At 45.2% G+C, this 58,968-nt stretch overlaps 2 protein-coding genes across 3 annotated transcripts in view; both read left to right on the forward strand.

Annotated features, from left to right (window-relative positions):
- The first annotated feature begins 11,776 nt into the window (after positions 1-11,776).
- On the forward strand, positions 11,777-46,961 carry ME2 (malic enzyme 2). Of its 2 annotated transcripts, none has more exons than XM_066613724.1 (16): positions 11,777-11,898; positions 20,161-20,282; positions 25,147-25,280; positions 28,497-28,646; positions 29,988-30,063; positions 30,712-30,873; positions 33,249-33,352; positions 34,410-34,519; positions 34,640-34,737; positions 37,245-37,358; positions 37,455-37,569; positions 37,939-38,081; positions 40,883-40,985; positions 43,664-43,734; positions 44,676-44,774; positions 46,051-46,961. In XM_066613724.1, exons 2-16 carry the CDS (start codon positions 20,175-20,177, stop codon positions 46,213-46,215), a joined length of 1,752 nt encoding a protein of 583 aa, XP_066469821.1. In that variant the 5' UTR covers positions 11,777-11,898; positions 20,161-20,174; the 3' UTR covers positions 46,216-46,961. The 2 variants fall into 2 exon arrangements, with proteins under 2 accessions (XP_066469821.1, XP_066469822.1); XM_066613725.1 differs by lacking the exon at positions 11,777-11,898 and adding an exon at positions 12,915-12,969.
- Positions 46,962-53,852: 6,891 nt separating this feature from the next.
- The window catches only part of ELAC1 (elaC ribonuclease Z 1), a 9,614-nt gene continuing 4,498 nt past the window's right edge, over positions 53,853-58,968 (forward strand). Inside the window, exon 1 of the mRNA XM_066617307.1 lies at positions 53,853-53,941. The gene's annotated coding sequence lies outside the window, so the exon portion shown is untranslated. The remainder of the gene's footprint in view (positions 53,942-58,968) is intronic.

Here is a 58,968-nt window from a genome sequence, read left to right on the forward strand (position 1 = left end):
CTTTGGTGAGTCTTCCATACAATGACACCAAGCTACAGGTACATGAAGTACAGGATACAGGTACATGAGTATACAGTCACCTCCACATGGATGGTTTTGGACTTTTGACTGTTGGAAATGTCACACATTCCCTAAAGACTGGCACCAAGAAAGGAAGGAAGACAATAAGAGGCTCCGTGCTCAAAATGCTGAACACGAAAGAGTTATTGAAGGCAGTGGCGTAGCTAGAAGGGGTGCAAAGCATTAAATTTTGCAGGCGCCTGGATGCGCCATGCAAGTGGCCCCTCTTCCCTTCAGAGCCATTCTGGGCAGGGGGAGCAAAATGGAGGCATTCGCTTCCGCTGCCCGGAATGGCTCCAAAGGGGAGGGGCCAGATGCTACACCTGTTGGAGCAGGTAAGTTCCCGTCAGGCAGTACAGGCATGGGGGGGAGGGCAGAGCAAGCTGGGGAGGGGGTGTCATGAGCTGGGTAAGGACAGAGAAAGGGTGGTTCAGACCCAGGAGGGGGCAGGATCAGTGGCGCTGGCCGTATCCCATTCCTTCTCCTTGAAAGCCTGACGTGGGGCTTCTTGGACCACTTCTTGCACCAGCAATTTAGCTGCCACAGAACCAAGTAGCCCCATTTTGGGGGTTGTTGGGGCTTGACATGCAATAAGGGAACAAATAAGGGACATGCAATAAGGGAACAAATGTTCCCTTACCCCGAGGAGACTCAAGCCTGCTGTACCATTGCTGGTTAGGACTGGGCTATTAGCATGCATGCAAAGTAGGTTTTCTCCCAGGAACGAAGGAGGCTTCTGAGCAAGGCTAGGATTCAAACAAGGAAAACAGGAAAGGGGGAAATTAGGGTAGTTGTTTGTGTCATGGGGAGGTTCATGCCAGGGGAGACATCTCAGGCCGGGCTGTTAATTTTCCAGAAGGGACATAGTGCAGGGCTAAAAAGGCGTGTTGGGGCAACCTATCCAATACTTTTGCTTCAGCTGGGGTGCCATCTTTCCCCAGTTGGGCACTCCTGATCAGTGCCCTTGAGATTGCAATGTGTAGGATGCCACACTTTGGGCAAACCCAAGACAAATCTTCCAGTCCCGTTGGACTGAACAAGGCAACTGGGTCACAGAGAAAAAGCTGGAGTTCTCTTCAGAGCCCCATTCTCTCTCAGTAGAAGATAGGAATGAAGACATGGAGCACTGCCACTGAAAGCCACTTATTGGAGATTACACCCTCATGTGATCTAGAAAGATGGCAGAGCCAATGGCCGTAGGAAGCTTGGTAAGAGGTTGAGAGTAAGTTTCAGGAGGCTGAAGTAGTTCTCATTTCTCAGAGGCAGAGTGGTTCCTTCTAAGGGATGGGGAAATTTTACTGAGAAGGGGACATTGACTCCAGAGAGGACCAAATGAAAGACTTACGTCATCCTTTTTGGTGTTGCTGTTGCTCTTTGGATGTAAATTATGTTTAACGGTTGATTTTTATTGTTTGCTTTAACATTTTAAAATTGTATGGATTTTTAGGGCAGAGCAGGATTGTTTTAACTGTGTTTTCACTTTTTTGTGCCTGCCCCTTTGTAGGGTAAAATTAGCCATTAGCTATTTGATTTTCTCTGTAAACCACTTTGTGAACGTTTCGTTGAAAAGAGGTCTATAAATACTGTTAATAATGATAATACGTAATAGTAATAATAAAAATGCCATCAATAAAATAAATAAATAAATAAATAAATAAATAAATAAAATAAGTGGACCAAGGTGATTCTTCAAATTCAAAGAAAGAGTGGTTCCATCTTCTAACCATACAGGCTTTTGTTCAAACAAGAAAGGTAAATCATAATGCATAGTCAGTATGAGGTGTCACAGGGGAACCACAACCTGGAAAGTCTTCCTAAACTCATCAAAACTATTTAAAAGGCAACACTAGCTCATGTCCAAATCCGGCCTCTGCTATCACCAGCATTTCCAGTACACAGAAGGATGTCCATCCTCTTGAAAGGTGCTTGTTGTCCATAGCAGTTGTTGGATATACCTTGCAGATGCCCGATCTTGTCTGATCTTGGAAGCTAAGCAGGTTCAGGCCTGGTTAGTACTTGGATGGGAGACCGCGGAATACCGGGTGCTGTAGGCTTATACCATAGTCTTTCGAGACTGAAGGTTGCCCACCAGTCACCCAAAATGCTGTGGGCATGCCGCCTTTGACACGTGCGCCATAGGTTCGCTCTCACTCCCTTAGGGCCCAATCCTATCTAACTTTCCAACAATGATGCGGCCATGCTAACGGGGTATGTGCTGCACCCTGCGGTGAGGGGGCAGTTGCAGAGGCCTCTTCAAGTGAAGGGAATGCTTGCTCCCTTACCTTGGGCTGCATTGCAGCCGCATCAGGGCCGGAAAGTGGGATAGAATTGGGCCTTTAGACATTCCTCCTGAACAGGAACTTCCTCAAGTACTAAATACTGACTATGCATTTAGGAAGTCTTATTTTAGGAAAATATTGCTAGCAATTCCACATGTCACTTGGGAAGATGGGAAGAGCAGGCTACTGAAGAACCTCTATTAAGGTGTTGTGTGGCCGCACCTTCAGTATCAGTGCCATTGGATAGAATTAATTGAGATAATTTGTTGTTTTGGGGTAAAGCCTTGAACCTAAGGCTATCCATGTCCTTGTGGAAGCACACCTGTTGTCTGCCACATCTTAGCTGCTCCTTTGATGACTGGTATGGCAGTAAAACTTTCATCTGAAGAGCACATCAGCAGAAGTTGAGCCCTTTCCCACCCACCTCCTTAAATTGCACACAGCCTATTAATAATATTCAAGACAGAAGCAGTTGCTGGCACTTAACAGGTGAGTTGATCAAGCAGTTTTTGACTTAATCCTGAGGCTTAGAACACCCATCAAAAGCGTGGCTTACAAAGAAGGAAGGCAAAGTGCTAAAGCAGGGCCGTCCATGCTCCAGGACCTGCTGCGATCTCACATCAACCTGCATAACACAGACCACTGTGTGTCAGGATCTGGGCCTGGTCCATCAAGGGGGCCTGATCCAGCACGTTTCCTGTTACATTCTCATATGACACCTGATTGAATCTGAAGGGCTCCACTAAAGCAAAACATCTGTAGGGATTCTGGGAGAAATTAAAACACATTTTACTAAAACGAATTCTATTAGGGCGCAATCCTACAGTGGGCTGGGCAGACACAAGTACCTTGTGCCGGCCCAGGAGTGTCACAAAAGTGCTGTAAAGTGCTTTTGCGCCACTCGTTGGGGAGATAGGCCAGCACAGGGATGTGCACCAGCTTCCCCACACCGCCACAGGCCCTGTTGTGAGTTGTGTCAGCTGATGCAGGGTTCAGGGGGGACATGTGGAGGTTAGGGAGGAGGTAGGAGGGAGGCGTTTCGGGGGGGGGAGGGTGTGAAGGAGCATGGGCAGGTGGACAGGGAGGCAGGGCCAGGACCCAGCAGTTATGCCGGATCCTGACCCCGTTCCTGGGGGGGCCCAGGACAGTCCTGGGCTGTTTGGATTTGCGCCATCTTGGATTTGTAGGCCACCTGGCCTGCAGTCAGCCCCAAACATGTGCTGGATACAGCACAGGCCCACTGGCCTGCCTGTTTCCAGCACAAGTTAAGATTGCGCTCTTAGTGACATTTCTTAAGATGTCAGGGGAGCTTGCATGTCTCCAGAATTAAATGGTGATGTGCTGGAAGTGTAGGCATGCATAAGGCTGCAATCCTGACCACACTTTCCTGAGAGTAAGCCCCATTGAACAAAGTAGGACTTACTCCTGAGTAGAGGCAGTTAGGATTGTGCCCTAATTTTAATATGAAATTAAGTCATTGCAGAACTCAATAACTGGATAATATCACAATACTGGAAAAACCATGGAGCCGGAATGAACCAAGCAACTGTCCCATTGCTGCACGAGAAATCTCCATTGCCTTGGAGAAACATTTCTGTTGGGTCGTGCACAACTAGTTCTGCCTTTATGCAAGAGCCATCACTTGCGAATCAAAACAATCATGGTAGCAATTTGGGTGTTACGGAGGATCCAATCCTATCCAACGTTCCAGATGCAGCAGCAATGTAACCCCGAGATAAGGGAACAAATGTCTTATTACCTTGAGGAGGCCTCCAGGACTGCATCTCCACTGCAGGTTGCAGCGTGTGCCTTGTTGAAATGTCTGCATTGGTGTTGGAAAGTTGGATAGAATTGGAAGGGGGGGGCTTTGTATATGGGTGCAGATTTAGATTATTAAGATATAAAGCTGTAAGTAACTGGAACATTCGGCTTTGCCCGTGCTACATTATCAGAGGTATTTTTTGTATTTTTTAAAGTTTTAAAAAAATGCTTCTTTAAATTTGTCTGGGTTTTTCCCTTTTTTCCCCTTTTACTGTGTTTTTTCTCATTCCTTTTTCCATTATTATTATAAATAAATGAAATTTAGACAAAAGTTGGATAGGATAGTGCCTTAAATCCCCTCTGAAATTCTAATTTTTCATTGTAATGTGGAAATTGGCATCTCGGAACTCAAAGAAGGTCCACTGAGGCAAAATTGGTTGACTCTGCACCTCCTGTTTGACAGATTTGGACACCTGGCATTGTCCCCACTCCCAGACTGTGGAACCTTCTCACAGGAGAAATATGGAAAGTTTCCTCGGTATTATCAGTGTATAGTTGGTCTGTCCAACAGTCTGGTCCAACAAGAAGCTGACGGAACATACCAAGATCCAGGTCTACAGAGCTTGCATCGTGAGTACACTTCTGTACTGCAGCGAGTCATGGACTCTTCGCTCACAACAGGAGAGGAAACTGAACGCTTTCCACATGCGCTGCCTCCGAAGCATCCTCGGCATCACCTGGCAGGACAAAGTTCCAAACAACACAGTCCTGGAACGAGCTGGAATTCCTAGCACATATGCACTGCTGAAACAGAGATGCCTGCGTTGGCTGGGTCATGTCGTGAGAATGGATGATGGGCGGATCCCAAAGGATCTCCTCTATGGAGAACTTGTGCAAGGAAAGCGCCCTACACGTAGACCACAGCTACGATACATCTGCAAGAGGGATCTGAAGGCCTTAGGACCTCAACAGGTGGGAAGCCCTGGCCTCTGAGCGGCCCGCTTGGAGGCAGGCTGTGCAGCATGGCCTTTCCCAGTTTGAAGAGACACTTGGCCAACAGTCTGAGGCAAAGAGGCAAAGAAGGAAGGCCAATAGCCAGGGAGACAGACCAGGGACAGACTGCACTTGCTCCCAGTGGGGAAAGGGATTGTCACTCCCGAATCGGCCTTTTCAGCCACACTAGATGCTGTTCCAGAACCACCATTCAGAGCGCAATACCATAGTCTTTCGAGACTGAAGGTTGCCAACTGAATGACTGAGTGGGTTTGTGGAACTCCTTGCCACAGAATGTGGTGATGGCATCTTGCCTAGATGGCTTTAAAAGGGAATTGGACAAATTTCTGGAGGAAAAATCCATCACGGGTTACAAGCCTTGCAACCTCCTGATTTTATAAATGGGCTATGTCAGATGCAAGGGCGGGCAGCACGATGCAGGTCTCTTGTTGTCTTGTGTGCTCCCTGGGGTATTTTGGTGGGCCACTACAGGAAGCTGGACTAGATGGGATTATGGCCTGATCCAGCGGGGTTGTTCTTACATTCTTATGTGCTTCTGCATGAAAAACCCTTTTGTTTCAGTAAACTTCCTAGGAACGCTGCAATTTTTTTCTAAGATTTTTGTTTGGTTTTGTTTTAATGTGCGCTAATGTTGTGGTTTGTGGTTATTGATTGTGTGCTCCTTTTAGCTATGGAGAAAGTGGCCTAGCATTTTTATTTTTTTATTTTTAAAGAACGTAAACTCAAACCCTGTGGTTCATTTCTGCTCTGGGAAAAATCTTGAATTAACTGAACTACCGGCCACCAGGAGGCATCCTGCAAGGGAAGGCTGGTATCCAACAGATTTCAAGGAAACCTCTGGCCAGCACTTCAAATATTCTAAAATCAAAGGCCAAGTTCAAGGTGTAGAGTGCAAAGCCTATTTCAAGGGAATGACAGCAAAGAGATAATCACAGTGTTGAAGATGGATGACAAAGCAGTTTGGACCATAATGTGTGCAAAGCATTTCACCCTGCAGCACCAGCTGGGATGATCCACACCCTTTTGCCTGTCATTTAAAATAAATCCATTTAACACAGGATCTTCCCCACAACCTCACTCCATTTCTGTTCCTCCTCGGAGAACTAATTGATAAGTCACATGGAGCTCTGCTTTCCTCCTTATTCAAATTACTCAAATTAGGATACAAAATTCTTATTTCCTATACAGTAGTAGCTGTTACTGGAAGAAGGTCCAGGCAGGGTGTGTGTGTGTGTGTGTGTGTGTGTATTGCCAAGATCATAAATGTAGATATTAGGCTATGAAGCTGTTATATTTTATTTTGTTTTTTAGTTAGTAGGTAAATACATTTACTAAAAATCACCTTGGATCCTGGGATTTTGTCTGAGGGCATACGATATAATAGACTGTCTGGCTGAACAAAAGTCAGTCTAGGCATAATTGGGCCAGGTTGTTAGAGATCCTGGGGTGAAGCCTTCATTGTACCCCTGTTTGAGTTTCCACCTCACTTCCCTTCCCTTGATAGGGCACTGGGTTCTACTATCACTAGTACTGGCTGTTCATGGGATAGCCCAGCAAATGCCAAAGGGAGGATAACCAGCGTCATGGGAGAGTCATCTGAGCTCTTGACTGTCCCACTATGGGATATCAGGTGGGCTTCACAATCCAATAAGCTGCTCAACACCAGTTGGGGAAGAAGACAAAGGGCAAACATGAAACAACAGCAGTAACAGGGCAGTAATAGCTGCTACTTTGAACTGATTTGGCAGTTTATGCAGGATACTGTACGCCTTACAGGAGCCTCCTGGATATAGGAAGGTTCAAAGATTTAAAAATAGGCAAAAAAAAGGGGGGGGAATCAGGGTTCTCACTGTGGAGTCTGTGGAACTCCTTGCCACGTGATATGGTGATGGCATCTGGCCTGGATGCCTTTAAAAGGGAATGGACAAATTTCTGGAGGAAAAATCCATCACAGGTTACAAACCATGATGAGTAAGTGCAACCTCCTGATTTTAGAAGTAGGCTACCTCAGAATGCCAGGTGCAAGGGACGGCACCAGAATGCAGGTCTCTTGTCACGTGTGCTCCTTGAGGCATGAACTTTACTGATGCCATCGACTGAGGCATCAACCTGAGACACTCAACTTTAGTGGCTAAAACTAGAACCACTAAGGTTGAGTGTTGGGAGAGTTAGAACAGACAGAATAAAATATTTCTTTACCCCGTGTGTAATTAGTCTGTGGAACCCTTTGCCACAGGAAGTAGTGACAGCATCTTGCCTAGATGCCTTTAAGAGGGGATTGGACAAATTTCTGGAGAAAAAGTTCATCATGGGTTACAAGTCATAGTAGGTATGTGCAAGCTCTTGGTTGTAGTGGCAGGCTGCCTCTGATTGCCAGATGCAGGGGAAGGCACCAGGACACAGGTTGTGTCTGTTGTCTTGTGTGCTCCCTGAAGCATTTGGTGGTCCACTATGAGATACAGAAAGCTGGACTAGAAGGGCCTTTGGCCTGATCCAGTGGGGTTCTTCTTCTGTTCTTATCTGTTGGGCCACTGTGAGATACAGGAAGCTGGACTAGATGGGCCTTTGACCTGATTCAGTGAGGCTCTTCTTATATTCTTATGTAAAAGAATGGTTGGTTGGCAACCTTCAGTCTCAAAAGACTATGGTATAAGCCTACAGCAGCCGGTATTCCCAGGCGGTCTCCCATCCAAGTACTCACCAGGCCTGACCCTGCTTAGCTTCTGAGATCAGACGAGATCAGGCATGTGCAGGATACCCTTCTCATCTACCCTTCTATGGGCAGAGGCCCATATTGGCCTCTGCCTTTCCATTGGACCATTTCAGCGACGTGGAGAGGGGGGATTTGCTGCATGGGTAACAGCCTATCCTCCATACCTACTTTACCCAGGCTTCACGCACTGGAGAGGACACTGTTCCAGAACCACCATTCAGAGCGTGACACCATAGTCTTCCCAGACTGAAGGATGCCAACATGTAAAAGAATCTGTTTCTGAGAGTTATCCTCCAGAACAGGATGGCATGTGGTATGGTGGCCTGAGCAGAAAGGGAGGGGAGAACTGAGGACATTTCTCCTCTTGCACTACTATTGGAAAGTGCCTTCCCCTCACTTAACACCACCTTACGACCCAAGCCTTAGTGCTGCTTCCAAACTGGTCTCCTTACTCGGGTATATTATGAGAACCAGTTTCTGCTACCACCTCCATACATTATAGCTTTGCAACCTTACTCAGCCATCATGAGGACTTTGTCCATTCATCTCAGCTTCATAAAATGGGCCCATTACACCATCATTCCAGAGGCAAGAATCAGGTTCCATCTACTCACAGTCTGAAAATTCCATTTCTTTGGAGATTGCTTGTAACAGAAACAAGAAATACTTATCATTTGTTTCCTATTAAACATGTAATGTGTATTTTGCATTCATCCAACTGTTTACGCAACACTAATCAGTTTCATAGTCCTCCATCATGCCGCAGTAAAAGCAGAAAACTGCCAATGATTGACAGAGGAGAAGGAAGGAATATAGTTATTCCTTATATAGTTACAGGAATATAGGAATATAGACAGGTGAAGAATCCCCATTATCTCCACAAATATTTTCACCTGGTCAAACAATGACACCACAGGCTGCAAAAGCAAGAATATCATGTTCAGAGTAGACGTTCCTAATGGCTAGTGTGCACAAGTTTCAAATCATAGCACAATAATTTGATGAACTCCCTGCTTTACTGTACCAGACTACTGCCTTTCTCTGATCCCTATTCAGCAGATGCTCAGATGCCTAACAGCCCAATCCTCTGCATGTCTACTCAGATGTAAGTCCCATTAGGGTCAATGGGGCTTGCTCCCAGGAAAGTGTGGATAGAATTGGGCTGTAACTCCCCTCCCAGCCAGCCCGGTGTTACAATGGGCTGCTCAGATCTGCACCGGCTATTTCTCTGGTGCAGATCTGAGTAGCCCCATGGGGTGCCTGGGGTGTGACAAGGGGTAAGGGAATAAATATCCCCTTACTCTGAGTTGTGCTTAAGGCACCTTCTGACCTGCACTGGATACAGGGCAAGCCAGTCAGGCTGCCTGTTCCAGCATTAGGATTGGGCTGTCCATCATACATAACATAAGAACATAAGAACAGCTCGTACAACACCTTTCACAACAAAGCACCTTTTTAAACATGTTATTCAAAAACAAACTAATAAAGATGGTTTATGAGTTGACTAGTTTATTATACTAGAAATAGATACATTTCATTTTAATATTTCTGTCCTTTTCATTTTCACAGACCTTTTAGTTGTGTTTTAAAGCTGCTTTTAACATGACAGTTTTTCACTATGATGATGAATATGTACCACTTTCAACAAGAGTAGGTTCTTAAAACGGTTTTATATATTAGAATAAATTAATAAATGACCAAAGCAAAAAAATGCTGGACTTTGATACACCAGCAAATGCAATTGCTACTTAAGGGAAATCTACAAATGAAACCAGACGTTTTTTTGTTGGGAATACTCGATGGTTTGATTCAGAAAGATTTTGAAACTATTTTTTTATATATGGCAACTGCCACAAGAAGAGTGTATGCTAAATACTGGAAGGTTTCAGAGATACCTTCAGTTGAAGAATGGTGAGGAAAGACAGTGGACCTTGCTGAAATGGATAAACTAAGGGCCCAATCCTATCCAACTTTCTAGCACCAGTGCAGCCGCAATGCAGCCCCGAGGTAAGAGAACAAATGTTCCCATATCTTGAGGAGGCCTCTGAGACTGTCTCCCCAACACAGGAAGCAGTGCATACCCCCATTGGCACAGCAGCACCGGCACTGTAAAATTGGATAGGATTGGGCCCTTACAGTTTTCCTTAAAGAGTAAAGACTTTTATGGACAATTGGAAACCATTCACACGAAGGGGAACTTCTGCACACGGGGAAAATAGGCCAAATGAATTATGGACTAGATGAATAAATAATTGATAAATAGATAACTTTTTCTGCTGTTGAAAATTTATTTTAGAATAACTAATAGACTATTTAAGACGGGGTGACAAACCCATTTCATACAGAGGGCTGAATAGCATTCATGATGCCTGCTGAGGGCCGGAGGTGATGTCATTACATAGGAAGTGATGTCATTAAACAGGTCAAAACCAGAAATAAGCACTCTGTTCTCATGTAGGAACTCATTAGCTGCAAATGACAGAAGAGAAAATACACACATCTTGATCATATTTCAAGATATGGGAGAGCTCAATTATCATGTGGGTCACCCTTTCTGCAGTGTCACCTCAGCATTGTTCAGCAGCTGAGAGCCCGAGGGCCTGATAAAAAGCTTCTGCAGGCCACATCCGTCCCCCAGGCCTTATATTTGACACCCCTGGTTTAGGATATGATACCGAATATGCTATATGATTTTACAGAAGAAGAAAGAAATGTAGATTTAAAACTCTGCACTTGCCACACAATTTTCAATACCTGTTTTTTTATTTTCATTTTTATTTATATTTCCAACTTTCTGAGTCTGTATTTCTTAATTTTTGGGAGCAATCCTAACCAACTTTCCAGCACAGGCATAGCTGTGCCAGTGGGGCATGTGCTGCATCCTGCAGTTGGGGGGCAGTCATAGAGGCCTCCTCAAGTATAAGTATGGCAATGTTTGTTCCCTTACCCATAAGTTGCATTGCCCTTATGTTGGTGCTGGGAAGTGGGTTAGGATTGTGCCCTTTGGTGTTTTAAAATAAAATTATAATTATTTTAAAAAAATCAGTAAATGATACCCTGTCCCCCAAAGGGCTCACAATCTTAAAACAAACCAAAAATACAGAAGAGCAGTGGCATAGCTCGAGGGGGTGCAAAGCACTAAATTCTGCAGGGAGCCTCACCATGGCATGAAAGTGGCTTCTCTGGAGCAATTCTTGGTGAGGGGAGCAAATGGAGGTGTACGCCGGAGGCTGCTTGCACGCCGCAGTGAGGCTCCCTGCAAAACTCAGTGCTTTGCACCCCTTCTAGCTATGCCACTGCAGAAGAGACACCAGCAGCGGCTACGGGAAAATACCTCCCATGATGGGGGTGAGTTAATTGCTTAAAATGGTTTTGATTTTTTTTTTTTCTTTATGTGCCTGCAATCCAACCTGAGGGCTGGGAACGGTTGAAGTGTGGGGTGCAAATATGAAAATAAAGTGCCTGTTTGCATATATTCAGGCTCTTACCAAGCTTCCTTTTGCACATCTCCATTTAAAAAAAAAATCTTTTTATTTAAAAATGTCATTAAAAATAATATTATTAGAAAATAATAATGATTTGGGATACATAAAAAGCTTCACTCTTGCAAGGGCTCCAAGTGTCCAACAGGGGGCCCAGCACACGCAGGCATGATACGTGACACCAAGCTCGTGGGGACTGGTCCTTGCTGATTGCATCCTGCTTAGGGCCAAGATGAACGCAGCAGCCCCTCCCAGCAAGACCCCCAATGGAGCATCCTTCCTCTCCGGCTTCCCACACTCATCCCGATCGGAGCATTCTGATTGGCTGCCGTGGCCAACTCTATTTGCATATTCAGTCGCTTCCTAGGCATACGATTGTCCTGCTCCGCGTCTCATTGGTCAAGCCGCGTAGGCAGTAAGCCCCGCCTCTTGGGGTGGCCCTGGCGGCTCTGCATTGTGTGCTTCAGTGTCTGCTGGGGGCTGGAGGGGGAAGGTTCTTTGCAGTGAGGCTCTGCTCCTGGAATAGCATCACACACGCCACAAAGGGCTGGCTGTGGCAGCAGCTGCAGCAACAGCAATTCCTTACCTGGTAATTATTTCCCCTTCTTGCTTATAATTATAAGTGGTGCTTCTTATGGCTACTTTTTATAACCTCTTTGGATTAATTCATGTTTGTCTCCCCACCCCCCAGGCCCTCCTTTTCTGCACCCTAATGTGCGAGGGGAGAGAGGCCAGGCTGTCTGTTCCATGCTGTATGCAAGCCTCTAATTGCACCATGACCCAAGGAGCCTCTTAACTCTGTCACCTGTTCCAATAGCATTTTGGTTCAGCCAAACCACCTCTTAAAAAGTCCTGTGATTGCTTTTCTGCAGGCCCCTTTTTGTAGTGCTGGAGGATACTGGTGGGATTTTGTGCCTCTGTGTATGGGATAATTCATGTCTAGGAATGAGGATCCTCCCCTCTTAAAGGGGAGCTTAAAGGGAGGAATGCCTTTGGGAAATAATTGGTCCTCTTAAGCTTGATCAGAACCACAGTGATGTTCTCTTAAGGAGGGAATGTCTCTAGTAAAACTATTGGTCCCCTTAAGCTTGATCACAGGGGCATTCTCTTAAGGGGGGAATGCCTGTAGTAAAATTATTGGTCCCCTTAAGCTTGATCACAGGGATATTCTCTTAAGGGGGGGTGGGTGATTCTTTCTCCTACTCAGACTTGTGTGGGTTTTTTCTTCCTTCCTTCTTCTCATTTTGCAATTAGTCTTTCACATCTAGAAATAATTTGCATTCTCAAAGACCGCTGGCTGATGTCTGATACAGTTCCACAGCATACCAGGAAGTGCTTTGTCTTGACAGTCTCTCAGGTTTGCTTTGCGTACAAAACACGTTGCACACCCTGTGTGGGTGGCATTAGAGTAGGTAGGTGATAATTTGTGAACACAACAGTCTTGTGTGAGACTGTAACTAAAGGCAGGGTGGGGAGCAAGTAATGTACGTAGCATAACTTCATACGTAGCATAAAGTGACTGGGTGCTCCACCGTCAGGCAAAACGGAAGATGTTTGATCTGATGAAATTAAAATTAGTAGTTGTAGACCCGACAGCTTGTCTCTGTGCCAGCTCTTGGCCTGAAGTGAACCTTTGCCTAAGCCTTAAAAGCCAGGAACCGTAAGTTTCATAGTCATAAATTATCAATGGCTCAGCTATGCTGGGTTTGCCACGAATGTTCTTTTAGCAACAATATTTGCAGTGGCAGGATCTCGGGGTGCTGTGGCTTGCTATCGCAGAAGACATTGTGACCCCCGTGGACCACAGCATGGGCTGCTAAAATAATAAACTTATGAAGATTTCATGATGATCTCATTCTGAACAGGTGTACAGTATAAGCACTATTTTTTGACTGTTTTCTGATCCTTTAATTGTTACTCATGGAGACCTGTGGTTTCCCTCCCCCCTCCCCCCTTTTCCTAACTGATGCAGGTAAAGGCAGAATACTGGCTGGGGTTGCTACACAGGTGCTTCAGTAAAATATTGAACCAGGGATGGGTTTTGTTTTTTGTTCAAGGTCTAATTGACTGTCTTTGGGCCAAGAGAGAATTTCTCTCCAGATCAGATTGGCTAGTGCTGTGGTATTCTTAATACCACTGGTACCCGGGGTGGGCTGTTCCTATCGCCCCACCCTTGGCTGCTTAAATGCATGGGCAGATCTGGCTTCTACCTTAAGATCCCCCAGGGAGACCAGGTCTACCTGGCATTCAAAAGAACAGGCATTCTGATATCCCCGTATTGCGTGCACCCAGGGTTGAACTGCTCCTGCCTTGCCCTTTGTACATTACTGGGCTAGTGATTCTGGTATTTTTAGTGCTGTCCAACTTTCAACTTGTAGCATGTTTCTTGGCTCACTTGCTGTGCTGTTGGCCACAGACACTTCTTTGCACAGTGTGCTTTGGCTTCTGGAACCTGCTTGTGGTCTGTTGTGTTTCAGGCCAACACAGGTTGGCCTGTGTAGAAGATGCTTAATTGTGGTACGATTTGTGATCTACCAATATGAATGTGACTCAATGTCAGATTCTGATAAAACATCTGTTTTTGTTGCCTACCTGGGATTATGGGAGGGAGTGTTGAGCCCATGGTTGGTGGGCTTGGTTGACCTATCTTATGGTGTCTGCTAGCCTTGAGAGTTTGTGTGAGGGATGTAGCTACAACATGTACATGTACACATGCAGGTATCTTCTGTTCCTGCAATGGGCAGGGCTGGTTTGTATAATGGTTTTTAATTCCTGAGAGGGTATCGCTTAGTGATGGAACACATGGTTTGTATGTGGACGGTTGCAGGTTCAGTCCCTGGCAGCATCTCAGGTATGGCTGGGAAAGACCCCTCTCTGCAAACTTGTGAACTAACTCCTGGCTAGCATTCTGAATAAATGCAGAGGCCACCCAGGAAGCCTCGGGGTCTCAGTGGGAGAGGAAGTGACATAGATCTCTATCTTGAGTGCTATTTTTAACTGGCCCTTGACTGTATGTTGAAACTAACGAAAAATGTTAGGAAAAGATCTGGACTTGCTACATGTTATGTGGTTCTTGAATTTATGAAATGTTGGAGAACATTTCATACATCCAAGAACCACATAACATGGCTTAATACATCTCTGTCCCAGCAAGCTTTTAAAAATATCTATTCTCAGCCATGCAAGTAAGATTACAAAAGTAACCCACCCACCTGCTTACAAATATCTGTTATTTATTTGTGATACATGGCAGCCTAAAAGGGGACTTTTTCAATTTCACATAAGCTTCCCTTCTTAGTTACCTGTAGACTGTACCAGCTCATCGCAGAAGATTAGACAAATGATTAACAAGCTGAAGCTAAGGATAGCTTTGGATGTGCACTTCTGCCTTTGTTTTTCTATTCTTGTACTCCCAGCTACACATGCAATCAAAAAGGCAAAAGGGATTAATCATGTCTGCTTTCACTGACATGGTATCTGGAGACTGGTGCTGTGCCCAGAGATGTATTACTAAAAATAGGTCTTCACCCTTTGGCAAGCACATATGCCTGAGGGGTAGGAAGCACTGCACAAACAAGAAGCTCAAAGTGGAGTATGTTGAACCTCCTTAAACTATGTAATTGTCTGTTACTCTCAAGCTTATGATGCATTTCTGATGTGGCCATTCCTGCACTAAGGTTCCATACTTTAAGGTTACCAAAATAGTCCTTTTTTTCCTGTAGGCTGGAAATCTGAAGAATTAACTATGATGAAATGGAAGACCCAGAGGAGAAAATTCTGTGTATGTTTCTCTCTCACAACAGTACCATAATGTGCCAAGCCATTTATGCCTGGAATATGCCCCATTTAATAAATTATAGTCTGCCTTATCTCTGCTGAAGTGATGAGCCAATCTAGTATGTCTGTTCTGTCTCAAGCTTATGACAGTCCAGTTATTTTAATAAAAAGAGAGGGTGTACAATTTGTGATTCAAGTTGATAGTTGCAAGGAGCTCTTTCTGCAGTGCAGTGCTACCTTGCCAGCAGTAGCCAGGCCAGCAACTCAGTGGTAGCGGATGGCCTCCCCCACCACATGCAACCAATGAACTGCAGGGTAACACAAACCAAAACACAGTCTCTGCCCCAAGGCTCTTACAATCTTCTACTCTCTGCAGGGTGTGATTGCTTCACACTGCTGTTATTTCTTCATCATTTCCTCCAGTGACAAACACACATTTGTTGTATATACACATTGCTTTGTGACATTGAAAACCCTCTGCGTGTACACATTAAAATGTAATGTACAAAGCACCCCTGAATGCAAGAAATCTCCCCCCCCCCCCCACTCATGCCAAACTTCCTTTGTAACTTAACTGGCAGCTATCTCCATTGGTGGAATAGGTGTGACTTTAATTCGGTCCTGTGACATTTGAATTCATAAGAAATACATATTCATGGCTGCAGTTAGGATAGTATATGCTGCTTTTCACTCATGGAAAACATTTGCTTCCAGATAAGTACCATTGTATAGTACTAACAATTAGTTTGAACTGGCCAGATGCCCCCCTTATAAGAGGTTCTGCTACAGAAACCCACAGTCATCTGTCCTCCAGTGCTACAGCCTTAGACTGGAGAAATTGCTGGCTTCAGAAAATTCAGATGGCTTGTCTAGTAAAGGGTGTTACTCATTCTTGAGATCCAGTTGCAAGAAAGCAAGGTTAGTGTGGAGAAATAGGGGTGTGAGAATTGTTTTCAGCAAAAATGATACCTTGGAGCCAGTTCATGCTGTACATGGATGAATAATGGTCTGCATATACAGATAAACTATCATGTGTACCAAGATGGGATGTGTGTTGAACGTAACGTGGGAATTTTGTCCGCTCTTGCATAACCTTTTGTAGAAACTAGAGAATCTATACTGGATCTGGGAGCAAACCCTGTGCCCCTATGTTCAAGCCTTTCTATTTCTGTGATCTCTTATCTCTCCATCCTTCATCCTGATCTATCCCTACCTGTGACCTTTGCTGCATCGTCTTCAGAAGTCCAAAGATGTCCTACTCCTTCAGAAACCTCTGTCCTTTCTCCCGTGCTTGCCTTTTGCCCCTTGAGCTGTCTCCAGGCCACCTGATAATGCCTCCTCTCTTACATCATCCAAAACCCACCTTTGTCAAGAATCCTTGGGCATAATCCCCTGATCCTCGCACCCTGCAGAAACTGACTGTGAGTGTTGACATCAAGGCATATCTTTCCCCTCTCTGCCCTCTATTTCCTGTGGTTTTCATAGATTTTCTTCCCACAGCACATTATGGTCCTCTATGCTCTTCACCTCTTGTGATGTCACTCTGACTTCCATAAGACTCTTCTGGATTCTGTGGCTCTGTTTCTAGGGCAATTGCTTGTAGTAATGCATTGTCTGTCCCTTTTTTACCAGCTCTAAGGAGCCGGTGGAGGGAGAGGTACAGACCATGCATTGCTATAGAGTCTATACTATCGGATAGTTGCTCTAGAAACAGAACCACAGAACCCAGAAAAGTTTTTCAGTAAATTTTCAGCTGCTGTGCTTCAAACTCCTGTGGCACACCTGTGAACCTTTTGTGGCCCATCAGTGTGCCATGGCACACCAGATAAAATCACTGTTCTGTGCTTGATGCTCTCTCTTTGGAGACCTTCTGGTGGGTTTTTAAGAAACTTCTGTTTAGAATGGCTTTTGATTGTGAATTCTGCTAGTGACTGAATCTCAGACTGGCATTTGTTTTAACTGATGCTGATCCACTGGGTTTTTAAAAATTGTTTACTGTTTTGTTTATTGTTCGTTGTGTGTTTTAGAACAGGGGTGTTCAAACCCCGGCCCGGGGGCCAGATGCAGCCTGCAGCGAGCCTCTATCTGGCCCGTGGCCAGCCTCTTGTCCCCTGAAAGAGAACTGAACACTCGACTGAACATGACCAGAGCTGTGCTCTGCTTGCATCTGGAGGGTGTTGTGAGGGCCGGAGAGGCTGAGTAAATGAGCCCACTCATTAATTCATTCAATCATCTAAGTTCCATCTCTAATTTATTTATTTAAATTTTATATTTAAAATTTTTCCCAGCCCTCAGCACTGTGCCAGATATTTCATGCGGCCCTCTGGCCAAAGCGTTTGGAGACCGCTGTTTTAGATAATCGCAAGCCGCCTTGAGTGCCCTCAATGGGAGAAAGGTGGAGTAAAAAATCCATCAAATACTTAATGTGATACTGTAAGTTCTTTGGTAGTGATTTCTGCCTACAGGGGGGACTTGGATGAGTAAATTAGTTTGTAAATTTAACATAAATGGGGGGGGGGAAAGCCCCCAGAAAAAACTCCCTGATGAGGACTGAGTGGCCTCCAAGAACCATGGGATATTGAGATGACTGTTGGAAAACAGCAATAGCAGAAATGGGAGAGGGCTGGGAGAGGGGATTGGCCAATAGGATGGGGAGATTCACATTTTGATGCCAGTCCCGCTTTAAACAAACTCTTGAGTTTTTCAGCAGTGGCCTTCATGGCATTATACTGTTAGGAGCCATTGTGGATGCTGAACCCTTTCCTGCCTAGTTGGGGACTGCATTCTTGGGAAAGGTAGCTAGGACCGAATCCACTGAAAGGTTGCTGTTTTTGGCTTGGCTTTTAGGAGAGAAGCTAGTATTGGGGAGACTTTTCATCAGCCTTGCTAATGGCTGTTTACCTGAATGATAAACCCTTGGGTGGACAGCAGAACACTCTGACTCCCAGAATATTTTAAAATAACGTAATGCAGTTGGTTTTTGGAGAAATAAAACTTCAAATGAATTTTAAAAGGAGAAGGGAGGGGGAAGTCCAGGTTCATTATTGTTTACATAGTCATAATTTTCTCTCGAACTCGCCACTTAAAATAAAGCTATTTAAATAATGCTATTTAAAATAATGCTACTTGGAGAACAATTCCTTTTCCCCTCTTCCACGGAATGAGAAAGCAATCCTGTTTCACAGGTTAATAACCCAAGAAAGGTAATATATTTGGGAAGTAAGGAGGAAGAGTGCCAGAAGTTTGCTTTGTACTGTGGCAAAATCTATTCCAAGGCATTGATACTTCACTAATTGAAACAGGATCTGTTAATCACTCTTGGATTGAAATCTACACAACCATGTTACTTGGGCTGTTTTAGTAGCTCCCTGGGCAACATAGAGCCCCCCTCTCCTTTCCATTATAATTACACAGCAGTCTCTGAATCCCTAGAGTTACTTTTCAGCCTGTATCTAAAGAAACACATCTTAGGGGGCTCTCTTGGCAAAAGCAGGCTTACAGAGGCTTCGCAATACATTAATTTTAACCACTTAATTATTAGCCCATTAACAGCCAGGCAACAAATCAGCTTAAAAATCATTTAATCTCTTGACAAATCTTAAAAAACTTAAACCTAGGTGAAGTTTTCCAGTTTGAATTCTTGACCTATGGATGAGCTCTCTTGTAGGAGGATAGATCTAAAGTGAACCCTCAGTTCAGTGGACCTTGATTTAACTAAATTTAGAAATAACCAACATAGTCCACTTTTTTGAAACTAATCGCATATATTATGCTCGTGTGCTGGATGTACAGAAATGCAGCACATGTATTTTTATAAATGCAGTTGGATTTAATGGACTTTCAGCATTAACAGACGTCCCTTCCCCCCATTTGTTAAACTGAGAGTTCCCTGTAATATTATTTTGTTAAGATCCTGTGCAGTAACTAGTTCATTCTTTCCGACCCGGGTAACTCTGGCAAGCCAGCTGGATTTTGTCCACAGGAACCTAGTTTAATTCTGAATCGCTGTTTGACAAGCATCTTGTGTAACCTAATACAGACAGCATTTCCTTTGCTCCTGTTGCCACTTAATAGACCAGTAATCTTGGCTACCAAGCAACTCTGAGCTAGTGTGGATGAGGCCAGAACTGTTTTCTTTTTTTGGTTTTATTTTATTTAAAAGCACACATAGAATCCATGATTTTCACCCCCCCCCACACACACACACATTGAAGTTGGCAACTTGGAGAGTTGAAGGGCTTTCGGTAAGAAGCCAGCCTAAATACTTTCCATCATTCTTCCTGAAAGTTTCCAAAGGAGGTTTCAAAATTGCTGGCTGCAGTTGGAGAAAGTAGTTTTTATGGTGCTGACCTTGTAATGTGTTCTAGAAATTGACTTCAAATCAATGCCTTACAACCACTGTTCCAGCTCTGTAGTTTATAATTGATTAACATATGGTAATATCAGGACTAGAACTTTCATTGTGCACCTGTAAGTTAATTAATAATCCAATTCATGCAGCATTGCCCTATTCTAAAGCAGTCTACACAGCAGGAAATTTACAGTGGAGGGAAGTAAGAAGTGGGCTCCCCCCAAGTTTTTTTTTAACTTTAAGAACACCAAACTATTCAAGGTGGTAAAAAGCAGATTGTGAAGTGCTCCAAAAGGATCTCTCCCCCACCTCTCTCCCAATACATGGGGGAGGAGAAGGTTGGACTTTCACTCTGCACTGGAGAGAAATTATTTCTGCTTCCAAGTCTTTGAGCAACCTGGTGTGAAGCAGATGAACAAATGCATCCCTTATCTTCTGAGGAACTTGAGTGGGGTAGTGCCAGACTCTGGATAGTTGAAAGTAGCGAGAGGACCACCTGCTACTTCCAACTGCCACTAAAGCTCCCCCCCCTTCTCCAAGTGAGAGAACATCCCCACTTCTCTGTATCTTCTAAAATTCAAAGGAAGGTTGGGTGGGCTCATTGATTTAATTTGCATTGGGTTCTGCAGATGGTTAGTATGGATTTGCTTGTATCTTTGTTTGTTATCGGTATGAAATAAGTATACCAATTAATAGCAGCCTCTTCCTTTCTTCTTTTCCCAGGTAAACGGTACAAAATGCTCTCCCGATTAAGAACAGCTGCTGCTCCCTGCACGTTGGCATGTCGTGGTTTCCATACAAAAGAAAAAGGGAAGCCATTGATGCTGAACCCCAGAACAAATAAGGTTAGTCACTTGATTGTATTACACACGATATCTCGAATTAAGAACAAAACTGGACACTTCTAGAACAATGGTTCCCAACCTGGGGCTTCTGTACCCCCAGGGGTACTTGCCAGGATCTTTAAGGTACTTGGGTAAGAATTGAATAATGACCGAAAAATATAGGTCTGTATTAGAATATCCTGTGGGGCTGGCACAGCAGGAAGAAAGAGGGAGCCGGCTGGCTGTGAAAGCTCCAGCAGCTGCTAGTTTCTGGTCATCAATTCATGTATTGTCAGATATGATCGATAGTTGAAAACATATAAATTTGATAAAACGGGAACTATATTAATTACAAACATTTTGCTAATACGAGGGGTACAATTTATGGAAATGGGCTGCTGAGGGCTACACAAGTGGAAAAACAGCTGTGCTAGAAGATCATCAAGGTTCTTTTAATATTCAGCATCACTCAGTATCCGAAAGACTGCTGTAGTAGGGGATGCTTTACATTGAGAGAGGCCGATGCAAAGAACTTCTTTGTCATAGAGGATCACAGTTAATCTTACATATTTTTACTGCCTTAATGGGGGTGGGTGTGTGTGACAATGTGGGGAATTGTAGCAAATTCCCTTTTTGTAATATTTGTACATTAATTTAGGTAGTAATCAATACTTGTGATGAAGCCTCTCATTGACTGAGCTGGTGTGGTGTCGTGGAAGATTTAATTATTTGGGGAACAAAGTTGTTTGTACTCCATCTTCTGTGTGGAAAGGGGAAGTTGTCAGTTCAGCTTGGGTTCAGTCCTCACTTAGGCTGAGTGTTGTGAAATGGTCCCAGAGTTTAGGGAAGGCTTCCCTGGGAAGCTCATGGGTTGAGTGCAGACTAGCAGCCCAATCCTAACCTGCCCTAGAGCAGGAAGGCTGGAGGGCCTGCTGCACATCCAAGTCAGGGTTGGGGCTGGAAGCGGCACAGCCTGGGGTAAGGGAATTGCTTCCTCTTACCCCTGGGGTAAGGGGAATAATTTCTCCCTACCACCTAAAGAGGTGGCGCAGATGCGAGCAACCCTGAGCTGCCTGGGAATGGGGTTAGGATCCAGTATAAGTGCTAGATCCTGGTTCCACCCCCACTTACCAGCCACCCGCCCATGGGCCTGCCTGCTGCCCCCCTCATCCTGAAATGCCTCCCACCCTTCCCACGCACCCTCCCGACCCCCGTGCAGGCTGAGCTCGGCCGGTGCGGTTTACCTGTTGCCCCAGCTAAGTGGGGCTTGAGTTTGCTGGCTCCAAAGTTGGCACGAAAATGCTTTGCAGCACTTTCATACTTTACTTTCATGATGGTGATGGACTGGTGCAAGGGACTTGCGTTGGCCCAGGGCATGTTCAGGATTGTGCCCTAAGAATGAAACAGCTGTAAGGAGGATAGGTGGAGAATGAGAAAAGGGCAGAGGAGGCAGGGGAAAAGGAAAAGAATGGAAGGTGGAATTGAGAGAAAGAAAGCGCCAAGGAGAGAAGAGAACTAGGACAAGGGCCTAGAGAGTCTCTGTGCACCATTTGCAAGCAGGCAAAGGTTGTTCTGAGGATTGGTGGTTGGGAGCCAAAGGAACATAAAAGTTGTTTGATCCAGAGTGACTCCTGTCTCTACTGCAACATTGTGACCTGGAAACCCCCAAGATGCAATGATAGCCAAAAAGCAGTTTGAGAGGGTTGAATTTCATATATAAGGATAGTGGCTGCAGTCCTTTATCGTAACAGTGCCATGCAGTTGTCACTGTCGTTTTCTACTGTGTTTTGGAGACACTGCGACTGAGAGATCTGCAGAAGGCAACATAGCCAGGTCTTTGGGCAGAGCGCTGTGCTAAGACCCCCCATGACACTCTCTGGCATGTGCACCTGCAAAGACACTGCCTGTCCCCACCAAGGAGCATTTTATATGCTCCTTCCTCCTCTCCCCAGTTGCACCAAGGCAGGAACAAGCAGCTGGAGAGCTAAAGACAAAGTGGGTTAATCTGTCCTAATTTCTTTTGCCTTTCTGAGTGTGGACTTCGTCAGAGGCCTCTGCATCATCCCAGAGGCCTCTGAGGAAACCTGATTGTGGAGGGCACGAGCCAGAGAAGGCAGGCATGCAAAGCTCATTGAACACTCAAAACTGCAGTACAAAAGCTAAGTGTTCATTTTATTATTTTCCAAAGTTAGGGTTCCACACATCAGAAAAGAAATCATAGCCCAGTGGAAGAACACCTGCTTAGCATGCAGAAGGTCCCAGGTTCAGTTCCCGGAATCTCTGGATAGGGCTGCAAAAGACCCCTTGACTTGGGGAGTCTTGGGGAGCTACTGTCAGTCTACGTAGACAACTCTGAGCTAGATGAACCAGTGGCTGAATTTGTTGTAAGGCAACTTCATACATTCAAAAACCAGCATCTGTTATCTGAGACAGAAAGATTGTGGCTAAGAACCCCAAGGTCACTGCTGGGTTTATTGTACAGTCAAGCACTTGTTTTATTGAAGCTGAGTCATAAGAGGATTAAAGACGTCAAGTGAAAGTCAGGACAGAGAGATGTGAAAGGGGGCAACTGGAGTTGCTGGGAGACTGGTGCTTGGTAATGAAAATAGGGTGACTTGCTCACTTCCCCCTCTGTTTCTGCTGATATGTTTTATTTCTTAAGCATACATTCACTGATTGCTTGGATAAGCCGTAAATGCACTGTCTCAAAGGTTAAATCTTAGGTGAAAAGGAGAACCTAGCACATTTGAAGAAGCTGTTCAGAGAGATCTCAGATTAGTGCAACTGATCCCCTTATTGCTTCAGAAACCCAGTGTACTTCATGAAGGCTAAAGTAGTTTTCTCATGAAGGCTATAGTATTCTCTCTTACATTTACTTCCCATCCTGGCAGATTACATCTGAGATCAGCAGTTCTGTTTTGTTTACTAAAATGATGTCCAGCTCGCTTAGATGGAACCATATAAAGAAAAGTTGTGTGAAAATTGTAGGGTGTTTTAAATTACTGATGGTGTGTTGGCAACCTTCAGTCTCAAAAGACTCTGGTATCGCGCTCTGAAAGGTGGTTCTGGAAAAGCGTCTAGTGTGGCTGAAAAGGCCGATTCGGGAGTGACAATCCCTTCCACACTGGGAGCAAGTGCAGTCTGTCCCTGGTCCGTCTCCCTGGCTATGGGCCTTCCTTCTTTGCCTCTTAGCCTCAGACTGTTGTCCAAGTGTCTCTTCAAACTGGGAAAGGCCATGCTGCACAGCCTGCCTCCAAGCAGGCTGCTCAGAGGCCAGGGTTTCCCACTTGTTGAGGTCCACTCCTAAGGCCTTCAGATCCCTCTTGCAGATGTCCTTGTATCGCAGCTGTGGTCTACCTGTAGGGCGCTTTCCTTGCACGAGTTCTCCATAGAGGAGATCCTTTGGGATCCGGCCATCATCCATTCTCACGACATGACCAAGCCAACGCAGGCGTCTCTGTTTCAGCAGTGAATACATGCTAGGGATTCCAGCACGTTCCAGGACTGTGTTGTTTGGAACTTTGTCCTGCCAGGTGATGCCGAGAATGCGTTCGAGGCAGCGCATGTGGAAAGCGCTGATGGTAACTGAAACAGAATTCCTTATTGTTGTGTTAGCACCCTGATATTGAGCAGAATGTATGACTTTGATTGGTGGCACCAGGTTCAAGTCTCCATTTGATCTTGAAGCTCACTGAGTGACCTTGGGCTAGTCACCATCTCTCAGGTGCCTCTAAAAATACCTTGTAATTCTCAAAAGTTTCATTTGTTACTTCTGAATATCAGGGGTGGAGCATCTGTATTTGTTTCTCAAGCAAATCTACCTCGGTGGTAGTGCTAGTGTCATTGTCGTTCCTTACTGTTGCCATTATGCCGCAAGTGTGAGCAAAGAGTTAAGTGAAAAGAATTCTCTTAGATGGCAAATTCCATTTTATGTTCCTTTAGCAAGGATAAACAAGGTAACAAGGATTTTGAGCTGACTTAACAGTATGTATTGGAATCGCGGAAGATCTGGCGAGGAGGTAGGATGTGGTGTCAACAGTGGTCCCTTTAAGGGTAAGGCCTGGGCATCCAGCAGAGCGTGATCAACTGCAGCCACTTGAAGGCAATAGGTCCATCAGGCAAAAAAGCACCTGATGAAGGAAGAGTTTGGTGTGGGTATTAGAAGGAGGAAAGCTTGAGGAAGGACAGACTGGTTTAATGGACTAAGGAATTGATGGCTAATGGACTGCTGGAACTGCTGATGGACTGATGTGTGAATGGACTTTGGAAGCTGTTGGAGCAGAAACTGCTGGAGACACTAAGACTGGTGTTTGGCTGCTGTGCCCAAGACCTGCTGAGGATCAAGGGGCTACTGTAGTGGTGGGAGACTGCAGGCAGGAAGGAGGACCTCTGTAGGTTAAACAGGTGAGCTACCCTAGTGGTGGGGTCCAGCAGTACTGCAGGGCAGAACCAGGGTCATTTTTGAGGAAAGAAGGGGAGCTAATTAGCTAAAAGTGGGTGTAATTCTCCAAGCAGAGCTTGGACTGGGAATCTGGCAGAACATAGTACGTGTTGTATTGTTGAGTTAATTAAGATAGAGTGGGCCCTTGGCATTCATGGATGCCTTCCCAGGCCTCAGAACAGCTCCCCAATGCAACTGGAGAAGCAACTTCTGGTTCATGTCTGTGACTTCTGGTCAAGTTCAGGAGCTGGTCTGAGTCCCAGTCGGGCCCATGGAATGCGCCATAGGCTGGTACAACCTCTAGAGGACCCAGCACAACTTACAGGTAAGTGATTGCAGTACTGGGCTCGAGCACCTGCAGATTTTAGTATACTGAGGGATGACTGTACAGAAACCTCCATTTTTCAGTCTCATTTGACAAAACGTATGACCTTTTGTTTCCAGGGTATGGCTTTTACATTAAAAGAACGGCAAATGCTTGGGCTCCAAGGACTCCTGCCTCCAAAGATAGAAACGCAAGACATCCAAGCCTTACGTTTCCATAGGAACCTGGCAAAAATGACTGACCCTTTGGAAAAGTAAGAGTTTGTTGCCATACTTTGCATTTTTGTAGCTCTGTCTCTCAATAACTTGATAAAATATATTTCATTTGTGACTGGATGTGTGTTGGAACATACCTAATGCCCCAGTTCAATATGCCCCAGATCTTCTTTGTGTAGAAATTCTGGGAATTCAGCTGTCTGGAAGCAGTCACTTGAATCCATGCTTAAAAAGTGTCTGATAAGAGAACACTGAACAATGCAGAACATGTGTGAGAGCCCAGTCCTATACCTGTCCACTTAGAAGTAAGTCCCATTGTGTGAAATGGGACTTAATCCCAGGTAAGAGTGTATAGGATTGCAGCCTGAGGGAGAAGAGGGCTGTCACTGAAGTACCACCTGCTAAGTATTTTTTCTCTACTGCCTGTTTTGCTTCTCTATAACTCTACATCTCTGTAACCCTACATCTATGTTATGCTAGCCCTACATCTTTGAACTCATTGTCATTTTCCAGCTATTTCTAACTTGTTCTTTTTCTGCACTGATTCTTGAGAAGAGTCTCTACCCCTGAGCACAGCCTATTGTCTATCTGTTTCTTTTTCTTATACAGAACTGGGGGCAATGTTTGGGTGCCAGCTGACTTTGTTAATAAGGTCACAACGGATCTAGGTTCTAACACAGCCATTTTCATCCTTTTTCAGCTCGTGGCACACTGACAAGGCACTAAAATTGTCAAGGCACACTACCAGTTTTTTTACTTACGTTAAATTATGTATTATTTCCCCAGGAAATATTCCTGGGGCAGGGGGTGGGGTGGGGGAGAAGAGGAGAGAAAAGTGCCAATTGCCTGCTTGTGTATTTGAGAAAAAAAGAGTGCAACCCAAAGGCCAATCCTATGCATGCCTGCTCAGAAGTACGCCCCATTATAGTCAATGGGGCTTACTCCCAGGTAAGTGTGGCTAGGATAGCACCCCCAGAGCCCAATCCTACGCATGCCTGCTCAGAAGTAAGCTGCATTATAGTCAATGGGGCTTACTCCCAGGAAAGTGTAGATAGGATTGTGGCGCAGTGCCCTTCCTCTAAAAATCGCTTTGGGGAGTTGCAGGCAAACTGGCAAGGAAAAGGGACTTTCAGGGACCCTGAAACCTTAGGTTGGGGGCCTTAGCAGACTCACTCACTATGTACCTGCTTGCTTGCTTCTGGCTCCCTCTTCTCACTCACTCCCACCTCCTGGCTCCTCCTCTTGTTGGCCAATCAGCATGCAGGCAGGCAACAATCTCCTTTGTGCCCAACCCTATGCATGTCTACTCAGAAGTAAGCCCCATAGTAGCCAATGGGGCTTACTCCCAGGAAAGTGAGGATCAGGTTGTAGCCTGAGTCGTGCTCAGTAGCAGGAGCAAGCTCCAGCCAGACTCTTCAGCTGCGACCAGCTCCTTCCCTGGCTGCTCCCTTGCTTGTGCTACCTGCTGCGGGAGGCTCAAAGCAGCCGCTTCTCCCGCACGCGGGCGGCACACCTGAGGCAGCCTCGCGGCACACCAGTGTGCCACGTCACAGCGGTTGAAAACCGCTGTTCTAACAGAATGGTTGATCACTTGCTCATAGAGCAGCATCCTGTATATCAAGAAACTCTGTTTCCAATGCGACTAAGGGAAATTGCATTCATTTTTCCCTATCAACATATAGGTACAACCTGAACTCATTATATATTTTCTTAGAAACAAATCTCACTGAATCACTGGGTAATGATGCATTGGTTTGCAGTTTCAGGCCAGGGTTATTTTCACAATAAATGCAAGGATAAAAGCTAGACAAGTCATTTTTTTCAGCTAGTGTCCTGCAGCACATTGATGTGCCACGAAAGGTCCGAAGGTATGCCATGGAAGTTTAGAGCACAGTGCTTGAAAATGGCTGAAAAACTCCTCTGGGTTTTGCAGTTCTGTTTCTAGGGCAACTATCTGTAGTAATGAATTGTCTGTCCCTAAGCCGGCGGAAGAAGAGGGACAGACAATTCACTACTACAGACAGCTGCCCTACAACCAACCACAGAACCCAAAAGAGTCACTTGGAAGCCAGAAGTGGCATCACAGGTCTGTGTGCTGTAAGAAGGAAAACATTGAAAATAGCTGGGATAGATTGCTGAGCACCAAGCATTCCATTGACAGGACTTTGCGTTTGGTTTTAAAAATAGCTTTCTGCTGCCTTATGTTCCACTAGAAATTTTAGACATTTATGGGTAGGAACCTGGGCTTAGGGAGGGAGTGTATGCATTGCATGCAAGATGTCCCAGGCTCAATCCCTGGCATCGTCTGTTGAAAAGAATGGGAGAGCAGGTGATCGGAAAGCCCTTTGTCCAACATTCAGGGGAAGTGCTCCTAGTCAGAGTAGCTGGTATTCAGCCCGGAGTACCGATGTTCCAACTTGAGATAAACCAGTATCATGTGCTAAAGGACTGATTACAATCCAGATTATAAATCGTGTAGGGCTTTTTGCCGGGTGGTGGTGGTGCTGATATTTGTAAGGAGGTTTTGCTATCTTGGCCTGTACATGTATACTTTCTTCTACTCAAAGACACTTGGTCAGTGAGACAGAATTTTTGCTGGGACCATGGCAGGAAGGTTTTGAATACGTGCACACACCCCTTCTCCCCTTCCCATAGTGTGGTCTCTTCCCCCCTCCTGCTGTTTACAACAAAAAATATAGTTTTGCTATCAGAGGTTGCTTGTTTTGATGGAGGAATGGCTACCATTTTGGGGGGGGGGCATAAAGGAGAAAGGCTGCTTCTTGTCATTTTCCTGTTCAGTATCCACCATCCCACAAGTTGCTTGTTGCCCCATGGGTGAAAATACATGTATCTCTTTGATGGGGCCAAAAACAGCTTATGGTGTGTGTGTGGGGGGGGGGGGGGGATGGATTTTGAGCAGAGAAATGGCCAGAAGAGAGAGAATCAGGTGTCCCCCTTTCCCTGTTCTCATCTCTTTCACTGAAGTTTTTGCAGCCCCCTCCTTTCCCTCTGCTTTTCTTTGATACTCTTGGCTCTGGACGGCTTTCTGGTTGAACAAAGAAAATGCTGAAGGGATACTTAACCACTTGTAACAGGTAACTCAACCCTGAGCAGACTGAGAACATGGGAGAGCTACGCATGAGGCACACAAAAGCATTTTTTCTTATTCTTCCTTTCAGATTTGTCTTCAAGGTGTTCCTCACCAGCAGCAAATATCAAAATCTAACCTAGCATTTTCTCTGCTTCATTTACAGATACATTTACATAATGGGGATCCAGGAAAGAAATGTAAAGTTATTCTACCGGGTATTGCAAGATGATATTGAGCGGTTAATGCCGATTGTCTATACACCAACAGTAGGCTTAGCATGTACCCATTATGGACACATCTTTAGGAGACCAAAGTAAGGACTCTTTTCTATTATATCATCAACAAACCTTTGTAGAATTACAGTCCTTAAGATTAAAGAGCAGGTGTGTTGTTTTTAATTGTACTGCTTAGTAAAGCACATTGATGGCTAGTTCAAATCACTGTGAAATTTAGTGCCCACAGTCCCATTCTTGCCTAGCTTCCCCATGTGCTCTGCCTTTTCACTTAGAACAGTGGTTCTCACACTTTTAGCACCGGGACCCACTTTCTAGAATGAGACCCTGTGAAGACCCGCCGGAAGTGATGTCATCAAACAGGAAAATTTTTAACAATCCTAGGTTGCAATCCTACCCACACTACCCAGGAGTAAGTCCAATTGACTATCATTGTTAAAAGAATATACCTAGTAGCTTGTTAAAAGTACAGGTCTGTCACATTTCCCCAAATCCAGTCACATACCATGGTAGCATCAAGTCTAATATATTAAAAATGAAATACTGAAATGAATGGGGACCCACCTGAAATTGGCTTGCGTCCCACAGTTTGAGAAACACTGCCTTAGAATTTCTTGTCCTTTTCTTACAAGTCAGTTAGGTTTCTGTTTCTTTGTAAATTATGCCCTTCATTCAGCCCCTTTCCTTCTGAGATCCTTGTCCTATAGGTTCTTACAACATCTTTCCAGTCCTCAGCCTGTCCCACATAGCACCTCCTGACCCTAGAGCCCGAGTGAGGTTTTCAGTACAGCCAAATGGACAACTTTGCCTTCCCTCACAGAAGATTGTGAACATTTTGACAGTGTTGTTTCCCGAGCAGTTATTCATAAACATTCTGTGCCATCATACCAGTTCAGCCAATCAGTATTGGAAGCCTCATTGCCACAAGTGCAATGTAAATAATAACAAAAATAGATTGTAATCCTAAAAAGTGTAGCATTTCTAGACTCTTGTTTCTTGTTAGCATTGGTCAACAGTTTAATTTTTTTCCCTAGTTAGAAATTTTTAACCTTGAATTTTCTCAAAAAATTTAATTTCTGCTTACAGAGAATAGTGACTAGGGAAAAGATTAAGCTGCTTGTCTTTTCCAGCCTCTGAATTACAGCGTGTATCCCACTCCTAATGTCAACTTCGATTGTTGATGGAATCTGGACACATTTTAGACCAATTTTGTTTTTTCTAGTAGGGTTTTTTGCTTTGTGTTTTGGCTTAAGGACATTTTTTAGAAATCTAATTTCATGTTCATTGTAAAACACAAGTACTGAATTGAATATATAAAACGTCAGAGTAAGAGATTCATTGTGCCAAGATTTTTCTGCAAAGAAAAGGGATGACTACATTTACCAGTGGTCAAAAGTTTCTCCATTTTGGTTTTCTTGTAGAGGATTATTCATTGCCATAACAGACAGGGGACATGTTAGATCGATTGTGAACAACTGGCCAGAAAATGAAGTGAAGGTACTGCCTCCATACAAATCTCTCTCTGTATGTGTTTACTTCAGGGCAGGATAATGTAACATTTCCCCAATTGCAGTCACAGTTATAGTAGCATCAAGTCTAATATAGTATTAAAAATAAAATATTGAAATGAATGGGGACCCACCTGAAATTGACTCGTGATCCACCTAGTGGGTCCCGACCCACAGTTTGAGAAACACTGGAGTAGAACATTGTAAAACATTGGATGGACCAATGGTCTGGTTCATTACTAGCCTATTTCGTATATGATTTTTGAGCAACATATGTTTAGAATGTTTGCCATCCACCAGAATTGTGCATGAAAGGAGCATTAACTGGCATCTGTAAGAGAAATAGCTTGCTGTGTGTCTTTAGTGTGTGGCCACATAGTGTAGGAAGTTCTCCATTTCAGAACAAGGAAGGTGCTGTGTTTGATGGGGGCTCCTCCATGTGGCCTCATGGAAGCTTTTCTTTGGCACGCCCACCGTACATGTAACATATGAAGTGGAAAAAACATTTCCTTAATTTGGTTCCACCAGAAGTACTGAATTTTAGCTGTTTCAAGAACAGAAAGACAATGGGGGTTTGTGCAGTATTCCTATAATAACCCGTGACTGATGAAGTTAAATTTTCACTTGTACCTTCAAGGCTGTCGTCGTAACGGATGGAGAGAGGATATTGGGTCTTGGTGATCTGGGTGTGTATGGAATGGGAATTCCTGTTGGCAAGCTGTGTTTATACACGGCATGTGCTGGAATACGACCTGATAAGTGCCTTCCTGTGTGTATTGATGTTGGCACTGACAACCTGGTAAGTTACAGCATATTTTTTTCCAATATACCATTTGACATTTGTTTATCCCATAGCATCCATTGTTTTCTTAAACAGAACTGCCCCTGTTTGACCCAGGAAGCATTGTTTCTGGCTGTTCTTTGAGTCACTCATGGTCAAAAGCAGGGGTGCCCAAACCCCAGCCCTAGGGCCACATGCGGCCCTCGAGGCCTCTCAATGTGGCCCTCAGGGAGCCCCCAGTCACCAATGAGCCTGTGGAGATTTGTTGGAGCCCGCACTGGCCCAAAGCAGCTGCTCTCAGCATGAGGGCAACTGTTTGATCTCTTGCAGGAGCTGTGGGATGAGGGCTTCCTCCACGCTGTTTCACGTCTGTGATGAAGCAGCGGCAGCAAAGGAAAGGCCAGCCTTGCTTTGTGCAAGGCCTTTTATAGGCCTTGAGCTATTGCAAGACCTTCATTCTTATAAGTTCATCTTTAATATATTCATTTATGTATACTTACGTAAATGTATTCAAATTTTAAATGTAAATCAATTCTTTTTTCCCCGGCCCCTGACAGTATCAGAGAGATGATGTGGCCCTCCTGCCAAAAACTTTGGACACCCCTGGTCAAAAGTAATTAACAGTTTTTATATACTGATTTTCAATGGAAAGTTCACAAAGTGGTTTACAGAGCAAATCAAACAACTAATGGCTCCCTGTCCCAAAAGGGCTCACAATCTAAAAAGATGCAAAAGAACACCAGCAGACAGCCACTAGAAAAGACTGCTGGGGTGAGGAGGGCCAGTTACTCTCCCACTGCTAAATAAAAGAAGAGCACCCACTTAAAGTGCCTCTTACACAGTTAGCAGGGGTATTTACCCAGTTAGCAGGCAGTATTTACTGACGTTGCTTGATAAACGTTAAGGTCTTCAGTACTCTCCACTCAGTTGTCTTAACTAGGTAATACCTGATGTCCCGTCAGTGTTCCAAGTGGAGCTCTACTGTCTTTAACTTTGCCTGCATGCATATGGTGGAAACAGCTGAGCGTGGAAAACAGAAGTCTTCAGCATATGCAGTTGCGGTTATCTCGGTGATTGTGGTGGTTTGAAAAAAAGACTGTCTCCATTGCCGGAATGGCTGCACTGTCTGATAGTGTTGGGTGTGCATATCTTCACTGGTCCATGCGCTGCTTCCTCCGCATGGGCAAGCTTGGGAGATATTAATGTTAATGTCATTTGGCTGCAGAGCTCCATCTTCAAACTGGGCTTTAGAACTGAGCCCCTTTCAGGCATTTGGCTCCACAGGGACAAGAACTCATGAAGGCCTCCTAAAGATGTGCTAGTTGAGACCTGGCCCTACTAGTGTGTGAATATTAGCACTGCCCACTGACCAGCATTTTGTCTGCGTCAACAGACACTAAAGATAGAAAGAGATTCTCCCTGTGATTGTCACCTGGAATTTTGGGGGTGGTGGTGGTGGTAGTGCTATGTTGGTGTTCTCTTAGGAGACCAAGAGAAAATATTTCTTTACTCAGCATGTGGTTGGTCTGTGGAATTCCTTGCCACATGATGTGGTGATGGCGACTGGCCTGGACGCCTTTAGAAGGGGATTGGACAAGTTTCTGGAGGAAAAATCCATTACGGGGTACAAGCCATGATGTGTATGCGCAACCTCCTGATTTTAGAAATGGGCTATGTCAGAATGCCAGATGCAAGGGAGGGCACCAGGATGAGGTCTCTTGTTATCTGGTGTGCTCCCTGGGGCATTTGGTGGGCCGCTGTGAGATACAGGAAGCTGGACTAGATGGGCCTATGGCCTGATCCACTGGGGCTGTTCTTATGTTCTTAACTACAATTCCCAGGAGGCCTTGCAGGTCTCTTGTTATCTGGTGTGCTCCCTGGGGCATTTGGTGGGCCGCTGTGAGATACAGGAAGCTGGACTAGATGGGCCTATGGCCTGATCCAGTGGGGCTGTTCTTATGTTCTTAATTTCTCCCCTTGGAGATGAATACCTGAACAAAGCTCTAGTAGAGGCACTACCCCCTGAAACGTGGATTGTGCTAGTTGCTGGGGAAGATGGGGGGGGGGGGGAAATAAGTGAGTGATGGGAGATCTATCCTGCCCTTAGGTCAGAGACCTGGGCTAGGTTACCTTTTGACCCTTGAGGGTCAGCGCAAAGGGACACAGTCTGTCCTTTATTGCCTTTCTACTTCAAAGCAGATTCCAGATGTATTCTTAGACAATTCTCTTATTTTTGGTCAGCTGCTTAAATTTCTACTAAGAGGAAAAGCTGTTCAATATTGACTCCAAATGTGCATGTTTCCCTGGAACAGCAAGAAACAAATGGGATACTTATAGTTTAATATACTGTATCGTGATCTAATGGCTTCCTTGCGCCCCTTTCTTTTCACCAGACGCTTCTGCAAGACCCATTTTATATGGGACTCTACCAGAAAAGAGACCGCTCACAGGTTTATGATGACCTCATTGATGAATTCATGGAAGCCATTGTCAACAGGTATATATTCTACATTACCTGCTGCAAGAAAAATAATTTTAGTGTGATATGAAATACATGCAACAGTGCAATCCTATACATGTGTACACAGAAATAAAATTCAATGGGATTTACTCCCACGTGTGTGTTAGGATCATACTGTTAGCTTTTGCAAGCCTAGTAGATAACACGCTGTATAAATTATGTCTTGACAATAGAAAGGACTAGAATCTCAATTTTTTTTAATGCTGAAAGGTGAGCTTCTTAGGCTCACTTCCATGCCTGGTATCAAGATGGAGTCTTTTCTTAGATGCTGTTTTTAGCTTGCTTTCATTCTAGATCATTTTACTTTTATCTTTTTTTTCTTGCTTGTGTTTTCATTCTATTGCTTGTATCTTTATTGACTGTGTTTTATTTTTGTCAAGATGTAAGCTACCTTGAGCTGGGGGGGAGGGGTAGAAAGTGAGATAAGTTAACACAGCAACAACAAATTGTACAACTTGCTATGCATGCAGCCCTGATGAAGATTGCTTTTTGTGTATGAAAAAGTGTGTGGACTTATTCGTAAGTATGTTAAAATGCACAGAGTTACTAGCCCCCAGTTTTACTTAGACTGTACAACATGTGCCCTTATCAGTCATTTGCAGCATATCAATGGTGTGGGGAAGAGCCTTAGATCAGTTGTAGCATATGCGCAGAGCATGTAGAAGGGCCCAGATTCAGTTCCCAGCATCTCTGGTGAAAAAGAATCTTATGTATCGAGTTTGGAGAGGCCACTGAAAGGCTGCTTTTGGGACAGCAAGGCCAAACTGGGATATTTTGACCATATGTCCCATCCTGTGCGTGCTTGCAAAAGAACTAGCTCTTAGTACTTACACTAGTTTTCTAGTCAGCAGGAGGGCCTGTCCTGTCATAGGGAAAATGCTCTTTCCGAGCCCACATGATGATATGTAAACTGTTATGTTTTACTTTAAGTAAAGTTGCTGCTTCAAGGACATCTGTGCAAGTACAGTCTTGAAGTGTCCGGTCCTTGGCAGCACAGATAGTTAATGTCTCTGTTTCTTCCTGTGCCCTCTAGATATGGCCAAGACACGCTTATTCAGTTTGAAGACTTTGGGAACCACAATGCTTTCCGCTTTTTGAGGAAATACAGAGAAAAATATTGCACCTTCAATGACGATATACAGGGTAGATAAAGCCTTTTGCGCTCATGGCATATGTCCACAAATGAGTTTAAGTTCTGCTTTGCTTTCTTGTTGCCTGGGACGCTCTTCTGCCCTTCTCTGAGTGGTTTGTTTTACTCCCCAGGGACGGCTTCGGTGGCCTTGGCTGGGTTGCTGGCAGCACAAAAGGTTATTGGTAAACCAATCACAGAGCACCGGATTTTGTTCCTTGGTGCAGGAGAGGTGAGTGGTGTGACTGAAAGGAGGACTGGAATAACTTTTTATTTACTTTAGTTTTATTGTGGTCGTAAGCAGGTTGCTTTGGTTGGCTATCCTCCCAGTGTAAGAGATGCAGCCAGTATTCCCTTGAGGGAATTTGTGCCACTGTGTGGACCCTTTAAGCTGCTGTATGGCAGCTCACCACCATTTTCAGACACATGGCAACGATGTTACCGTAATCACTGGACTTCTGGGAATGCCACGCTCCTAGCTGTGCAGCTTTCCAGGACTTTGACCTGTGCAGATGTGCGGCTTGAAGGGAACAATGGTTGCAGCGCCATCATTTTAACTATTTGGGTCCTGGCATTGAAATTAATCACCAGAAATAGTTGACAAGCTGAAGCGATGGTCTGTGGCTAGCAGTGCATCTGTTGACCCATTACATGTGAGTGAGGGATCCCCCTTGCATGCATTCTGGATAGTTGCACATGATGCTTGTACCACACTATCCACTAAAAACTTTTTTAAATAACTGGTTTGCGAGGGCCCTAGCTAACCTGTTCCACTCAGTTGCACCTTTTCCAAAAGTTTGGTGCTGCTGCTGGAAAGGAGGGGTCTTCCAGGTCTCGGGTAGATCTTAGCTCCCATCTCCTGGGAAAAGCTCTAGAGATGATGTAATTGCCACACCCGAGCTCTAGACCTTGCCCAGCTCAACCCACTCTACAGCAGCTCTTCAGCCTGTACCTATTTAGCAGACAACCATTGGTAGAAAACACTGCCCTTTTGATGGCTTTCTGGGGCTGGTTATGTACAGTATGTTTGGGGTGTTTCCGTTTGCAACTGTTACCCTGCACATGCCCAATCTTGTCTGATCTCAGAAGCTAAGCAGGGTCAGGCCTGCTTAGCCCTTGGATGGGAGACCACCTGGGAATACTGGGTGCTGTAGGCTTATACCATAGTCTTTCGAGACTGAAGGTTGCCAACCATTTTTTTTTTTTTTAGAAATAGATTTTCTCTATCTAAATGCCACTTCATTTCATTTGGATTCTTTTACCCTCCACATCCTTTGATGCCAGTGGTTCCCAAACGTCTTAGCACTGGGACCCACTTTTTTAAAATGACACTCTATCAGGACCCATCTAGCTTTATGAGACTAAAAACAAAGGTTCACTTTATCTCACTGTTCAAGCCCGTTTTTATCTTTTTTTACTTGGGAAGGGGAGGTGGTAGCGGGGGTGGGGACTGCCTTCTGGAGTGGTTGTTGAGCTTCAGGTTCATTGAATCAGCACCATTCTAGTGGCCTTGTGTTCCCCTTTGCCTTATTCACAATTAAATGTGCACATGTGGCTCAGTTTCACTTTCATTAGGGCTCAATACAATTGTCAGTGATCAGCTTGTCAGTTTCATGATCCACCCAAAATCAGGCTGTGACCTACTGGTGGATCTCGACCCACAGTTTGGGAACCACTGTTTTATTCTTTAGGTTGTGAGTCCCTTTGGGATAGAAATAAGAACATAAGAATTTTTGAAAAATTACGATAAGCTATCAAGGGGTTGGGTGGGAAATAAATTGCTAAATAGGATAAATATTTTTTTTGAGGCTATTCTGTTTCTGTAATAGGGAATGAAGGCAAAAAATAAAGAACACATCTTCTAATACTGAGCAGGAACTTCTATTGTTCCTTTTTTTGTACATTGTACAGTTTATTATTATTATTATTATTAACAGTACTTATATACCGCTTTTCAACTAAAAGTTCACAAAGAGAACGGTTTACAGAGAAAATTCAAATAACTAATGGCTCCCTGTCCCAAAAGGGCTCACAATCTAAAAAAAATCCCGTTTCATTTTTGTACTTTATTTAAGCCCTTTCTGCCTAATGTTGCATATACGTTGCATTAACGTTGTTAATATGTTTTTAATCTGTTTTAAATTATGTTTTTTAATCTGTTTTAACCTGTTGTAAGCCGCCTTGAGTCCCTTCGGGGAGAAAGGCGGGGTAAAAATAAAGTTGTTGTTGTTGTTGTTGTTGTTATACACAACAGGGACCAAATGTGTACACCTGTGGGCCAGGCAAAAATGAGTCTCCCAAAGGTGCCTAATATTGTAATGTACAGTATAAATTTAACTTCAGTTAATTTAGTGGTCTTCAAACTATTGGTCTTCTGAAAACCTGGTCTACCAAACAACCTCTGCATGCAGAAGACCCTGGAAAGTGTTCACTGGTGTACAGATGGTTCGGCTGGGTTGTTGGCTGAGTCTCTCCATCTCCCCCTGCCTCCATTGCCTGCTGCCCCATGATGAGCCATACAGGATACTCCAGGCTCCTCTATTGACTGCGCATTGCCACAGATGATAGCAAAATGGCCACTGATGCTCTCCTTGAGGAATGTTGGTGTTCCCCAGAACAAATCTTGAAAACCCTTGGACTAGTTGATTAAAAAGGAGGTGATGAGTCGGCTTGAACTCTTTGGTTAAGTCATTTGTTCTCCAAAATGATATGTTTTCAGATGTTTGTCTTCCCTATCAGGCTGCTCTTGGCATTGCAAATCTCATCGTCATGGCTATGGAGGAGAATGGCCTTCCTGTGGAAGAAGCTCATAAGAAAATCTGGATGTTTGACAAATTTGGTTTATTGGTTCAGGTGAGGCATCATTTGGGTTTTGATTTGGCATGATCTTTCCTCTCCCTCTTCGTTTTGTCTCTCGTCATCCAGAATCCTTCCCTTTAAAATTTCCAGGATCGGGAACAAAAGGTAGATGCCAACCAAGAGCCTTTTACTCACCCAGCCCCTGATCAAGTGCCAAAGACCTTCTTGGATGCAGTGAATGTGCTCCAGCCGTCAGCTATCATTGGTGAGTGTTTCAGCTGTTGAGTGCCAGAAGAGCTGATACCACAGGAGCAAATGGTGCTTTTAATGCAGCAGATTCCCGTAACAGGCCGTGCAGTTTCTGAGCATCAGCTTCAGAGGAATTGCATTATCCTTGGTGCCTGCCACTATTGTGCTGGAAGCAGCTCTCCTGGGTTTGAGACAGGATTCTTCCCCATTCTACTTGGAGACACCTAGTGCTGAATTTGTCCATGCCAGGCTGGTAAAAATAGATCAGGCACAAAGGCTCAGTTTCAAATGACTTCTTTTTTTTCCCCTTCAGAAACAAGTTTGACCTTTTTTCATTTCTAACAGGCTTCTCCCCCCCCCCCTTGTACCTTCCGATTAATTCTAGGGGTTGCAGGAGCTGGCAGGCTCTTTTCTCACGATGTGATCAAAGCAATGGGCTCTATCAATCAGAGGCCAATAATATTTGCACTGAGCAACCCTACCGTGAAAGCCGAATGCACTGCTGAGGAGGCTTACACGTTAACAGAGGTAAGGGAAAAGATTTTGGCGTGGCTGGCTTCCCTGTTCTTTCTCTGGGGCCCTGCTGGTTGGTACGCTTGACTGAGGTGCCTTCTGTGATGCAACTGCTTTTTGCTTGGGGCACGCTTTGGTTTTAGCACATTGGCTCATCTTTGGATGGGTGGTTGTCTTCTCCCCAGTAACCAAATCATTGGGCCTTTCCTTTAATGGGAAGTAAAGCCAGACCTACGTCCTTTGTTAAGCTTAGTGCCAAGGGCCAGCCCATTATTTGCTTTGAGCTATTTTGTAGGGTTGTCACCCAGTTTCTTTAATGAGTTGACATGGGTAAAAGCAGAAATTCTGAAGCAAGAGTGAGGCTTTCTTTGTTTTTAACCATTGTAAACGTGTCATAGTGGGCATCATCTTAGAAGAGGCATTCTTTCCTATGTACAGGAAAACGTAGTACAAAACATCCTCTCCCCATCAAAAACTGCCAGCAGGAAGACAGTGAATTCTGGGAGAAGGATCTTATTTCTTGTATAGGAAAAACATTCAGTCACCTTGCAGTGGTACAACCCAGAAATAGGCTTACTGTCCAGCAAGAACATGACCTGTTTATTGGTCACCCCCTATACTTGATTACATGATCATTTATTGTGGGATGACTCAAGATCCTTTGATCGTGCCATTGATTTTGGCAATAACTTCAACCACTGCCATTGTAATCAAATCTGAAGTGGGTTCAGGTATGGATTTTGCACAGTCCTGTCTCTAAGCCGGAACTGCATCGCGTTTTAAACTGGAGTGCATTGCATTGTGAGCAGCTGGTGGTCTGGGATTTTTCCAGACCTGTTTTCCTCTCTTTCCAGCCCATTTTAAGAAAATTGAAAGTGGTAGCATAGAGGCGTTGCTACCTGTGGTGCACTTACTCATTTCTTTTGTTCTGCTCTCTCACCGAACAGGTTTCGCAGGTGGTGGTGGTGGTGTGTTTTGTTTAGAGCACTGCAAAATCTGTTTGTTAGAAACATTTGTGAACATGTATTGACTCTAAGAAGTTGCCGTGTACTGGGTTAGATTACTGGTCCATCTGGCCTGGTATTGCCTACACTGCCTAACTGGTTCTCCAGGGTTTTAGGACCGGAGCCATTCTCAGCCCTTTCTGCTTGGCATGCCAAGCAGTTACTCTACCATGGAGCAATAGCCCCACTCGCCATCCTAGCAGCACAAGTGTAACATACCAGGAGCAAGTAACAATTGCTTTCATTTCTCCTTCAACTCTCTCGGAGATCCATCTTCTTCCTTTAAGAAGATAAATGTTTAATTCTTAAAGACCTTGAATTTCAAAATATTCACTTTGCTCATGAAAGAATTCATTAATACGTTTATACTTTTTAACCTGTAAATTAATCTTGCAGAGGAAAATAGGTTATGTGGATAATGGAATTCTTGTCATGTTGATCACGCCGGATATTGCATGGTGTACATTCGGAAAAGGATTGATATACCTCAGTGACCTAGCTAGTGGGGGTGCAAAGCACTAAGTCTTGCAAGGAACCTCTCTGCTGTGTGCAAGCGGCCCCTCCCCTTCAGAACCAGGCGTACGCCTCCGTTTTGCTCCCACTGCCTGGAATGGCTCCGGGGGGGGGGGGGGGAGAGGCCCCTTACTTCTGCAGTGAGACTCCCTGCCAAACTTAGTGCTCTTCACCCCCTCTAGCTATGCCACTGATATACCTTGCTGGCTGCTTTATAAGAAATACAGAAATGGTTGTTGCCAGTCTTGGGTATTATGGATAGGAGGAGCTATAAGGGAATTCTTTTTCTACCTAAGAAGTCTTAATCATGGGTGCCTCTTACTGATCCATTAGGTTATTTTCTTCTTTAAAGGATCATTAGTGACAAGGTTTTTTGATGTTTGAATATGGACATACTGTACTTTCCGGCTACTTACAACTGAGCTACGTTTGGCAAAATTGCATGTTGGAGTCTTTTTGGGACTCTATCTTACTGGCTTAAAAATTGCATTTTTTAAAAAGCGGATTGCATTTTTGAGTGCTCCGCCACATCAAACTCCTTTAGATTCTTATGGGATTTCCTACATGGAGATAATCTTTGAGGTGGTTCTGATAAAGATCCATCCGGGTAGAGGCTGTGTATGATGGAGAAGCAGAATTGCAGCTGCCCTCTAGGAGTGTCTGTCTTACCTCGAGGCCCACTAGATGTTCACGCTTTGACTATGTTTGCATATATTTCAAGTTGGTGTCCAGCACCGGCAGCTCAGTGTGATCATTGCCCAGATTGCCCAAGACTGAACTTATTCTATGGAATGAGTCTGTGTGTTGGACTAAATGCATGCAGGCCTTGATGCAACTAGTGTTCAGTGCTTACTTGTCTGGTACGTTTGCCTACTAGGCACACACACTCTTTAACAGAACAGTAAAACCCCCAAAGTGCAGTTGAAATGCATTCTTAGTATTAGACCCAACATGTTTCACATGGATATTCTTCTTCAGGGGCAATGGTAGACGATGATTCTTCTGTATTAACACACTTTATGTATCGGGGGGGGGGGGTCCTCTTCTGTTCCTACATTGGTGTCCTTCCTCCTTTCCTTCAGATCCTGCTCTTGGCTATTCATAACACTATCCTGTTGGAGCCTTGTCCAAACCCCCACCTGGTGTAGTCATTGCTCAGTGGCTGCCCAGTGTATAAATAATTGCACGTCTAGGCTTGCAGCAGAGCTTGGCCTGTATTGCCACACAACTTGGGATCTTGTGTGCAACTTGCAGAACTGGCTTCCAGCTGTATCATCCCCCCATTTCTTTGTTCCACAGGGGCGTTGCCTGTTTGCAAGCGGCAGTCCGTTTGAGCCTGTGCAGCTGAGCGATGGACGAACCTTCAAAGCAGGCCAGGGAAACAATGCTTACATCTTTCCAGGTAAAGCCTGGGAGGGGTTCTGTTTTTCCCACTGCATCCAGGTCAGGAGGTTGAAAACTATTTTGGTGTGTAAGCCTTGTTTGTGAAAAGCCACCAACCTGTGTGGTGGTGAATGTACATGGCAAAAGGTGTCTTGAATGGCATCAGAAAACTCAGTATTTCTACAGTTTCACCGTTCGATGCTTATGAGACGGAGAGAGCTCTCAAGCAGAGTGCCGTATTTATAGTGCCCCCCCAACAGAGACCAAGATTTAGAGCAGGGGTCCCTAACGGAGCCTGTAGAGGTGTGTAGTTGAACCCACCTCCTGCTGCCACTGAGCCTTTGCCCCTCCTCTGCTGGCTTTGATTGCAAAAGAGAGGATGTGTGTGGAGCGGAGGAAAATGAGAGTCACTCACTCCTCTCACACACACCTCCCTCTTGAAACACAGGCACTCACGGAGCCAAATAGAGCTTCAGGGGGGAGCATGTTGAGCAGGGCAGCTGGAGGAAATGGTGGAATCAGTGAGGGATGGCAGGATGGATGGAAGAAAGGTTGTGTGCATGTGCCTGAATGAATGAGCAGAAGGTATGTGCTCATGTTTGAAATCTGATTTGGGGCCTGGCTTTCTGAACAGCCATTCTGTGCTCAGTTCAACTGCCCATGGCACCCACCACCCCTTCTTGGAATTTTTGTAGTGCCAACAGACTCTACGAGGTTGGTGCTCCTCTTTTGGGGGTTTGGCTAGGCCAGTTGACAGAACTCTGGTCCAGTGATGCCTTTGTTCAGATCTTCAGTCATTAGAATACTTTTAGAAGTGATGCTCTGGTAGACCTGCACATCTGCTGACCCACTAAGCTTAATGCAGTCCACCTGCCATATGTAGATTTGATAAAGCTCCTGTTTATGTTGCCTACCTGAGATGGCAGCAAGTGGACAGCAATCATAGAGTTGGAAGGGACCTAAGAGGTCATCTAATCCAACCCCTTACCTGTAGCAGGAGATTCTCCTACAGCATCCCCAGCAGGAGATGTTCCCTGTAGGTTGTGCAGCTGCTCATCTGGAAGCTGAGCTCTGTGCAGCACGGAGTTTGGCAACCCAAACATTTGGTGATGACAAGTGGTGATTTTCAAGGATGGTGTCGCAACACAGTCGGGACCCCACAAAGGCCCCACGCACAGGCACAGACCTCTTAAAGGTAGATGAGACGGGACTGTCATTCATTTGGCAGATCACAATGATCTGTGTGCTGTGTGCAAAGAATGCTTTTGGCTAAAACTGTATGGGTACCTCGGCATGTGATATGGGAAACATCCATTTCCATTCTAGGGAATAAATGATATTCAGGCTTCATGCGGAGTCAGTTTGCTGTTTTTTTGCAATGGAGATATTGCTTGGAAAGGAATCAGAGTTCAGGCCAGAGCACCTGCCATGCCTGCAGAAAATCCTAGGTCCAGTCCCTTGTATTTACAGGGAAAAGACTCCTGTTTAAAATCTTGGAGAGCCACTGCCAGTTAGTGAGGGCAGTACTGGGCTACAGGGACTGGTGGTCTGACAGCTTCATGTGCTCCCAGGGCATGATCTCTCCTGAACTAGAAAATCGTAGGAGCAAAGTTTATCTGACATGGTAACATTTCAACATGCACAATAGCAAGTGGTGTGACATCAGTACGCAAAGGTGAGGGACCTGATCTTTGGGCGTTATTGGAAAGTGGTCTTCGTTATGTGTCTCAGAACAGCTGAGTGAGTGAGTGTCTCTGGACAATCTCTAAAAGGTAATGTAAGGGAAAGGGCCCAATCCTATCCAGCTTTCCAGTGCTGATGCAGCTGTGCCAGTAGGGCATGCACTGCAACCTGCAGTGGGGGAACAGTCACAGAGGCTTCCTCAGTGTAAAGTAACATTTGTTCCCTTGCATCAGGGATTCATTGGCGCCAGAAAGTTGGATAGGATTGGGCCTTATGAGTATCTATGAATTTATTTATTTAGCGTATGGCATATAATACATGGACTTATATATCAGTTAGACTAGATCGATGTCCAGTTCATGCAGCCATTCAAGGACAGAGTTACCTTCAAAGAAAAAGTCAGACCATGGGCCAGTATACGCCCTCGGTTTGCAGCCAGACACAATGTGGTACATGGTTTGGTGGGAGAATCCGCAATCAGTGAATAAGTATGCTCCACAGGGAGAGGGGACATGCACTTCCTGTTTTTACTTCCAGCTGTTGACAGACTGGCCAAGTGGTTTCTGGGTATTGGAGGTAGCTGATCTCTGAATGCTAGATGCAGGGGAGTGGCAACAAAATACAGGTGTCACATTGTCTTGAGTGCTCTGGAGGCATCTGATGGGCCACTGTGGGATGCAGGGAGATGGACCTTTGGGCTGATCCAGCAGGACTGCTCTTGCATTCGTAGGTCTATAGCAGTGATTTTCAACCTTTTTCATCTCATGGCACACTGACTAAAATTGTAAAGGCACACCATCAGTTTTTTGACAAATGACAAGGCACACCATGCTGTTGGTGGGGGGGCTCACATCCCCCAACGGCCCCACTAATAAATAACCCTCCTTCAAACTCCCGTGGCACATCTGCAGACCATTCGTGGCATAGCAGTGTGCCACGGTACAGTGGTTGAAAATGGCTGGTCTATAGAAATGATTTCATTGCAGTTCTTTGAAAAATGTACCTGTATTTTAGGTGTTGCCCTTGCTGTCGTTCTCAGCAGTGTTCGACACATTAGTGATAAAGTCTTCTTGGAGGCTGCAAAGGTGAGTGACTTGAAGTGAGGTGAGTGGCATGTCAGGTGATTGAAATAAGTCTGTGTACTGCAGTTTCTGTGTGTATGGTGGAGTGGAGGACTTTCAAATAGAGGCAGTGAACTGTAGGCATTCCAGACCTGCTGTCACTTCTCTTGTTTTTAAGAGATTAGATTCGCAGCGTGATTTTTAATTATAATTGGCTGCAGGTGCTGTTGATCAAGCCACATGGTAGAAAAGGTTGGCTAAGTTCCCTCTGGAATGAGGGTGAACACCTGCATTTGGGCAGGTTAGATATAACCCTGCAATGCTCTCTGTAGGTGAAAGTCATTGGTGCACTTAAAAAAGGAGTGTCTAATAAAAACTTTAAGGGCAGGCCTAGATTTCCCAAGAGACATAAAGGTGTTGCTGACCTTGTCTTTCTCCACTCTTCCCTGTAATATCGAGTAGAAAATTATGTACGATGTGACATCTTCATGCTGTTCATTTTTTTTTTCCCACTCCTGCCTTGCATCATTTTTCATTCCCACTCCAAAGTGTCTCCTTCCTCAAGAGATGATTTGCAATAAAGCAGTAGGGGAGGGAGGAAGTGCTTAACCCTCATCCCACCGGCTCTGTTTCTCCATCTGCAGAAGGATTTGCTTCTGCAGATCCTAGAGCTGTGTTTGCAAGGTAAATGTAGGTGTGGAGCACCAGTGGGGTTTGAAAACAGCAGGAATTCTAGGAGAATAGCAGAGGGTCGGAGAAGCGTTCAGCACTCCCTTTCCTCACTGCTTCTCTTTAACATATTGCCCTGTCCTGGGTGTTTTGGTGATGAAGAACCAGATACTAGGCCACAGTTCCAGGTGGCTGCAGCTTGCGCCTTCCTCTGTGCCCACTTTCTGTAAGCACAGTGCAGTATCTTTTGGTTAGGATTTCCATCTGAGTAAGATTTTTCTGTGTTGCAATCAAAGGCTTTGACGGAGCAGCTGAGTGAAGAGGAGCTTGCCCGTGGACAGCTGTATCCTGCACTCTCCAACATCCGAGAGGTTTCCATTAACATTGCCGTGAAAGTAAGTGGATTGGGGGGGGGGTAGGGAAAGGGGGAAGACTCAGCCTAATTATTGGCATTGTGGGGTAATGGTGGTAATGTGGGGGAGGGAAATAATCCGTATATTCCTGTAATTGGAGATGCTACATGGGGCAAACAGCAGAACCCACTCTACTTGTTTCTAAAAGGTTTAGATAATGGCTATGAGAATTAAGTAGGAACAGTGCCCATGCCTCATTATCTGGCCTTGGCCTTCTCTTCCCCATCCCAAAAGGTGTTGTCTGTTTTCAAAAGCAGGAGGATTGACTGGGGGCCCCCTTTAGCTTCCTTAGCTGCAAATGACAGTATATATGGCCAATCATGATCATAATTCCAAGATGTGGGATTGCCCACACAGGCCTTCCTTTCTGCTGGGGCATCACTTTGCAGCTCAGCGATTAAGAGATGCTCTGCAAAGTGATGTCTCGGCAAACACAGCACGGCTGAAAGGGCCATCTGCGTGATAATTGGTCTCCCCCTTCTACCTTTTCAGCAGTGCTGCTTCTGCCTATATGTTGTTTTGCAGCTTAGCAGGTGGTGGTTGTGCTGGGAAAGCCCAATCATCAAGGGGCCCTGATAAAGAGCATCCTCGAGCTGTATGATTGACACCCCCCCCCCCGTCTTAGAGCTTTCTCTGTGCGCATGTGCACTCCCCCCGCTGCCTTTTCTAGGGGAAGATCATGCCCTGCAAACTGTTTCTTGTTCTGTTCTAACACTGCTTTTGATTGGCTTCAGCAAATCTTAAAAGATCAGGACATCCCATGTAGATATAGAGAAATAAATGTGCATAAATATTCTTCAGCAAGAACTACATTTCTCCTTCATTTTCTTTTTCACCTGCTAGTATTGGCCTTGCTGCCCAGGTTGGGCCTCCATGGACTTTCAGGCCTGGATAAAGTGTCCCCAGTTTCCACCCCCACCTCAAACGCTTGGGTCCTCTTTGTACAGAGAGGCAGTATATAGATACAGGATGCTGGGGTTAGACAGACAAGGGGAGACCACTATCTTCATACAGTGCTTGTAAGTTTCTAGATCCATTTTCAGCAGAGGCGAGCCAAATGTTACATGAGAGTAGTTGGACATTTGATCCAATCTTGCAAAGCATTTTTTTCCTCCATTTTGATGGAACTCTTTGAAAAGAGTTTGTGGGTGTATTTTATCTAATTTTAGCTGCTTCTTTTTTAAACCCAAAATACTCCCTACTTCCAAAAGCACCGAAAAGCATCAGCTACACAATGATTTGCTAATTTCTCTTCCAGGTTATGGAATTTTTGTATGCCAACCACATGGCTTTCTATTATCCTGAACCAAAGGACAAGAACAAGTACATACGATCAAAGATCTGGACCAGCGACTACGAGTCCTTCATACCAGACTTGTACGACTGGCCTGAAACTGCACGCTATCCACCGAAAATGCACTGATTTGCCCGAAGAACATGATCCTCAGGTGGTATCAGAATTCTGCAGTGAGCCCCTTTGCAGTCTGATTTTTCACATCAGGACTTTCTGAGACTTGTAACTTATATTTTTTAAAACTTTTCCTCATAACAGTCACTTGGATTTCTCATAGTGTGAATTTTCTCTGATGACCTGTGCTCCCATGAATGAAGTGGTGACCTGGCATCAACACAAAGTTACTTTTTAAGTTCACTTTTACCACTCCATACTTAATTTAGCCAGACAGGGAATCCTTAATTTATCCCTTGCCCTCTCATTATGGGCCCGGTGTATACAGTTAGCAGAATCAGGGCCACTTTTTAATGGACTGTGCTATTTTAGGGTTTCATACTGAAAGCTTTCCTCTTTGAAAAATAAACTAATTGCATGTATAAAATTAACATATTGGAGGAAAAGGTTTGTCTGAGCATGCTGTTTTTCTGCTAGCAAGGAGTGTATTTTTCAGGGGGCAGGAAGTATTCAAATGCACAGATCTGCACTCTCCAAAAAAGTTTTAACCCTTGGTTAACTGTATTACCTGAGCTGATTACCAAATTGCTCCTTCCTTTTATATATGCTCACCTCCTTTTGTGATCAGATGGCCCTTGCTGTGATGTCATTTTTTGAGCTTGTGAGAATAATTGACTAAAGCCATCTTCATCCAAAGTACAGGCCTCCTGTTTCCTCTGCAGGGCAACATGCAATGGTGTGTGTTCCAGTTTCTGGACTTTGGGTGAAGTCCAACAGCTGCACTGTTCTTGTGGGCATTCTTGGTAAAGCTAGCTGTTGTGAAAATTGATTTTTCATTTGTGAGGTTTACTATATTGCAACAATAACATTTTCTATAAGGTTTAAGCTAGAGCCCATTTAAAGGGTTTAAGGGACAGTGCACTCCAGGTAGGGCTTGCTCTCCATTAGCTACAAAGCAAGGTTATGAGACTCCTCCCCCCCCCAAAAAAAAAATAAAAAAATCAGAGAACTACAGTACTCAAATCTGTCATATTGTGTAAGGAGGTTTTCTCAGACTTTTCATTTTCCACATTTGTAGAGGTAGGAATGAGGTACACCAGAGTTCATGTGATCATTTCAGGAATGGAAGGTACCTGTGTACCTTAGAAAATCAAATTGTATAAAAGCACAGGGCCAAGTGGCTTGAACAGATTTAGTTCAGTAGTCCTGCAAGATTTAAAATGTTTGAAAAGTTCCTGGGGTGGGGGAAATAATATAGTATTTAACTTGAGATCAGCACTCTGTTAACTTCTTGTATCCTTCCCTAAACCCCCTCCCCCACTTTTATTTGAATTAATTTACTTATCCAGGATGGTTACATTCCAGAGAGGAGTTTTTTATATTGGTCAACAAAGAGAAAACAAAAGGCGCAGATGACCAGCAACATTCGTGTGAGCTCCAAGAAATGAATGGGAGCTTCACAAGAGAACGTTCTTTTTTTTTTTTTTTAAGGAAATCTCTTTGATTTCAGTGGAGTTTGTTGGGGAGAACTTTTCAGTAGATTGTGCTTCCTGGCATTGCTTATACTGCACTTTTCAATATAAAGAAGAACAGAGTTGGGGTTCTTTGCCCTGCATGCACTCACAAGGCTTTCATGCTGGGTGTCGCTTACAAACATGCCTCACTATCTTGTGCCCACGGAGCATTTTGTTGGTTTTTCAGGTTGCGGTTTTAAGGGTACAGGAGCAATTTCTATCATCTAAAAAAAGTCTGCCTAATGCTTAAGAGTTGTGTTAAGCTTCGCATGGTCACGCACACACACCACTTGCAAGGCACTGGAAGCAATTTGGAGCCAAATGTGTGTGAAATAGACAAATTGTCTATCTTTGAAAAGATAGACAAGGGAGTGACTAATATTTTTACTCATTTTTTTTTGCCCCTGTTGCATTTGTAAGAACTAAACTTCCCTAATCGGCAATCTCCAGTGAAATCGCTGCATCCCATTCAGACCTCAGGTGGGGACTGCACCGCAGTAGAGATGCTCCCTCACATCAGAGTGTGGGGGAGGGAGGAATCTGCACATGCAAAGCTTAGCATATGAGGGGGCAAATGGCCCTCAGACTCATCTCTCTCGTATGCTAATTCTACATGTGGACATGTTTCTTCTTTTATATGGGGAAGTATTTGGATATTCACTCCTTCGCCTGATAATTCATTCACCGCAGCCTGAAGTGGTACAGTCCAGAAACGGATAGGCACACGCGTCTCCTAAGCACATGACACTGATCTAGTCTGCCTTCCTCCTTCAGGTAGATAAGTCTGTTAAGCCCACCACAGTCAGATCTTGGCAAGAGAAACAGCTATAACATAGTTTCAGTATCAGTATAGCACTTTTGGCAAAACAAGGGACTATAACGTTGCGTAAAGTGTGCTGTGTTGCATACAGAGCCTTGTGTGTCTGTCCTTCTGCTCTTCCTATAGTATGCAACTGGATGTTGACGATGCTGCTTAGAATTATTTTATGTCTTGCGATGTATTTGTCTTTCAGACACAACGTCATCTGACATCTGTAAAAGGGGAGGTTATTCCTTTGCCTTATGACATGGCTTTTATTGTTGCACTTTCCCGCTTCCTGACCCCGTCTTGATTTTTTTTTTGACCTTAATTTATTATGTGAGTAGTTTTTTATTTATCTGACTCGATACTTGTGCGTGAAAGAGGGGAGGACTCTTTCTGATCATCTTTTCTGCCTGAAAGTGATTTATGTTTCAGTGGGAATTGCAGAAGGAACGATACCTGGTGTATGCTCTGCCTGACACCCAGGGCAGTGATGCCGCAACATCATGTGACATTGTGACGTCACTTCTGGGTTCTCCCCCCCACCCCCCGGAGAAGGGTGCCCTTGCTGCAGCAACTTTAAACCTCCCGTTCCATCTTCCACGAAGGCTCCCTTTTGAAGAAGGGGGCGTGAAGCTGCCACTCCCTACTCCATAACTATGGTGGAGCCTGAGGGGTAGTCATGCCACCCCCCCTGGTGTAGCGCCTAGGGCATGTGGCTGTCAGGCTCTGCTCTAGTTATGCCTCTGTGAGCCAGACTGTACCTCAGATTCAACACAGAACCACCCTAGGCATGCAGCTGCAAATGTTTTCAATATTTGATGCTGTCAGAATTCAACATGCACAAAGGCCTGCTCATGCCATGGTTGGCCCTGGCTGCTGAAGCTGGAGGTCAGCATGGGCGTTCCTGTGTATCTGCCCTGGGTTGGCACAGTTCTAAGACCTGGACTCAAGACTGGGACCATGCATGCAAATATAAGGGACCCCTACCATTATATCAGCATAGGAAAACATAAGCAGTGAACCTTCTATTCAGTGGCCCCTATCTTTGAAGGGTCTCGGTGGGAAATAAGGAAACCCATTTATTTATGGTTGGCCCAAAAGTCACAACAGGAGTAAAGGGGCAGAAAGCTCAATTGAGAATGTAATGTCATCGGTTGCTGTGTGGGAGCAATTTAAAATAAGCAAAAACCCCTCACAGGAGCCACTCTTGTGTCAGCAAAATATAAACCGTCGGCCTCTAACGTTGCTTTCCCAGAACGTTTTTATTCCAGAATTGTCTATTGGGTGGCTTAAAACAAACACTGTGCTTTAAAAAAAAAAAGTTTATTTTTCTCCTCTGGAAATACTGTATCTGTACTGAAATGTGTTTGGTCTTCTATTTTCATAGTAAAAAGTCTTTCCTTTTGCATTTGTTGTATTCTTTGTTTAATTCCCGTTTCCTCCACTGAGTAACTTCTACTCCCTCCTGTCTACTAAGCAGCCTGTATATACTCCTTCATTCAGTGATGCAAATTCCTAAATCAGTTCCATTTCTGCTGCCACCAGTTAGTACCCATATTGTTGCAGGGCACTCTGCAGGACAAGCTAGTGATGATCCTGCCCAGCTCACATGCAGCAAATGTTCTGCCCTGTTTCCTGCCAGAATAAACACTCTCTCGCTAACTATAACAGAGATGGACAAAAGTGGAGCAAGATTTCTGTACCTCATCCCGGAAATCAAGTACTCAAAAAATGCAAGGGAGGGCACCAGGATGAGGTCTCTTGTTGTCTGGTGTGCTCCCTGGGGCATTTGGTGGGCCGCTGTGAGATCCAGGAAGCTGGACTAGATGGGCCTATGGCCTGATCCATTGGGGCTGTTCTTATGTTCTTAACTACAATTCCCAGGAAGCCTTGCAGGTCTCTTGTTGTCTGGTGTGCTCCCTGGGGCATTTGGTGGGCCGCTGTGAGATCCAGGAAGCTGGACTAGGTGGGCCTTTGGCCTGACCCAGTGGGGCTGTTCTTATGTAAAAGGGAGTGGGGGAGAGCCCTGGGCGTTTCTACTGCCTGACCAAATTGTCTCATTTTATAAGTTGGTCTTTTACCACTGGGAATTACTGCTGGTTGTTTTAATTCATACTTCTGAAATTATGTATTTTGTGTTCATTATGTTCCGTTTTAGTATACAATTTTTATATTTTGTAAGCCACTTTGGGTGTCATTGGGGGGAAAAAAGCAGAGTATACATTGAATGGATGAATAGACAACCTGTTCACTCCCTGCTCTGAACAGGGCTCCAGTACCCTTTACTGCTCTGCCACAAGTACAAATTCAGAAGCTTTCCTTTTAAACTGTACATCAGTGTTTCTCAAGGTTTCTCCTCTGCGGTACTGCATCACATGGTCCACCTATTTGAAGTACCATTGGAAGTGACTGGTAGTTATGTCTTCGCCAGTTTCTCCTGGATTAGGAGGCCAGATGTGATTGGACAAATATCAGTAAGAGGCTCAGGGTGGAAGGGAAAGCTTTTTTATAAGCAGAAAAGCATGTTTTGGAGCTCTGCCCACTAAGCTGAGCCTCCTACTGATGTTTGTGTCGCATTTGTGGTCTCGCTGCCAGGCGGCAGGGGTTAAGGAGTCCTGCGACCACCTGACACCACCAGACACCATCTCAAGTACCACTGGTGGTACGCATACCACTGGTTGAGAAATACTGCTGTACATTGAAAACAACTCGGTGTACTGATTCTCTGCCTATTACCAGTTTGTTAAAAAGCAGAGGAATCCTGGTCACATCTCTACTCCTTCTGTGGTACTCCACAGTCTGGGGGGGCCAAGCAGGGCCCATGAGGATGGGGTAAAGGGGGTAATTTGTACGAGGCCAAGGGCCAAAAAGGGGGCCCAAAGCCAAACTAGGGGGTCCAGAAATTTCCTGGGATATTTCTCAATCTCACCCAGACTATCCATGCAGGATGTGGGGGGTGCTACCATGGGCGCATGGCTGCTGTGCACCGGGCTCAGGAAAGCATACATGACATTCCTTAACACTGGTCAAATCTGGGAGGAAGCTGGCCTGCCACTGTAGCTCTTTGGCTTGTGGATCTGCTTACCAGCAAGAAGTGTACAGGAGCTCAGGGATACAACTGCGGGATTACAGTTGCTGCAGAAGTACGTTTTGATGCACATAGGACCACTTTCCATTCTAGTGTCAGCCTAAAAATGCCGATGCTAATTTTCTATACTTAAAAGGTTTTCTAGAGACTTGAGAATGTGTTTGGTTTTCTGTATTAATATATCTAGACCTGACTTTGCATTGGGAAGCCTTATAAACCTGGGCTCCAAAGACCGTTCTGGCTGTTGCCACCTTTCCCTGCCCTGTTTTGCCCCTCTCCTCCCTGTTTGGGGTGGGACCCAAAATAAACTTTGTACCCCTGATAAAATTCATAAGAACAGCCCCACTGGATCAGGCCATAGGCCCATCTAGTCCAGCTTCCTGTATCTCACAGCGGCCCAGCAAATGCCCCAGGGAGCACACCAGATAACAAGAGACCTGCATCCTGGTGCCTTCCCCTACATCTGGCATTCTGATACACAGCCGAGGTTGCACATACACATCATGGCTTGTAACCCGTAATGGATTTTTCCTCCAGAAACTTGTCCAATCCCCTTTTAAAGGCATCCAGGCCAGATGCCGTCCGCACATTCTGTGGCAAGGAGTTCCACAGACCAACCACATGCTGAGTAAAGAAATATTTTCTTTTAAGAACATAAGAACAGCCCCACTGGATCAGGCCATAGGCCCATCTAGTCCAGCTTCCTGTATCTCACAGTGGCCCACCAAATGCCCCAGGGAGCAGACCAGATAACAAGAAACCTGCATCCTGGTGCCCTCCCTTACATCTGGCATTCTGATACATAGCCCATTTTAAAATCAGGAGGTTGCACATACACATCATGGCTTGTAACCAGTGATGGATTTTTCCTCCAGAAACTTGTCCAATCCACTTTTAAAGGCATCTAGGCTAGATGCCGTCTGCACCTTCTGTGGCAAGGAGTTCCACAGACCGACCACACGCTGAATAAAGAAATATTTTCTTTTGTCTGTCCTAACTCAACACTCAATTTTAGTGGATGTCCATTGGTTCTGGTGTTATGTGAGAGTGCAAAGAGCATTCCTCTCAGGAGTCCTGGGGCTGAGGACAGAACAGCCTCATAAAAAGCAGAGATTCAGCACAGTAGGGATGAAACCTTCCTCCCACACTAAGATAAGGGGGGCCAGTTCATCTGTCTGTGATGCAGCTTTTAAAAGCACTTGGAGGCTTGCTGGGAAAGAGGTGGCAGCTCTTCCTTTCCCTTGTCCTTCCTCTCATGACCTCAGCTAAGAGTGTCTTGTCTTTAATGACTGCACAGGCAGACATTCAGTAGGTGTAGCTTCCTCCTCAGTACATCTGGAATTAGTCTGTGGAACTCCTTGCCAGAGGCTATGATAATGGCACCTGGTTAGATGCTTTTGAAAGGGAATTTGGACAGACTGATGGAGGGAAAGTTCATCACGGGTTACAAGCCATGATGCGTGTGCGCAGCCTCCTGGTTTAAGAAACAGGCTGTCTCCGAATGCCAGGTGCAAGGGAGTGGCACCAGAATGCAAGATGACTTGCGTGCTCCCTGAGGCATCTGGTGGGCCACTGTGATATGAAGCTGGACTAGATGGGCCTTTGGTCTGATCCAGCAGGGCAGGGGCTCTGAGAGGAATTTTATGGGGGGAGGTACAACGTTTCTTTTGGGCACCTTCCCAAAGCGGGAGGGAGAGGGCAAAACAGAGTGGGGAGAGGGTGGCAACAGCCGGAATGCTCTTTGGAACCCAAGTTTACTGGGCTTCCAGTGCCCAGGTCCAATCCCCTTTTAAAGGCATCTAGGCCAGATGCCATCCCCAAGTCCTGTGGCAAGGAGTTCCACAGACCAACCACACACTGAGTAAAAAAATATTTTCTTTTGTCTGTCCTAACTCTCCCAATGCCCAATTTTATCGGATGTCCCCTGGTTCTGGAAACCACTGGGTACCACTGACCCCTTCCCTGCACCCCCTCCCACGGGGGCCCTGCAGCAGGACTCTTCTGATGCTCTTATATCTCCTTGTGGGGGACAGCCTGGGCTGCCTGCTTGCAGTAGGGAGCCCTGCCAGGATGGGACAGTGGCAGCCCTCCACTCTTTTCCCCAGTTCTTGATCCTCCAGATTCAGTCCTGCTTTTCCTGCAGCTGGGGGCGGGCAGATTGCGCTGCTCCTCCTCCTCCTCCTCCTCCCCTGGAAGGGCTGCACCGGAACGACTTGCGCAGCCGACGTGCTGAGCATGCGGAACCGTGGGGCACGAGGGTGCATCTTCTGAGCTCATCAGAGGCTTCCCCCCCTTCCCTGCTGCTTGGAGACTGAGGAGGAAGCAGGTTTCCAGGTGAGCAGGCTGCCTTCCGAGGAAAACTTCTGCCTGCATCCCAAGCAGTGGCATAGCTGGGGGGGTGCAAAGCACTAGGTTGGAGGTGAGCAGGCTGGCTTCCGATGAGGGACCTCCGCTTGCATCCCAATCAGTGGCGTAGGTGGTGGGGGGCAAAGCACTAAGTTTTGCAGGGAGCCTCACTGCATAGTGCAAGGGGTCTTTCCCCTTAGGAGCCAGGTGTATGCCTCTGTTTTGCTGCCCCCACCTGGAATGGCTCTGAAGGGAAAGGGCCCTTGTGGTGAGGCTCCCTGCAAAACTTAGTGCTCCCCCTAGCTATGCCACTGAGGCTCTCTGCAAACTTAGTGATTTGCCCCCTCAAGCTATGCCACTGAGGCTCCCTGCAAACTTAAGAACATAAGAACAGCCCCACTGGATCGGGCCCATCCAGTCCTGCTTCCTGTATCTCAGTGGCCCACCAAATGCCCCAGGGAGCACACCAGATAACAAGAGACCTGGTGCCCTCCCTTGCACTGGCATTCTGACCTAGCCCATTTCTAAAATCAGGAGGTTGCACACACGCATCATGGCTTGTAACCCATAATGGATTTTTCTTCCACTTTGCAACTCCTCTAACTACGCCACTGAGGCTCCCTGCAAAACTTGCTTTGCCCCCCTCTAGCTATGCCATTGATCCCAATAAACATCCCTCCCCCAACAACTTGGTCATTATTTGATCCTTATTAATTTCTCCACTGCTAATCATCCATATAAGCAAACTGTACAGAAAAACCAAGGGAGCAGGCCAGTACAATGGCATGGACTGACAGCTGAGCAGTCAAGTGTGAAGTTTTCCCAGAACTGTACCACTTTCTGCTTGCAAAGTGGAGGAGTACATGTTTCTATGTTCCTTCCCTGGGGAGGGGGGAGCGTAATACTTTGTACATCTCAAACTAACATGCCAGGGAGAACTGTAAGCTGCGCACTGTATCTTGGCAGACCAGTGTTTGGTTAGATGAGCCCACTCCCTCTGAAGAGCATTCAAACATTTCAAGCTCCCTCTGGCAGTGACAAGTGGTACAGTCCAGGAAAAACTCTGCTACAGGTACCTGTAGCATCCATGTGTACACCAATGAACACATGCAAGGTGATTAGGTAGTACTATGGACTGAACTACTTTAGGCGCCAGGAGGGAGATATTAATCCATGTTTTTTTAAATTGGCAAAACTTTGTGCAAACAGGTACCTGCATCAAGCAGAAGGTTTATAGCCCAGGCTTCAGTCTTTGCTGCCTTTTTCTTTTTGGGAGAAGTTTGGATACAGGAGAATATACTTTTTTAAAAACTTTTTAAAATCTTATCTGCAGTGTTAAGTAGGGCAGTCCATTCTATTGCTGTGTGTAGATCAGTGGTTCCCAAACTGGGTTGGAACCCACTGGTGGGTGGCAACCTGCTTTTTGGTGGGTCACCAAAGGTGACAGAAAGATCATATAACTAATTACCTTGAGCTCTGAGGCTATTCAGAAATCAGATACTGTAGCTGCTAATTACCCTTTAAAGAGCTCAGCTCCTGCAGTTTGCAAGCATGTGTAAATATAGCGAGATAAATATTTGAGGGTCTTTTTTCTGGTTATTACTTACGAATGAAAATTTCTTTCTAGATCTCCTTTTTTTTCTTAACTGTCTGGTAAACCTAGGTGGGTCCTGATAGAGTTTTGTTTAATAAATGGGTACTGGTGCTAAAAAGTTTGGAAACCACTGGTGTAGATTGATTGCTAATCCTAGGCATGTCTACTCAGAAGTAAGACCTGTTCAACTCAGTTGGACTTACTCCTGTGTAAATGTATGCGCAGGCTTGATGATCCTTGGTTAAAATGAGGAAGATCTCAAGGAACAATCCTTTGCCTATGGCCGGGTGGGGCCTCACTCTGTGGGGCAGAAGTTGGTTCATTCTTCTGCAAATGAGGAGGAACAGAAACCAGCTTCTGTCTAGACCTTCTTCTAGGACAGGGGTGCCCAAACCCGGCCCTGAGGCCACTTGCGGCCCTCGAGGCCTCTCAGTGCGGCTCTCATAAGAACATAAGAACATAAGAACAGCCCCACTGGATCAGGCCATAGGCCCATCTAGTCCAGCTTCCTGTATCTCACAGCAGCCCACCAAATGCCCAGGGAGCACACCAGATAACAAGAGACCTCATCCTGGTGCCCTCCCCTACATCTGGCATTCTGACTTAACCCATTCCTAAAATCAGGAGGTTGCGCATACTCATCATGGCTTGTACCCCATAATGGATTTTTCCTCCAGAAACTTGTCCAATCCCCTTTTAAAGGCGTCTAGGCTAGACGCCAGCACCACATCCTGTGGCAAGGAGTTCCACAGACCGACCACACACTGAGTAAAGAAATATTTTCTTTTGTCTGTCCTAACCCGCCCAACACTCAATTTTAGTGGATGTCCCCTGGTTCTGGTATTATGTGAGAGTGTAAAGAGCATCTCCCTATCCACTCTGTCCATCCCCTGCATAATTTTGTATGTCTCAATCATGTCCCCCCTCAGGCGTCTCTTTTCTAGGCTGAAGAGGCCCAAACGCCGTAGCCTTTCCTCATAAGGAAGGTGCCCCAGCCCCGTAATCATCTTAGTCGCTCTCTTTTGCACCTTTTCCATTTCCACTATGTCTTTTTTGAGATGCGGCGACCAGAACTGGACACAATACTCCAGGTGTGGCCTTACCATCGATTTGTACAACGGCATTATAATACTAGCCGTTTTGTTCTCAATACCCTTCCTAATGATCCCAAGCATAGAATTGGCCTTCTTCACTGCCGCCGCACATTGGGTCGACACTTTCATCGACCTGTCCACCACCACCCCAAGATCTCTCTCCTGATCTGTCACAGACAGCTCAGAACCCATCAGCCTATATCTAAAGTTTTGATTTTTTGCCCCAATGTGCATGACTTTACACTTACTGACATTGAAGCGCATCTGCCATTTTGCTGCCCATTCTGCCAGTCTGGAGAGATCCTTCTGGAGCTCCTCACAATCACTTCTGGTCTTTACCACTCGGAAAAGTTTGGTGTCGTCTGCAAACTTAGCCACTTCACTGCTCAACCCTGTCTCCAGGTCATTTATGAAGAGGTTGAAAAGCACTGGTCCCAGGACAGATCCTTGGGGCACACCGCTTTTCACCTCTCTCCATTGTGAAAATTGCCCATTGACACCCACTCTCTGCTTCCTGGCCTCCAACCAGTTCTCAATCCACGAGAGGACCTGTCCTCTAATTCCCTGACTGTGGAGTTTTTTCAGTAGCCTTTGGTGAGGGACCGTGTCAAACGCCTTCTGAAAGTCCAGATATATAATGTCCACGGGTTCTCCCGCATCCACATGCCTGTTGACCTTTTCAAAGAATTCTATAAGGTTCGTGAGGCAAGACTTCCCTTACAGAAGCCATGCTGACTCTCCCTCAGCAAGGCCTGTTCGTCTATGTGTTTTGAGATCCTATCTTTGATGAGGCATCAAAGGAGAGCCTCTCAGGGAGCCCCCAGTCTCCAATGAGCCTCTGGCCCTCGGGAGATTTGTTGGAGCCCACACTGGCCCGACACAACTGATCTCAGCGTGAGGGGGACTGTTTGACCTCTTGTGTGAGCTGTGGGATGAGGGCTCCCTCCACTGCTTGCTGTTTCACATCTGTGATGCAGCAGTGGCAGCAAAGGAAAGGCCAGCCTTGCTTTGTACAAGGCCCTTTATAGGCCTTGAGAACATAAGAACATAAGAACAGCCCCACTGGCTCAGGCCAAAGGCCCATCTAGTCCAGCTTCCTGTATTTCACAGCGGCCCACCAAATGCCCCAGGGAGCACACTAGATAACAAGAGACCTCATCCTGGTACCCTACCTTGCATCTGGCATTCTGACAAAGCCCATTTCTAAAATCAGGAGGTTGCGCATACACATCATGGCTTGTACCCCGTAATGGATTTTTCCTCCAGAAACTTGTCCAATCCCCTTTTAAAGGCCTCTAGGCTAGATGCCAGCACCACATCCTGTGGCAAGGAGTTCCACAGACCGACCACATGCTGAGTAAAGAAATATTTTCTTTTGTCTGTCCTAACCCGCCCAACACTCAATTTTAGTGGATGTCCCCTGGTTCTGGTATTATGTGAGAGTGTAAAGAGCATCTCCCTATCCACTCTGTCCATCCCCTGCATAATTTTGTATGTCTCAATCATGTCCCCCCTCAGGCGTCTCTTTTCTAGGCTGAAGAGGCCCAAACGCCGTAGCCTTTCCTCATAAGGAAGGTGCCCCAGCCCCGTAATCATCTTAGTCGCTCTCTTTTGCACCTTTTCCATTTCCACTATGTCTTTTTTGAGATGTGGTGACCAGAACTGGACACAATTGAGCTTGAGCTTGTGAAGGTCTTGAGCTATCACAAGACCTTCATTCATTCATATAAGTACATCTTTAATATATTCATTTATGTAAACTTATGTAAATTTATTCAAATTTTACATGTAAATTAATTCTTCCCCCCCCAGCCCCTGACACAGTGTCAAAGATGTGGCCCTCCTGCCAAAAACTTTGGACGCCCCTGTTCTAGGAGGCCAAAAACTTGGACAGTTTTTGCTGCTCATTATTCAAATTCCCTTTGCTTTCCCTGTTTGCAAAAGGAATAAAGCTCTTACATCCCTGATTTTAGAGAGATGGTGGGAGTTCTCTTCCCCCAGTCAGACACTGAACTGGTGCACAGAAATTCAAGTAAAAGTATTGTTGAGAATATCTTCCAATCTGGATAGTAATATAATTTATTTAGTTATGGTAATTATGTAAATTGCTCTGTGAACTTTTTTTTGTTGAAAAGCCATATGTAAATACTTTTCATAATAATGCAACTAATTAGGATTTATAGAGTGCTTTAAGAGTGTGAAAAGCACCTCCTTTGTATTATCTTGCTGTTGGTCCTTACAGGTAAGTTGTATAAGTTTGATTTCCAGATACACAGGGGGACAGAGTGCCTATACCTTTAACCATTGAATAGAAGAGGGAACTTTGG

The sequence above is a fragment of the Tiliqua scincoides genome, chromosome 2, assembly GCF_035046505.1.
Source record: "Tiliqua scincoides isolate rTilSci1 chromosome 2, rTilSci1.hap2, whole genome shotgun sequence".
In the NCBI taxonomy this organism is placed as follows: Eukaryota; Metazoa; Chordata; class Lepidosauria; order Squamata; family Scincidae; genus Tiliqua; species Tiliqua scincoides.

Bases quoted from the DNA above. Each gene is read 5' to 3' on its own strand.
- ME2 (XM_066613724.1), top strand. From the start codon at position 20,175: ATGCTCTCCCGATTAAGAACAGCTGCTGCTCCCTGCACGTTGGCATGT. The intron at 34,520-34,639 runs GTAGATAAAGCC...TTTACTCCCCAG, and splicing joins CTTCAATGACGATATACAGG to GGACGGCTTCGGTGGCCTTG. The intron at 37,570-37,938 runs GTGAGTGTTTCA...GATTAATTCTAG, and splicing joins CCAGCCGTCAGCTATCATTG to GGGTTGCAGGAGCTGGCAGG.